Below are 72,089 nucleotides of genomic sequence, written 5' to 3' on the forward strand. Positions count from 1 at the left end.
AGAGAGCTTAGAATTTCAGGCTCAGCAGCTTTTTGTGACCTGCGATTATGCTTCTTTAAAAATAGTTTGAGGCAGCCAAGAGTCACAGCAGGCAGAGCCATGACGTCATCAGGACACCTGATTGGGTGGGGCTTTGGGGACAGTTATGCATCTTATATGGGCTTTTTCGTTTGCTCTAGTTCTGTTTTGGTTCAATACCCATCATTTTGTTGACATGATTTGGGGAAGAGGAATAGGGTTGAATGTGATATTGAAGGACATACTGAGAATTTGGATTTTATCCATACAGAAATAACTTTGGATTTACTGAGGGTAGAGTATAGCAGAAAAGATCACTTTACTATAACAGAAAGAGAGTGCCACCCCAGACTGACAGTTGTGAGCTCTCTTGGCTTATGAATTGTTTTGCTAATTATATAATGGAAAGACTGTCTAAATGTAATGCTGTGTTTGAAAACTGAGCATCCACAGGGAGCATTAAAAAGTCCAGAAGCTGTGACTGCATAATTGGAGCCCTGCCCCTTTTTTACATGTACGGCATATGCATATGTTAAAAAAGGGAGGGGCTTTGATTGCACAGCTGCAACCACCAGGTTGAGTTTTTTGAACCTCCAGTGGATGCCCTGCATCCTAAACAAACATGTTTTTTGTTGATCTGATTTTTCTTTTTTCTTTCATTTTTCGTTCATTTTTTTGTTATAATAATAAAACTAAAATGATACAGTATATAAATCAATAAACCTTAAAAAATGGCAGATAGGAATTGGGAAAACTCCCTCCTTTACTTTCTTTGTACATGTTTAGGGAAAGATTAAGTCAGGCTGCCATGCTAGATGGTGGTACTTAGCTGACCTAGGCTGCAATTGAAAATTTAAGCAGGGTCGTATAAAATTTGGATTGGAAATCCTAGGATTGTAGGCTGTACTGAGAAGTTTTTAAAAAAAAAAAGTTCTTGGAAGAAGGCAGTTCCAAACCACTTTTGTTATGCTGTCAAGAAAACTACATGGATGTGCATGTTCATGAAGTCACCAGGAGTTGAACTCAATTTGAGAGTTCTTTACTTTTACCTTAGGATTAATTGACATTCTTTTTGTTTTGATTCTGGCAAAAAATCATCTACATTATTAAGCTGCTAAATTTTAGCAGCGTAATTTCTCAGGATCCTGAGATAGGGGAACCCTATCCAACTGACAAAGTTGGCCGGAGTGAAAGTAGTGATGAACGGGCTACCTTTACTTTTTTCTTTCTAATAGCCTCTTTCCTCTCTCTCCCAAGCAACTGGTTTGCCAAGGAAAGGCCATATAGTTCTAATCAGAGGCATGAACTCATTTCTTGCAAAGGACTTTTGAAATTAGGCTGAGAGTTGTATGGCATTAGATGGAAGGTTGCCTGTATCCTTGGGACTAAAGGTTGCCCACTCCTGTTGTAGGTCAAATGAATGAGGATTCAGCTTCATTCCTTAAAACTTCTTAGAGTTGGAAAGGTGGAAGCAGCATAAAACATCTGTAAGGTATGTATGTATGTATTTCCACATTCTGAGTGTAGAATTCTGAAAATTAATTCAGAGTGCCTCTTACTTGAAAATTGCATAATTGGGGGTAGGAAATGGTAGATGAATTTATTTTCTATCTCATTTGGGGGGAACAGAGGCTATGGAGTTATGGAAAATTCCATCCTGATCAAGGCATATTCACAGTAACATCTGTACAGTCCTGCTTTCTTTCAGTGTCTAGTTTGGGGCTCAAACTGATATATCAAGGTATAAAATAATGACACATTTAAACCCTATAAAAGCAAATAATCAAAATTGTGGGCATAAAAACAGTCTTAATGAGAGAAATAATAAAGGAAGATTACACACACAATGTGGCAGTTCAGCGGTCAACAAAGGTTTTAGCTATTTAGATGTTAAAAAACAGAAGCCTCTGGGAACTACCCCCAAGGAAACTTCACTCATTCCATCAGCACTGGTGAGCCAAAGTGTACCTAGGGGGAATTAATTTGGGGAAACAGCTATTTCTTGAAATAACATGGGTGACTCATAAATAGTTGTCTCTGCTGTAGTCCCTGGCTTATCCTTAATTGTCCTGAGCTTTGTTTGGTGGACAGTTGGGATATACATTTAATAAATAATTAGCCATAATCATCTAAACATGTTCTGGTCCAAATAAGTGATCGTGCCTAAGGCAAAACACATTTATATAAATGCGCTGGCCCACAGCGATAGGTCTGTGGCACTGTAATCTGGGTAAGCCACCAGATGACTCCTCCCTACTGAGTCTGAGGCAAATAGTGTTGCTGAATCAGCCCAGCCTGCAAGTGACATTTTAAAATTTAAAAATACCCAGAATGTTAATTACAAATGCTGACTTTGGGGACATGCTGATAAGAAGGATATTAAGATAGTGAAGAGGCTGCTCCCAGAGGGCCTCCCCACACAGTCCACTGGTTGTGCTCCCAAAATGGCCACATCCAGTTGGTTCACTTGCCAGTTCTTGAATGAAAAAAAACCCAACCTTGTTCTAAAAGAGCATGCAATGTAGCTACTATTATCTTGACTGATACGCTAGCACTCCAATACTTTTGCACCAGCTGATTGTTAGTGAATGGGATGGTTGCAAATGGAGGGTTGGAGGGAGAAGATGGAGCAGGAGTATCATTATGAGGACAAGGATATCATCTTCTCTTCTTTCTCACGATGATAAATTACTATCTCTCATAAAAGGAGTTGGGGGGAGGAGCTAGGAGGCCCAAGAAAGCATATTGCGTACCTCATGCTAGTTACATCATACTGCATATGTGTACACACATGTACACATGCATTCATACATAATGCAATTGATACATTTCTGCCCTATAAGAGAGCTAAATAGTTTAATCTTACATTGATAGATGCTGTAGCAGTCACAAGGGGAAATAGGAAGAGTTATAAGCAGGAAGAAAGGAGGGGGGAATCAACACTGGTTTGTAGCAAGTAGGGAAGATGGGGAATCAGGCATACAAATCAATTTAATGTTCCGGATTAAAGGCTGATTCATGTAATTAGGTTCTCATTATTCTATATAAGTTCCTGTTAATGTCAAAGATCAAAATAAGCTGAGCATGTACCAAGATGTGCTTTCCTGTAGACATTCCATCTTGCTACAAAATCCTCAGTTGTTTTTTTTTTCTTTAAAAACAGATTTGATTTCCTAACCTGATTGCAGTGGTTGGGATACTAAATTGAAACATAAAATCAGTGAAGGTTTTGGGAGTGAAGGAAATTAATTAGAAATTATCAATTGCAATAAATGAAACATGTTGATGAATTATGTTTGTTATCTAGGAGTCTTGAAACAGAAAAGATTCAATTAAATGAAGGAAGCAATGCAGCAAAAAGAAAAATGTTAGTACATTCCTTTACAGATTTTAAAGAACTATTAAATAAGGGAGCGTTGTAGTTTGAATGAATGGCAGCTGTTAAGTGATTCTATGCATGTAATATAGCCAATGGATCAAAGATATTTGCCAGAAAAACAAGGCATGCAACTAGTCTTTCATACTACCCCAGTTATGAGCAGCATGTATGTTAGGAGTTATTACTATATTCATGTGGTGATTCCACTCTAGAACTGCCAATATTCAAAGTCAGACAAAGTAAAACAATTGGTATCTGCATCATGATTCTATCCCGGACCACCTTTGGACTTTTTATCTGATCCAGATGCCCCGGTTTGGTACCAGGATGTTTGATTTCAGGAGTTAGCAAGAATAATTCCATGTAATTGGTAAAAAAAGTCAGTCTTCTGATTTTAAGGAATTGATCCAGGGTATGAGTATGTTACCTATGTCGCTATATGGTCTAGTTTTAATTATAAGCTTAAAGATTTAATTAATTTTACATAGGTTTTTAAACTTATGTGGATACTTCCTTCTTTTAATTAGCTTTTTAAAAAAATTATGTTTAGTTCATTTTAATTACTATAACATATTTAGGGTTTTTTTCCTGCACTATATAATTCACTGTTTAATGTCATTATTTTATTTCTCTTTCTCGCCTTCTCTCTCTCTCTTACACACACACACACACACACACACACACAGACACAGACACACTCAAGAGTTAACAATGTCCAGGTCATGATCTTAACTGTCGGCATTCCTTCCACAAAGGCATGAAACAGTTAATCCAAGAAACAAGTCTTGAAAGAGCTCTAATAAAGGTATTTGTTGGAGGGAACGAATAAGGTTAGAACAACAGGGGCTTTAATTTCAAATGAAGTGTCTATTCAACAGTAATTATGGTGGCCAACATCTTTGAACATTTTCTTATACTCGAAAGGGCCTGGAAATGATGGGCCAGCCTGGTGCTTTTGTAAAGGTGGGGCAGTCTGCATCTGCTTCTTATTTTGATAACTTAATCTCATTATTAGTCTGAGAACTAACTTTCACACCAATTCTAAGCTAAGAATCTTAGATTTGCATTTAGTGTGGTGAGCAAAGGGCTGTTATTCCCTTCCTTGTCTCAAAAAGGACCAGATAAATACTGAGCTGCAACTTGCTGACTGGCTGGGTTCATATACTGTATTCTATCTATCTATCTGTCTATCTATCTATCAATCATCTATCATATTTCTTTACCACCCATCTTGTGTTGCAACAACTCTGGGCAGTTATATTATGCTAAACCCATAGTGATTTATTCAACTAGCCATGTTTTCTTAAAAAGCCATGGCTTAACATATGAACCCAACCACAGTGAATATTTGACAGCTCACGTGTGCTAGTTCAACAAAATAAAGCTTAGAATTGCTACAGTCTAGACATGGCTCATCAACTGATTCCATAATTACAACTAATCCAATAATAATTCATTAAAAGATTACCAAGTTTAATTAAAAGTTCCAGAGGGGATCTGGATTCCTACACTCAGGTGTCATGCGCTGCCTACTACTGAGTAAAACACAGACACTAATTTAGGGAAGATCAGGTTCTGGTTTATTTCAGCATAGTGCATAGCTAGAAAAAGCTGAGAGTGAAGGGAGCGCGCCGGTACGGGGTTTAAATAGCCCGCGCCGGTCAGCGCCCCCCCCACCTTGGGTTGTGTCATCCCCCCAAGTCCTGTAGGCTTCGTTGCCGGTAGGTGAGTGGTCGCGGGGCCCCTGCTGGTGCCCCGGGCTCCTCTCGTAATCGTTTTCTTCCTCCGGCCGGTGATTGCTGTCAGCTGGGCGATATCCTTTGCGTTCCTGCTGACAGCTCCAGGTGTGCCTCGTGATCCGCCCAGTCTTTGTCACTCTTTCTTCCCCCTTTGTGTTCTCTTGACTGGTTTTTCTGGCCGGGGTCGTTCCCTTCTCCTCGGGGTTTGTGTCTGTTGTTGTGCGTCGCTTTGCTTATCTTTTAATCCCTTGCTCTTATTTCCGTGGTATTGTTATGTGTGCTGTTGTGCTGATGCATTCAGCTCAACGGTGCTCATGACATCAGGGGAGGGCAATAAGAGACAGAAACACTATTTGGCATTTGCAAGGGCAGAAGGCCAGCTGTACTTGGGCTTGTTTAGTTGGTGACATCAGCAGATGATTGAAGTTATTGCTGGTACATGAAAAGATTGCTTTTCAAGTTGTGACCTTGAACACAAATGTGGATCACCAAATATAATTATTTATTTCAATTTATACCCTGCTGTTCTGCTCTGGTAAGTATTCAAGGCAGGGCTAAATGCATCAATGTATTAGGAGATGTCATCACTGTGCTGGTTTTACCTAATCTTCATCCAAGTCCTATCCCCACTCTCATTTTAACTGCAATAGAATTAATTGCAGGGAACGAGACTGAATGGCCGTGTGTGAATTATCTCTTGGTTTTTCTATGCGTTTAAATGTAAAACATCTACTGAGAAAGACCCAAAGGTGTAAGCAAGCTGTAACATGAGGTTTTCTTGATGTACCAATATACAATTGCCCCAGAAATTTTTGGAAAAGAAATGGGGAGATGGTTATTACTAAATAGATCTATTTCTATTCATGGCCATTTCAATGTAACAGAGTACTCAGTTGCATGGCCTGAAAATTCCAGATGTCAGGAAGGAGTTGATAATTTCATAATACTTCATAGCTGAAAGAACAACATCTAAGTTAAGAGTTTGCTGAAGGAAATGCATTCTAAACTTCTTTAATCAAAGCATCAATAACTTAGGTAATCTATAAGTATATTACCTTTTCTAACAGAAGCAGCAACACAGAAAGTACTACGCAACAACTGGAAGTACGAAGTGAAATGGGCTAAAGAGAGAGAGGGAAAGAAATCTTTAATCTTTTCTCATTGCATCTAAGAGCTGCGTTTTGATTACAAAGGCAGTTTTTTGACAATGTGAACTAGTTAGCATCTTGTAATGGTCTTGCTCCAGCTGTGATGGCGGAAGAAGGAACACACAGTCCCTTTTTTCCCACTCAGAGCAACTGCTCCATCTGCACAATGGAAAGCAAGTGGCATCGAAGTGACAATTCCTTATTTATTGACTAGCTTGCCCTTACTGAATTTCCTGCTAACAAATACAACCTGAAAGCGCTGTTGCTGCAACGGCAAATGTAAACTCATTCTGCTGAAGAGAACTTGCAAAATGATGCCAGTCTGCAACGTTAAGCTTAATTTAATCATTATTGATGTTTGTCAGTATAGGGAAAGGAAGCTAGGCTTTTGTATTTTCAGAGCTGTGGGAACACCTATTTTCTTGTTCCTGAAACTAAAATGTAAATTGATATCAGTGACACCTTCTACTAGCAAGTGCACTTACTCTGTAAATTCCTCTCAGACTGGCTTTGAAATGCACACTCGGTGGCTAAAAGGCCTTGTCTAATTTTTTAACCTTCTTTTGTTTCTTCCCCATGTTGTACTTTTTGTCACATAGCAGTCTGGAGAATCCAAAAGTTCATATACTCTTTTGTGTCATGCAGGGTAGACTCAGTAAAGCTATTATCCAAATATGCATCCAGAAAATGAATCCAAGTCCTATCCCCACTCTCATTTTAATTGCAATAGGATTAATATGCAGGGATATGAGACTGAATGGCCATGGCTGAATTATCTCTTGGTTTTTCCATGTGTTTAAATGTAAAACATCTACTGAGAAACTTTAATACACCCATTTTTTCCCCCAGAAAGACAACATTTAGCAACTAAAGACATTTCTAAAAAGGTTTATGAGCTTGCAAAGAACACATGAGAAACAGAACAAAGGAATGCACTAACAATTATAAAATTTAAACTATTACTGATAGTACTTCTCACTAATAAGCATGCCTATTTATTTATTTAACTGAATTTCGAGGCTCCCTGGCTCCCTAATGACTTGGGGTGGCTTGCAGATAAAAAAACAGTACCTGATTCCAAACTGACAGATGGTCTCCCCCAGCAGTTTCATGTTGATATTAAATAGAAGGGGAGAGAGTGTTGAACCCAGTGAGTGAATGGGGACATGATCTCTCCCCACCTGTCAACACTGATTGAAGCTGGTCAAAGAAAAAGGAGGCGAACCACCATAAAATGATGCCTTCCACACCAACTGCTGAAGGTGATCCAAAAGGATACCATGGTCAATGGTACTGAAACCACTGAGAGATCAAGGAGCACAAGGATGAACACACCAGTCCCACCCTGGCTCTGCCACAGATCATCAGCATTTGCAATACATGCAGTCTCCATACTAACCCCATCCTGAAATCCAACTGAAATGAGTCCAGATAACCTGCTTCTTCTTGGGTCCTGTGAAGCTGAAGCCTGACCATCTTCTTTACCACCTTCCCTAAAAAGGGGGGGTTGGAGACTGGATGGTAATTGTCCAGGACCATTGGGTCCAATGCTGTCCTCTTGAGGAAAGAGTGCACCACAGCACTCTCCATCAAATCAAATCAAATCTTTATTATGGTCATAAACTAGCATAACTCTCCTTCAGGGCCAAGAGGATCACCTCCTCACTCAAAGGGACTGATACCACCTCATGGACCCAACCTGTCCCAACCTGTCAGCCTTATCAGGTAAACTAGACCAAGACACAGACATTTATTAGAACAGCTATTGTAACAGAAACTTCCAAGTCTAAATGTATTTCCTTTCCTCCCTCTTTTAACTTTGTAAGAATTGGCAGGGTGGTGGTGGTGGTTCTTATCCTCCTTTAGGCATGGAAGTCCACTGGGTAACTTTGGGCCAGTCACTCCAGCTTTGTCCTACACTGGGAACTTGAAAAATATCTGTCTACCAAGCAGGGCCACAACTGGGGGGGCAAGCGGGGCATGTGACCTGGGCGCCGTGCTGGAGGGGGCACCAAAATGAGCACAGAATCCATGCTTGCCCCGGGTGACACAGACCCTAGTTGCGGGCCTGCTCCCAAGCTGCACTGGACCAGTGTGGTAGATTATGATACATAACCTTCAGTGAAGAGGCCTTCATTCTGCAGTGGATTGAATCAGGCTGATAATAATAATAATTCGTAATAATAAGTGTACAGTATATGTGAATGACGTGTGTATACCCATACACACATCTCTCTCTCTTTCTATCTCCCACTAGAAGACCTGAAAGACCAGGTTAGGGACAGTTCGTCATGGAGAAAATCTATGTGGTTGCTCAGAGTTGACACTGACTTGATGGCACATAATCAATCAATCAAATAAAATCTATACATATGTCCAGTGAGACTTGCCCATAGGATGGAATGTGATTGGCCATTCCTTCCCTGAAAGATAAAGACAGGAGGGCAGGGCCTCAGCAGAACTGTCCAAAAGGAAGGATGTAATAACTTGCAGTCCAGACCAAATACCTGTAAACTGTTATCAAAGAGTCTTCAGGCTGGAAGGGATTTGGCCTGGAGTCAAGACAACATGAGCACAAAACTGGAGCAGCTTAAGGGTGCAGTGCACATATGTCCTGGATAAAGGATATCTCCTAACTTTCTTTCCAGAGGTAAAGCAGTGACTGAAAATGAGTCACTTTGTAAAAAAAACAAAAAACAAAAAACCCCACATCTATCCTTATTTCTCTTCTTGCTAGGTATATAAAGTCAGCCTTTTGGGGTTGGGGAACAGTAACTCTCACCAGTAACAGACAGGAAGGGTCCTGCACAAATGAAGGTGTCAAGAATTTGAAAGGAAATGTGTCAAAAAGCTGCTTTTCATATATTAAGATTGACAAAAGGTTGTGGGATGACCAGTCCCTTAGGGTGGTAAATGTGGAGCGAACATGAACTCTCTGTGCAGTTTTCCTGTGTGCGAGAGAAAAGGAAGGTATGGATATTAATCCTTATGCTAAGTTACAAAAAGGATCCTGACTAGGAAATACATTACACATTCGAAGCAGGGGATATTTGATGGAATTGCTCAGTGCGCTCCTTCATTCATTCCTTCACGCTTCCCTCTAGAACTATAGAGCTTCTAATGGCTTCAAGGCAAGCAATTGAACCTGGTCATGCAGGAGTTAAGGGAAACTGCTAAATGGGGAAAGGGGGAAGAAAAACATTAAAAATTATTAGTGACTACAGTATTATGGGGTATAATATAGGACACCTAGCAAGCCAAAGCCTCATATAATTGACAAAGAATGTCAGTGAATAAGGAATGACGATCAATAATTAATTTTACCTTCATTTTAATACTTTAGCCCTAGACAGATTTAGTGCAAACTGGGTGTAGTAAAATGCTGATTTAAATTCTGGTTTTTTGAAGTGTTATGATGGGACTAGAAGAGATGGTTTCCCCCCTCCCTTAATGACTCCACATTCCATGCCTGTAAAAAGCTCAAAAAACAGATCAGCTGGAAAAAGGCAGAAATGATCCTGTTCACAGATATACAGTTTGGCATCTGTTACTATTTGATGTTTGAAGAAAGGGGAAAGCTTTATGGAGCTACAAGACCTTGAAAAAATGAAGTGGGAAGACAAGCTAATTTTAGAGGAACACTGAATAAAAAGTTGATATATAATGGACCTTCTTAGCTAAGCAGAAGGCCATAACTGATGCAGCAGACTTGTAGACAACATAACATAGTCCAGCTTTTCTCAACCTTTTGAACCTGGAGGAACCCTTGAAATATTTTTCAGGCTTGGGGAACCCCTGCACATTCAGGCTCAAATATAGGCCAGAAGTTACAAAATTATTATATTTGTTTCATGTGTAGACCTGCATATGTGCATTAACAGTGTCCTTAAACTAAAAATAAAGAATGAAACTTACCTCTTTAATGGAAAGTTGTCTCAATTTGACATAATGTTTTGCATAAATCATCATCTTCCAGGGAACCCCTAGTGACCTGACACAGAACCCTGGTTGAGAAACTATGACATAGTCAGTCCTAGTTTACAGCAAACAGCTGATGAGTGATTTCTGAATTAATGGTTTACTTGACTATGTTATTTGTGAGATGAGAATGACACGTCTTTAGAGGGTATTTCCTTTGGGTAATCTTTGGATGTTAGGAGAAGCTTCTGCATTTCTGCATTTCTGTTTTGATCCGAAGCACAAGCTCAAGATGTAAAGAAATGTAGCAATAATATTATGAAAAGAATTATATGCATTTCCTCTGCATGTTAGGCATGAAGTGTAGAAAGAAGACATACAAGTTATCTGCTGTCTATATGTGTAACATCTGAAACTGGCTTCAAGCATTCTCTGTTCCCGTGTCCCAACACATACGGAGAGAACCAGGCAGGAACCACTGTCCTAGATTCCAGTATTTAAGTCAGCTTTTCCAAACTGTAGTCTTGTAGACCTTTTGGGATTATGACTTCCAGAATCTGTGCTGGCTGGAAGTTTTGGGAGTTAGAGTCCTGATGCATCTGGAAGACATTGTATTGGGAAAAGCTGGTCTACCGTGGTAAGGTGTGCTTCGTATGTGGGTGGGTGAGGTTGATCATATTAAGTCCATGGAGCAAATAATAACAACAGCACCAAAATAGTAACTTGTGCACTGTGATATCATCATACAGTATGAATGCCATTTTTATGTACTTGCCTAACTCCACTGTTTGAAGTGTGTTTGTATTATGCAGCAGACCGAATTCAACATGGACTACTATCCCACTTACTTTATCACCTTAGGATGAAAATAGAGGAAACTGGGATTTGTTTCAACTTCTAATTGTTTCCTATGATAGAATGCTCAAACATGTTTGAGTTTAGTTCCATCAGGACAAATTCTTCTGTACCTGTATAGCATTTTATTCCACCCTTACAACAAAACATTTTTTTTTCAAGTTCATGCCAGCCATAATCAACCAAATACTTCCAGCTTTTCTGCATGACTGGTAAGTTCTACAGGAAGAAAAGCTGACCAGTAATACTTCATCATGTTAGAAATATTGGGTGGGACACCTGATTTGGACTGAGACTAGTTTAAGCAATATGATACAATCAATTGTATGCCCTCACCTTCTCCTTTATCCTGCCATATTTATTCTGAAGATATTTAGTAGAATTCGGGTAAACAAGTGCACGAGTCAAATAAGGAATGGAATTAAAATAGCTGCAGCTGAAGTTACAGGTTGCAAATCTTTTTAAAGCCCTGTTTGCATAATAGTTCAAGCCTTTCTCAATTTTCAAAGTGATGGTGAATTCTGATGCAAATGAAGTGTTAATGTACACATATGCAGCAGCTCATGCGAAAAGGCTGTCAGATTCATTTTGGAAATATGTTAGGATCAGGTTTTTGTACCTGCGTTGTGGCGGGTATGTGATCATGGCTGGGCACCCACATATCTTCTGCTTGTCTTTGGCTGTGTGGCTATGTGAGTAGGCTAAAAATAGTCACATGTCTTGGGCATCTTTGAATAAATCACCCAGCCAGGATTACTGTTATTGCCACAGTTACTTTGGGTTGTTGTGACTGTTGATGCAAATCTAGCAATAGAACTTTTAACACAATCTACCCTAGTTTTGTAAGATAGAATAATTCGTCTTTGATTTTTTTTGTTTTTTTTAGGCTTCATTGGGATGTTGGCAGCTTGAGTTAAAATATGGTGTCTGGCAGGTTTTATCACCCTAGAGCCATCACTTTGCTTCCTCTTACGTGCAACAGAATATCTCTGCCCTGTTTTCTTGATTGTAGGGCGGCTCCTACCCTATCAAAGAAATCCACTCAGGGAACAATTTTCAACAATTAATCCTGTGGGTCGAATATTTGCTGTGTGGACTAACTTTGTCCTTTTGGTGCTTAAATTTATCTTTCAAGTACTTTTTGGGGTTGGTTGGTTATAATACCTGAAAATGGTCATTTGGCAGGTACTGAAAAACAGACCTTCTCTGTGGCTGTACCCATCCTTTGCAAGGCTTTTCCCATTGGCACTTGATACCAATTCTGATGTGTTTTAGGATGTCTCTTTCATATGGAATCAGTAGTAGGCGGAATACTTTGATTTTAATTGTTTTAGAAGTCCCTGCTGTTTATACTTGTATGTTGTTTTGTATTTTTAATGCTTGCTTTAATTTTGAGCATTTGTGTGCCACTTTAGAACATCTTTTTACAATGATAATAGGGATATAAGTTAAATACATAAATAAAATAATCATTATTGTAATCATTATTGTAAACCACCCAGAGTCCCTCTTTCAGGGGGAGATGGGTGGTGGCAAAATGTGATAAATAAATAAATAAATTACCAAAGGGCACTAAAGAATGTGCGTGCATCAAGGCATTTTAAACGTTGATCAGCCATTATGCCTATTGTCCACTTTAACCTGATGGAGTCTCGATTTACTAGTTAAATTGAAAAGTGTTCATATTGCAGAGTGTATCTGGTAGCCAATAAGTTCCTTTGCAGTTATGTGTGGAACTTATGGATATTATGGATCTTAGCATCAAGGGCTTCTTTTCAAGTCAATAATGAGCTTCATGCTGATGAAGACCTGGAGTTTCCTGAATGCTGTGGATATTTCTGCTATGGATATTTATAGCATTTATTTATAGCCAATAGGCATCTGCACAGGCATTATTTATTGGAAGCATTTTAATATTTTTGGCTAAAAAAGGCTTCCATGTAAATTTATATTCAATCCATGAAAGAAAGACCATCCTTTCCCACAGGTTTATAATCTAAGTAATCATGTCATGTAAGGAAAAAAGAAAGGAGAAGAAGAGGGGGGAAAAGCGTAAATATGAATCTTTAAAGTGAAATATTATTGCTTATTTATGACTGATATCTAGATTCTGTCCAGATCACAAGCCTCAAGGATCATCTTAATATAAGGAAAAGAGGATCTTGGTGGAGCTCATCTTGCTTCCCATTAAATCTCTGTTGCATTAACAAAATAATTGCTGTTGGATGCTACTCCTGCATGGTGCCCACTTTGGCAAACCCCAGACTGTGCCATCACTTCATGTCTCCCTTTTGTAAGGGCATAAAGTCTGCCCCTGCTCTGTCTCCACTCAGAAGGGGTGGCTTTTTCCTAACCCTTCTGAGTGGCAAGACCCTCTGTCTTGCTGTGTTCCCAGGCCAGTGCTGCATTTTAATGGTTTTTGTTAGTTGGATTACCAGATCATACAATTTCAAGAAATTTAGTATTGATCTGAAACTGCAATTTAATTTGTCTAATGGTCAGCATATGCCATGTTGGTATATCACTGGTTGAATGTGATTATATTTCAGGCAGTATTAAATAAAAGTTATGCTGATCAATAAAGCTGGTGAACAGTTTAAACTTAGTCAAATTTGTGTGACATCTAAAACATGCCTCAATGTCAGTTTATTGTATTGTGCTTGGAAACATGGCGCCAGTCTGTCATCCTGATGACATTCTAGAAGGCATTGAAAACTCAGTTATTCTACCATGCCGTGGGGTAGGACAGTGGTGAGCCCCTATAAAATTTGGTTTTGACTTTATTGTTGTGGCTTTTAATAGTATAAAGTGCCCAGAGTCATTGGAAGTTGGACTTAAAAAAAATGAAAGGAGGAAGGGAGGAAGGCAGGCAGGCAGGCAGGCAGATCCAGCATGAGCAAAACCATATTTGGAGAACTATGTGAAATCATCTTAAACAAGACTACTAATTGCAGATGTATTTTAAAAAAGTGTTGTGTGCATTACTTCAGGAAAGATGAATATCTTGTTGAGGTGGTCTCTGTTCTTTCAGCGTGAAGACAGGGACCCTGACATATTGCAAGTGCTCCAGCACTCCAGGGCTAAAAACTCTGAAGTGCTTCAGATACACTACTTATCTCAGAAATGGGTAACCTGAGGGCCACAGGTTGTCCCCTGGTTCCCTTTCTTGTGGTGCCACAGCTCCACCACATTACTTGGTGGTTTGCTTTCAGGTTTTAGCTGAGCAGTTGCTGCTCTTAAATAATTAATGACCTTTAGTACCCCATACAACCAATGATGTTTAGTAGCCAACTGTTTCCTGAGATTGCTAGTAAAAGCTTTTATTTGAGAAGATAAAAAGTACTCTTGGCATGAGGTGGTCTCATAATACAGTGGCAAGAGTAAGCTAGCATGTGGTTTGCGATCAGTGGTCTGAAAAGATTTTAGGCAGGAGATTGTCTAAAGCACCACTGTCTGCCCTGCTTCTTTACACTATTCTGAATGCTTGTGCTTTTTTACCATTCATCCCACTTAAGAAGAAAGAAAGAAAGAAAGAAAGAAAGAAAGAAAGAAAGAAAGAAAGAAATACATACACACATACACATACACACATACACACATACACACATACACACACACTGACATTCACAGTCTTCTCCCAAGTGACAGGAAAGGAACATACATAGTACTAAAACATGGCACACCACTATCTGTAAGCTGAGCTATAGAATCCAAAGGCTTGCACCTTGTTTCGCAGTAACCTCTTTGAATTAATTTTCTTCCTGGGTGAGTAGCTAGTCAAACTATCAGGAATGAAAAAGGCATTACAGTATACCCCACTTATGAACAGAAAGAAATAGAAGCAAGCTTGGTGTTTGTTAATGCATGCACACTTCTTTCATGCTATATGAAAGTAAGATTTCTTTCGAGTCCAGTTCAGCCCCTTATAATGATATGGGCACATCACACGAAGGTTTTTTGGCAATAGTGCAGAAGTGGCTTGACACTGTCTTTTCCTGGGATGTTTTTCAACTTCCCAATTTAGTTTACAGTCCTGGTGTCTTGTACCTTGAAGTAAAGTCCTGCACTGACTGATAGTTTATAAGCTTCCCTTCAGAATTGAAACTGGATGCCTACTGTTGAAGTTGGAAAAAACCCTTCCAGCTCTATGGTAATACTGAATTGGGCGAAGGATAAGTATTTGAATCAGACTTATCTGTAGCTTAATTAATTTTTATGTTTACAATAGCCAAAACTAAATGTATCATTAATAGAACTCCAGATTGAATGGTTTGTTTGAAGATGTACAAGATGGGTGATTGTTTTCAACCTATTATTATTATTATCATTATATACGCAACAACATGAAATCACAACTGCCATGTCTTTAGCAAATGAATTATTTGCATTGAGTTCTTCCCAAGAACCTAGGATGTCATAATGTATCAGTGTATTATTATTATTATTATTATTATTATTATTATTATTATTATTATTATATTTTTATCCTCCTCGTCTATCGTCTATCGTCTATCGTCTATCGTCTATCGTCTATCGTCTATCTAACTCAAGGCAGCAAACATCCCTGCCTCCTATTTTCCCCACAACAGCAGCTCTGGGAAGTGGGTTCGGCTGAGAGAGAGTGACTGGCCCAAAGCCACCTAGCTGGCTTTCATGCCTCAGGCAGAACTAGAACTCACCATCTCTCCTGGTTTCTAGGCCAGCATCTGAACCACTACACCTAACTGGCTCTCATAATATATATGCAATAAGTTAAACGTAAGATGTGGGTGACATAAATCATAATCCTTATCTATCCTACACACAGCATGGATACCAGAGTTTTCTTCTACCCCAACATATAATATTTCCTAAATGTACATATGAGCTGTGTTGCATGAACTTCTACCTCCTCTAAACAAACATTTCACTTGCATCAAAATTCATAGTCACTTCTAAACTCCAGAAATGGCTTCAACTATTATGCAAAGCAAGGCTTTAGGATATTTTCCAATCTGTAATTACAGCTGGGGCAGATTTAACTCAATTCCCAACTGGATTCTTACACTTTTTAAATAGCATTCAGAGTGCCATTGGAATAAATATTGCAAGATGCAGCAGAAGGCAACATTTGAGGTGTGAGACAGAGCACATATCATACATCTCCCTTAAACAGTAAATATTTTTTGTATTCCAGTAGAAGTAGAAACATTCTTTTCAATTTCAATTTCTATTTCAACAGACTGTAACTTTGGTTTATGGTGAGAAACCTGGTTCCCAAATCTCTCTCTCTCTCTGTCTCTCTCGTCCCCTCTCCCTCTCCCTCTCCCTCTCCCTCTCCCTCCATATATATGAAAAGTATATTGAACTAATAAAAATGAATGTTTCTTAGCCTAAATAATGAGCTGCCATATGTATGATATTAATACAACTTTCTATAAATGGAAAGAGAAGTTAAGCATACATGCAAGTTAAACAATTATTAATTGAATTTAGGGACAGGGGAGAAGTTCAGTCCATAGATCCCTTTCCCCTGTGAGTAAATATCATACTTTTTCAGGAAAACAAAGCCAACAATTTTAATTCCATTTCAATATGAATAGTAATTTCACTCAGGATTCAGGCTGGACTAAGTACTGAGACAGCATTGGTTGCACTTGTGGATGACCATCCTGGCCCTCCTGGATCTCCCAGTGGCATTTGATTCCATCAACCATGGTATCCTGCTGGAGTGCTCCAGGGGTCAGGAGCAGGGACATTGTTTTGCAGTTGTTCTCCTCCTTCCTCCATGGCCACTACCAGTTGGTGCTGTTGGGCGAGGAAAGGTCCAGCCCATGCCCCTTGCTATGTGGGCACCTCATGGCTCAGGTTGCTCTTCTCTCCGATTTAACACTTATGTGAAGCTGCTGGGTGAGGTCATTTGGCAGCATGGGGTTCAGTATCATCAGTACACTGATGATACCCAATTATACATCTCTACCCCATGCCAGACAAGTGATGCTGCTCAGGTGCTGGCTCCGTGCCTGGAGGCTGTAAGGGCCTGGATGGGGAGAAACCAGCTGCAACTCAACCCTGGCAAGATGGCGTGTTTGATGGGTTTTGACTGCCCAGGGGCAGGAGAGTTGACATCTTTGACTCTGAACAAGGTAATGTTTCCCCAGACGAAATTGGTGTGCAATTTGAGGGGCCTCCTGGACTTGTGATATGGGACGCGGTGGCGCTGCGGGTTAAACCGTTGAGCTGCCGATCAGAAGGTTGGCGGTTCGAAACTGCGCGGTGGGGTGAGCTCCCGGCTAGTCCCAGCTCCTGCTCACCTAGCAGTTCGAAAACTTGCAAATGTGAGTAGATCAATAGGTACTGCTTTGGCGGGAAGGTAACGGCGTTCTGTGTCATCATGCTGGCCACATGACCCGGAAGTGTCTATGGACAACGCCGGCTCTAAGGCTTAGAAACGGAGATGAGCACCGCCCCCTAGAGTCGGACACAACTGGACTTTACGTCAAGGGAAACCTTTACCTTTACCTTTTTACTGGACTTGTGGGTCCTGCTGGAAGAGCAGGTGGCAGCTGTGGCCAGGGGGGCTTTGTACAAATTCATCTGGTATGCCAATTGTTCCCATTCCTGGACAGGAGGGCTTGCTCACAGTCAATCATGCCTTAGGCATTTCTTGATGGGATTACTGCAACACCGTCTCCATGGGGCTGCCTTTGAAGACCATCCAGAAGCTCTAACTAGTCCAGAATGTAGTGGCACATGCAGTTCTGTGTGCCCTGTGGTTCACCCAGGTTACACTGCTGTTGTGTGAGCTCCCAGTTGCTTTCTGGGTGTAATTCTAAGTGCTGGTTATCACCTTTAAATCCCCATATGGCACAAGGCCATATTATTTGCGGGACTGCCTCTCCCTAAGGATGTCTGCTTATCCTACTAGGTCAGATAGGGCAGGTGGGCTCTATGTCCCCTCCCTTAAATGCTGTCATTGGATGGGACCTCGGAAGTGTGCTTTCTCTGTAGCCACCCCAGACGTTTGGAGATTTGAGAGACCCCTACCCTTTTAGCCTTCCAGAATGCCATGAAGACCTGGCTCTTCCCCCAAGCTTTGGGCTAGAATGGGGGTTGAGCTAGGAGGTTGATAGCTGGTTGGTCTGGTACCTGTTGGGAAGGGTTGTTCTGTTTGTATTGGTTATTGTGAGCTGCATAGAAACACTATGTGAGATAGGTGGGCATACAAGTTCCATAAAATAAATAAGTAAACAAACTCCTAAATAATAATACATTAATTAAGCTATGAAGATGCATAGCTTAACTTGTGTGGACATAATCATGTTGCTCGATTCCAAGGATTACAGGTTCTCTACTGTCAAAAATAACAGTCTTGGGGGTGGAGAGTATTATTTGGAGGCAGTAAAAAACAACTGTACATATCCTCAGGGAACAACAAATGTTTTCTCGGGCTGAGGAACTCTCTCTTGTGCATCTGTGCTGACCCATTCACTCTGTGGCCTAATCCACATTTCCCAGAATCATTCATTTCCTCCCTGGATTTGTTGTGTCAACTTTTTTGCAGGTAGAAAGATTTGCTTGAAAAAATACGTTTGTCACCAGAAGGATGAAGCGTTGAAAGAAGGGCCCGTGGAATCCGTAAAGAAACCTCTTTCTCAATATTTCAGGAGCAGAACTAATTTCTTCTACTTCTTTGGAAGCTGCAGTTCAGACACCTGATCCAGGTACCTGATATATCTTGTTTATTTATCCACAATTTTTAAAATGTGTGTGCTGCCTGACTCCCAATGATTCTGGGTGTCAGGCAAGTAAGAACACTTTTTAAAACATCCAATAAGAAACATAAATAAAGAATAATAGATAGCACAAACTGGACAGGAACGGAAAAAAAGAAACAGGCCCACACAGTCCAAGGGGGCCCCACTCAACTTTGCTAGAGGCCTGGAAGGACAGCTAGGACTTCAAGGCCCGTCAAAACACCATCCAAAACCTGTGACAGTGGTATTGCTGCTATGTGATAGGGCAGTGTTTCTCAACTTTGGCAACTGTAAGATGTGTGGACTTCAACTCCCAGAACTCCCCAGACAGCATGGCTGGCTGATGAATTCTAGGAGTTGAAGTCCACACATCTTACAGTTGCCAAGGTTGAGAAACACTGTGATAGAGTAAAAAAATGGAACAGTTCAGATGTGCAAGGCTGGGATCTTTAGAAGGAAGAGTTTACTTAAGAGACTGGAGATTCTCTTAAGGGGACTGTTCAACTGGCTTTATCTACTGCTTTTGAAAATGAACGAATACCCTCGTCCTCAAAAACAAACAAACAAAACAAAACCAAAAAAACCTTAAGCAAAAGGAGGAAGTAACTGCTGAAAAACAGTCTTTCTCCAAGAATTCAAGGCAATCTTTCTTCAGCCCTCCAAGCAGCAAACCTATGAGTTAGGCTGAGAGAGACTGGCTGGCCCAAAGTCGTCCAATAACTTTCCAAGGATGAGGGGGGACTTGAACGCAGGGGTGTCTGCAAGAGCAGATTTAAAAACTCAAGATGGTGATTGAAACCACATGACCAAAGCCCTGCTGCTGGGTTTTTTTTTTTGTACACGTGTCAATGCCACATGCATTGACTGCATGGTTGGGACTGTTGTCTTGATATTTTCCACCCCCCTCCCCATGGCAGATGCTGCTGCTTGATCCTGGGTCTTCCCAGTCCTGCTCCAATACCTTAATCATTGCACCACACTGGCTGCTTGCTGTTTTGAACCCTGGATGGGCCTGGACTAACTATCTTGCTTTCTTCTCAATGTTAAGTTCCTTTGGGATTTCTGGCTTTGCTGTTTGCATGTGCTCTTGGACAGGACAATTGTATTCTCTGAATCCAACTCTTTAACTGTAACCTGCTTTCTTGTGTCATGTAGTTTAGCTCTCTTCTGCATGTGATCCTTGACTAGCATTAAGGAATTTAATCCAGTGATTTACCTATGAATAGTGGTTTGTTAAACATTTCAATATTTAACAAACCACAATATTTGTATATGTACTTACCTCTTTCAGTTCACACTGAGTTTAGCTTCTTATGACTTCATGGACACATCAACTCAGTTCACAAATCTGTTACCTCTTTTCCTTCTATTGTATTTCAAGCCTGACTCCATGAAGTGCCACTCACTACTAGTTCGTATTTTAATTAGAGAGCCAAAATTCAGCAGATTCTGCAGTGAATCCAGCCCCACAAAACGCTAAGAACTTTGAAATATGAGCGAGGCAATCAATATTCCCCAGGCCATCACACACTGGAATCCAATATCTGACTTGTCAACAGCCTTCGCCCCCCAATTTTTGTCACTTAGGAAAACCTGTTTAACAGATATTTACATTTAATTTATTCTTAGCACAGAAAGAAAATAACAATACTCAAAAGTTGCCAGTTGAGTGTCATAATTAATACATTAAATTATAGTCTGGGACATTCCTGATTGAGTCTTGTACTCGTTAGAAAAACAACATTTTTAACGTTGGCACCCTGCCTATGATATAATAATCTCACTGACCAACTCTGCTGAAAAGTAACCATGCATATTGTTGAACGATAGGGATGAAAATATATTATTAATTATTATGTGAGGGTGGATTTTTAAATAGCTTTTGCAGCTGTGCTTATCATGTATGAATATCAGAGTTTGGAAGTACAGTATTTCCCATCAAGCACTCATTCAGCTATATAAAATATGCCACTGAAAGAGGAGAGAACCCTAATGATACCAAAATTAAGGTGCTATAGAATTAAGTGCATATTAGCATCTTTAGAATGAAACACTAAGGATGGGATTTTATGACTATAATGAGAATATTTAGTTAGACATAATTTACAAGAACTGTTGATCCACAGAGGAATATTTTAATTTCTATCCCCATTAGTTAAAGAAGAGATACTTTCTATTTGTCACTATTTAGTTCATTGGTATTACTTTACAACTAAGGCAGGAGGTAATAGCCACAGAATTTACTTAGTCAACAGGAGTACATATGTCAGGACTTACACGTTCACTGTGGTGCTTTGAGCTCAAACTCAGATATGATGTGTCTGCAGAATGTATGCATTTTTTCTTTGCCATGATTGAATTCTGATACGGTTCAGAACCCTCAGTTACTGGAAAAGTAAATACTTCTAGGATATTGAAAAAGCTTTACAATATGCATTTACAAACAAAATCAGTTCCTGTTCTGCTTTGTTCTGTGTGCATTGCCAAGAGTAACAATAGCCTTATCTGGTTTTACGTAATGATACATCTAATGATATCTGGTATCATTACAGCCCAAAATTTCAGTTCTATCAGCTGTTATTTAAAATTAGTCATGTTAAATTCAGTGCGACTTCTGAATAGACATTGAGATTATACAATTGCATTCATTCTGATATTGCTTGCAGGACTGAGGTTAGAGAAAGGGCTGGGACTGGACTAAGAGAAAGGTCAGTGTTGTAGAGTACTAAAAGAATTTTCATTTATGCTTAATAAGAGCTAAACCAAGAGAAGAAAAGCACCATTTAGATTGGTTATTATAATAAAAGCATGAAACTATCCATATACATTGGAACAAATTAAAGTTGTACGGAGAAGCAAGTCAGGTCCCCCTCTCTCCCATCCCCCCTGCTCATGACATACAGAAGGGTAAAAACCAGAGAGCCAACTACAACTGTGAGTAGCAAGCCAATGCTTCTAAGAAACTTATAAGCAGCTTGCTTATTTATTTATTTATTTAGTTAGTTATGCAGAGAATTTATATGGTTGTCCATTTTAAATATATAACCCTGGGTGGCTAACTACTATTCTATATATATTCACTATATATCTTGAAACACGTGTGGAATGTAGTGGTGCTGCAGGTTAAACCACTGAGCTGCTGAGCTTGCTGATTGGAAGGACGGCAGTTTGAATCTGTGTGACGGGGTGAGCTCCCGTTGCTAGTCCCAGCTCCTGCCAACCTAGCAGTTTGAAAACGTGCAAATGTGAGTAGATTAATAGGTACCGCTTCGGCGGGCAGGCAAAGGCGTTCCATTTAGTCATGCTGGCCACATGACCATGGAAGTGTCTACGGACAAATGCCGGCTCTTCGGCTTTGAAACGGAGATGAGCACCGCTCCCTAGAGTCGGACACGACTGGACTTAATTGTTGCAGATGCTGGGAAAGCCTTTAGCCCAGGAGAGGTCAAAAAAGTCACACACCAAGCATTTCTATAAAACTAATTTATTTACAGAAAACAAAAACAAAAGCAAAACATTTAAAGTACTTAGCTCCGTTTGGAGCAAGCCTTGCTGAGCTACATTTCCAGCAGAGAGAAAAAGAAGAAGTGAAGAACAACTCCGGGCAGGTCCTCCCCCCAGGCTATTTTGCATGAAGCACGTGAGAGGAGACAATCAAATGCAACCCCTTCACCTGGCCAAAATGCTTTGATACAATAGCAGTCTTAATCTATTAGTAGGAAAACCTCAACACTCCCCTTTTTACACTATAGATTAAGTTGCAAACCAATCTTCTCTGACAACTCTTTGTGTCTTGGTACAGGAAGAGGTTTGGTTAAAATATCAGCAATCATGTCTTTTGATTCACAATATTTTAACATTATTTCTCCTTTGCTTATCATATCTTTGATATATTGATATCTAATATCGATATGTTTTGTTCTACTTCTGTAGGCTTCAGATTTTGCCATAGCAATGCAAGCTTGATTATCCTCATAAACAGTTATAGGCTGGTTCACTTCCATGCCTATGTCTTTTAACAAATGTTTAAACCATGTAACCTCATTACAGGTTTGTGTTAGAGAATAAAACTCTGCTTCTGCAGTGGAAAGAGCAACAAGTGTTTGTTTTCTAGAATGCCAGCCTAAGCTAGATCCAGCAAATTGAATTAAAATCCCAGAAGTGGATTTTCTGTCACTGACATCTGCTCCCCAGTCAGAATCGGCAAAAGCCTGCAATTTCTCAGTTCCAGAGGCATTTAGCTTCAGGCAATAATTCTTTGTTCCTTGCAAATACCTCATTAACCTCTTCAATGCTGCTTTTCCAGTAGATGTAGGCTTCTCTACCTGTCTACTTAAAATGGCCACAGAATTTGAGATATCTGGGCGAGAATGATTTGCAATGTACAGTAAACTTCCAATTGCAGATCTATAGTTCTCTGCCTCAGTTGAGTTTCTCCTATATCTTTCTGAAAATCTATTATCATCGGAGTAGAGACTGGTTTACAGTCTTGCATATTAAAATCTTCTAGGAGCTTTTGAATTTTACTACGTTGGTTTAACAGAAAGCTACCATCCTTGTCTCTGTGTACTTCCAAACCTAGGTAATTGGTCACAACTCCAAGGCTTTTTAATATGAAATGGCTTTTCATGCAGGCTTCAAAATCAAGCCTTTGTTTTTCTGTTGATGTGAATAGCAGCAAATCATCAACATAAATGCACAGATACATACAGCCTTGTTTGTCCTTCTTCATATATACACAGGGATCTGCTTTTCCTTTTTCAAAACCAAAATTCTGCAGTTTTTCATCTACTTTTTGGTTCCAGGATCTAGCAGCTTGTTTTAACCCATAGATTGACTTCTGCAGTTCACAGACTAGATTCTCCCCTTTTTCATAGCCAGGGGGTTGCTGCATGTATAATCTGTGGTCTAAATCACCATAGAGAAATGCAGTTTGAATGTCATAGTGGTTAACTGACATTCCCTTGAGTGCAGCAACTTTTAACAGTAATCTAATTGATTCACCTTTAGTAACTGGTGCAAAAGTCTTGTCAAAGTCTAAATCTTTCCTTTGAGTGAACCCTTTTGCAACCAACCTTGCTTTATATTTTTGGATTTTGCCATCAGCATCCCTTTTCAGTTTGAAAACCCACCTACAACCCAGACAGCGTTCATTGGGAGGTAGATTTACCAGTTTCCATGTTTTATTTTCTTTCAAGGATGCTAATTCCTGTTGCATGGCAGAATGCCAATTTTGTGCAATCTCAGGTGGTAAAGCATTCACTTGTTCTAAAGACTCAGGTTCTGTGAATATGTGAAAAGCCTTTACTGTTTCAGCCTGAAAACGTGATGGAGGAACGCCTTTATTACTCCTCTGAGATCTGCGAGGTAATACAGGGCTTAAATTTTGACTCCTATCACTTTCCTGAGAAGCATCTATCTCATCAGACAGATCTTCAATTTGCTTTTCTGGTTTAATGTCCTCATCAGGCAAAAGATCACCATCAGCAAGTCCTTGCTGTTCTCTTGTGGTGGTCAGTTCAACTGGAGAGCTAGAATTTAATCTCCCCCAGTTTTGTTCAGCAAAAGAAGCGCTTTTGCTAATTATTAATTTTTCTCCCATTATGAACCTGTAGCTCCTCTGGCTTTGTTCATAGCCAACAAAGATGGCTTTCTTTGTTGTGGGGCCTCCTTTCCTTCTCTGCTGTTTTGGAATGTGAACCCATGCAGTGCTACCAAACACTCTAAGATGGCTTACCTTTGGTTTCACACCATAAAACAAATGGAATGGAGTGTCCTGAATCATAGAGTTATACAACCTGTTCTGAACATAACAAGCAGTCGATAAAGCTTCTCCCCAGAACTTAAAACATAATCGTGAATCTTTTAACATGCATTCCATCGCATTTTGCAAGGTTCTGCCCTTTCTTTCAGCAACACCATTTTGCTGAGGGGTGTACGGGTTAGAAAGAATTTGTTCTATCCCTTTTTCCACTAGGAACCTTCTGAATTTGTGAGAAAGGTATTCTCCTCCTCTATCACATTGGAGTGCAGATACAGGCCTAGGGAATTTTCCATTTGCCCATGTCACAAAACTTTTAAATTTCTCAAATGCCTCATCTTTATGTTTTAAGATGTAGATAAATGTGTATCTTGAGAAATCATCAATGATGGTCATTGCATACCTTGCTTGTCCAAGACTTGGAGCAAAAGGACCAATAATATCAGAGTGTACAATTTCCAAAGGTCTAGTTGTAACTCTGTCACTGTGCTTACTCACAGGAGCTTTTAGTGTTTTGCATTCTTTGCAAACTACACAATCTAAGTATTTATCACAGGGTTTTATCTTTAGGTCAGCACACAGCTGTGGCATTTGTGCTATATACTTGATATTAGCATGACCAAGTCTCCTGTGCATCAGGTGTACACATTGGTCATGATATGGTGTGTTGCCAACTGCAGCCTTGCAGCTTGGCTTCCTTGCATTTTGCACAATGTACAAGGAGTCTTTTAACATACCAGTAGCACACAATTTCCCATTTTTACGTATCTCACAACCATTTTTCTTAAATGTTATGATACACCCTGTTGCAGCCAATTGTGCCACAGATAAAAGGTTTGATTGTAAATTTGGCACATACAACACACCTTTTACAGTTTCTCCTAAGCAGGATAAATACAAGTCACCTTGTCCCATAATTTTGGTCACAGACCCATCAGCCAAAGATACACTTTGTCTTTCAGTTTTAGACAGTGACACAAAAGAGCTTTTACAATTACATAAATGACAACTGGCCCCAGAATCTAACACCCATACATCAGAATTACCCTTCTCAGCAACCTGTGCAATTTGGGTTGTCTGAAGAGCCTTCTTCTGTGTTGCCATTGTGTTCTTCTTCTTTGTCTTTCTACTCTTGGGTCTCATGGCACAGTCTCTTTGCAAATGTCCAGCTGAACCACAAGTGAAGCATCGCTGGCTTGCTAGCGCTGTGGCCTCAGGTTCCTTTCCCTTCTTTTCCCTCATTTTCTGGTCTTGCAGCTTTCCAGAAGAGATGGGGGGGGATCTTTCCTCTCTCTTCTCCCATTCAGCGAGTAAGCGCTGTGTAACATACGATGGGGTGAGGTCTGCTTCAGGCATAGCCTCCAGGGTACAAATCAGCGTGTCCCACGTTTCATTTAGTGAGGACAGGAGGATATAGGATTTTGTGAGAGGTGTAAATTCCATTCCTCTCTCCTGCAACTCAACAAACAGCTGCTGAATATAATGCAGGTGCTCAGGAAGGCTATCTCCTTCTGCAAGGTAGGCTCTGTACAGCTTTTTCGTCAGAGTAACTTTACTCCCTGCTGTTGCCTTTACATATAAGTCTCTCAAAGCGTCCCAAAGTTGCTTTGCAGACTGCATGCCTCGCACGTGGACTAGCTGATTGTCCTCAACTCCCAGGATAATGGTGGCTCTAGCCCGCTCATCCTGTCTCAGCCATTCAGCATTGGGATTTTGGGGGGTTTGCTCACCAATTGGCAGCCAAAGATCCTCTCTGCGAAGATACATTTCCATCTTCAGGGCCCAATTCAAATAGTTGGTCTCTGATAGGCGCTCCAGAGGCATCGCTGAGGGCTGGGAGGTAGCCATGGCTTCTTCCTTCTTTTGCAAGTCACCTCAGCTAGCTTCTAAGTCCTGCAGACCGGCAGTTGCTGGAAAATCTCCAGGTGGCTCCAAAGAAAATCTTCACAGGTCTTTGCTACCTGCCTTTAAATTGTGCATGAGGTGTGGAGTTGATCTCTTTTCTTTCTGGGTTTTACTGCGTTGTTTACTGGGCCCATAACCTGTTGCAGATGCTGGGAAAGCCTTTAGCCCAGGAGAGGTCAAAAAAGTCACACACCAAGCATTTCTATAAAACTAATTTATTTACAGAAAACAAAAACAAAAGCAAAACATTTAAAGTACTTAGCTCCGTTTGGAGCAAGCCTTGCTGAGCTACATTTCCAGCAGAGAGAAAAAGAAGAAGTGAAGAACAAGTCCGGGCAGGTCCTCCCCCCAGGCTATTTTGCATGAAGCACGTGAGAGGAGACAATCAAATGCAACCCCTTCACCTGGCCAAAATGCTTTGATACAATAGCAGTCTTAATCTATTAGTAGGAAAACCTCAACATTAATGTCAAGGGAAACCTTTACCTTTACTATCTTGAAACACAAATACAACTAAGTTAAAATAACTATAATACAATAGGATAATACAATATCTGGGTACCATAACAAACTCACAACACAATTACAAATGTATTGGACTCAATTAACATCCTGGCCCAGCACCTGGGGAAGAGTCAGGTCTTCATAGCCTTCTGAAAGGGCAGGGGGGATGGGGCCCTCTGAATTTCAGTGGGGAGGCTGTCCATAGAGCAGGTGCCACAACAGAGAAGGCACTTCTCCTAGGTCCCACCAGATGACATTGTTTAATAGGGGGGACTTGGAGAGTGCCCCTTGTCAGATCTGTTGGGATGGGCAGAAGAGGTAGTCCCACAAGTAAGCTAGCCCTGTGCCATGCAGGACTTTAAAGGTGACAACCAGCACCTTGAAATGTAGCTAGAAGCATACTGGAAGCTAGTGCAGCTCATGGAACAGCACACTTCTGCATTCTGCACTAGCTAAAGCTTCCAAGTGTTTTTCAAGGGAGCCCTATATAGAGTCAATTGCAGTAGCCCAATCAGGAAGTGACTAAGCCATAAGTGACCATGAGCAGAGACTACCCATCCAGGAATAGGTGGTTCATGTAGATGTTAAATAGGAATAGAGAGAGGGCAAAACCCTGAGGCACATCAGATAGAAAGGGTCTAGTGCTAGACCTTTCCCCCATTAACACTGACTGGAACCCACCCTGGAGCAAAAAGAACCTGCAGAACCACTGCAAAACAGTGCCCCCCATTCCTAATTCCCTAAACTGGTCCAGAGGGATACCATTATAAATGGTATCAGAAGCTGCTGAGAGATCCAGAAGAGCAAGGATGAATGCACCATACACATCCTGGATCCTTCAGAGGTCATCCACAAACATAGCCAGTGCCATCTTGGCATTATAACCCAACTTGAACCCCAACTGAAAAGGTTCAAGGATATGAATGTCTTACTACCATCCCATTTGTGTTTCATTGTAACTGTGACTGTATTGTTACCATATTATTATGTAGCTATCATATTGATGTATAGCTATTTGGTTATACTTATATAACCAACTTATATAAATATACTATATTTATATCTTTGTATCTACTGTATAACTTGAGCCATGCAGTTGTCTGAAAGTGACATGTATAGTGAAAGTGAAATGCATGAAAGATAAAATATGTGAGAACAGCTGAAAGCAAGCTATAGGGGCAGACCTCTAAGAAGTCACCAAAAAATTCTCAAAATAACAGTTGGCTCTCAAAACATGGATGTGAACCACACAAGGTGATGGCACTTATAAGGAACCATGCTGGGGAGCTGAGAAGGGTTCCAGCCTGCAACTGGCCAAGCACTGATTGGAAATGACAGAAAAGGATGGGAAACTGTGGTAGTTTGGATTTGTCACAAAGATATCACACACGTTTTTTTTTCTTGCCTTGATTCTTCTGGAATCCAAATATAGGTGTGTTCGTCTATTTAGAAGTGAAGCTCTTCATTCAGAAAGTAAAGAATAAAAGTTGTAAACATGCATTTGTAAATAAGAATAAATAGCACCAAAGATGTTGTAAAGACACTTTTTATGACCTTCCATGAAACAACCGGTGCTTAGAGGCATTCTGGTTCCAATAGTGGATGTAATATATAGTTATCATGACTAGCAGCCATTGACAGCTTTATTTTCCATGAATTTATCTCATCCCCTTTTAAAGCTAAACAAGTTAGCCACTCTTCTTATTTTTCGTGCTGTTCAATTATGAATTATGCACTGAATGAAGAAATACATCCTTCTATCTTGTGTTCAGTATATCACTGGGGGAAAAAGATGACATTCTTTTTCTACTGCTTGCTCAAGCACTGGCATACATCGCAAATAACTATCATAAGAAATATCTATTACAATGAAATTGTAAACAGTTGTGAAAGCACTTATGGAACTGCTTTCAAAAGGGATGGTCCAAGCAGAATCAAAGTATTGGGACTTCCACCAATTGTAGAAGACGTATTCTAGAAGAATAACATCATGGATACAATCCAAAGCCCTTGTGAAGACATCCACTAGTCTGATAGCAAGCATATTGGAACTATTCCATTTTAATCTGACAGTACAGTATACATACATTATAGCACTAGGGGAAGCCCCGAGAGGATTTCCAGTTGTTCATTTTTCAAGAATTAGAAAACAGCAAGAAAAACATGACATTTAATATAGGCTTCTACCAGTGGAGACCCAGAAACCTGACACGGGGCTTACTGCTGGAAAGACAGAAGCAGCATATTTTCTTTCTGCTTATCCAGCTTGATTGACTAATATTATATTAGAGTAAAGTAAGTAATGTTTAAAACCATGGGGAAAAGTCAAAATAGAATATTTGGTTTCCAGATTGGTTTTATTCCAATTTCTTATTTGCACTTACATCCTACTGAAATCAATCTGAAACATTTATTATCACTGAAAACAACCTCCACATGCTATTTATACTTATGTCTGTAACATATCACATGGCTCTCTGTATGATTTTCCTGCCTGGGGTAGAGTACACATTCTGTACTCTGTGGTACCAATGATTGCCAGGAAACTTTCATGTGGAGACTGCTGCTACACATATAACAGAGTAAGGCATGTAGAAGACCTTGTTTCACATCGCTTCTGCATAATAAAAATAACATACATTCTGAATGCAATTGGATTTCCATGAGTGGTTTTATCACAGTTAATGGTAACTATGCTCTGAACTGGAGCTTTCCAACTTCTTTGGAGCAAAGGGAACGAACGTTTCCCACAGCGTGGCACATGTCCTCCATGGAGATGAAGGGCCAACGTTCTGTTACTTCCCCTCAAGCAGTGAATGTCATTGGCACAGCAGCTGGGCTCTGCATGCTGCCAGTGAGTATAACACTAGCTGAACTCCCTACATGCCTCAGCTGGTTGCTAAGAGTAAAGCTCTTGATTTTCCAGTGGGAGCAGGTTGCCTATAAAAACAGAAGAGAAGCGAATCACACTATAGTAACTTAACATGATTTCCAAGAGTTTACCAATAGTTGCAGTTTAATTCCAAGCAGGGCTTTTGTATTTGGCTTCTGGGAAGAAAATAAAAACGTGTATGATGCAACCTTGCACATACCACATGGTTTTTGATCAATGCATGTAATTTAATGTTATTCATGATCCCATGTGTACAAGGAAAAAAATTACCCAAGGCCAACCAGCACATGAAGATTCATGCGCACTTGTATGCTATTTGATAGCATAGTTTAATTACTGGTACAATCTAAAGTCCTTTTTAAGACCTCCACTAGTCTAATAGCAAGAATATTGAAAATACAGTTTTAATCTGACAGCAAAGAAGTAGCTATAATTCATGTGAGCTCAGCTCATAAATTGTCAATTGGCTACAGCATCAAGTGTTAATCTGGCAGGTGGGAATGGGCTATCACAGCTAAAATACCACAGGGAGAACTTTCCCCTCATATAGACCGAATATGAAATGGAATGTGTGTATACCTTCAGCTGTTAGTCATCTAATGTATGTGTCATTAAATATGGATTATTTTATGATGTACATTATTTGTTGAGCTGGAGCTTCATAATGGAAGGCTAATTGTGTGAATTAATTCCATTGAAAATAAAGTTGCTAAGAAAATTCTAGTTGTAGAATTTTATTTGTAGTGTGATGTATGTATCTATTTAATTTCTTTCTATATGAAAATCACGTATGAATGTTTATTATGCTGAACATGTATGTCAGAGCTAGTTCCAATGGTAATCTGATATGAAAGGGATCAATTCTCTATAGCCTTCATCAATGGAAAATTATTGTGATCATGCCTATAAAAGTTTCCAGTTAATTAAACAGAACTTCTTTTAATATACTCTAGAAAAGAGTAATAGGTCTTTCCCCCCCCAATTATCCCTATAATTTGCAAAGCAGGAACAATGCATACTTTATAGAGGTCACTTGATTCCTTCTTGCATATTTTTATGGACATTCAGTAACTCTGTACAGAGGAGCAATGCAATTGATTTGATGGACCCCCTCCAAAGAGAAATTAAACCCTTGGTATCTCTGTTTGGGACTGAAGATACCTTGGTGAGTATTAGACATATAGAAAATTAAATTTCAGATGAAAGAAACATGACACATATCAATTTAAAACCCAAGTAAAAAGGACTTCCGGTGAGGATTCATGGCAAGCTAGATGTCTCTGTTGGAACGGCACAGCGTCTACGGTGGAGATCTCAGCTGGATGCAGGATCTGGACTGGCAAAGGCTCTCTGCAGCAAGGAGAGAGTGTGAGATATCCCATGTGTACTCCGTACAGCCACTCCTCATGAGTAGATCACAGGAACAGAAGTTTTTGCGATTGGCTTCTGAGTTGAGTGGCTGGGACTCAGGGATTCCATCTTAGCTCACAGTTGTAATGCAGCCTTTTTTATCGACACAAAGTTTGACTGAGCCTCATCCCTTAACCACCTTTGGGATTATTTTTTACTGTTTTTGAAATATGAAGGACCTTCAGAACAGCAAATTTTTATTGCATTCACTGGGTGAGTTTCCTTCTCATTTGCGAAAGAAGTTTAACATATGAGTTTAAGGATTTAAAAAAATAGCATTTGGGTTTTTTTTTTTGGAATAAACAGCAAAAGGAGGTTCAAAGTGACAATTTTGGAAAGTTAAAAATGGACTAAGGATCCAGATGGTTTTGAAATGAGGATTTGTAATTAACTATAATAATCCTTCCCATGGGAAAGTGTGATAGTTTTCATCTGCTGAAAATATAACACAGTAGGAAGGAACTTTGAATGTTGGACACTAGAGGGAACCAGAGGAAACTAAAGATTATTTAAAGGAGAAGAACATTCAGATTAGACATGTTAATACAAAATGGAACAAATTATTTTAACAGTGGATATTTTTATGGAGATTTGGGACTTATAGACTGAGAAATTAAGAATGTCTAGCATTATAGATGGATGGTGGGCAAACAGTGTTACAGAATAAGTTATTCCAGATAAAACTGAAATTGATTTGAATGTGGATTTAAATATGACAAGCTGTAAGAATGATATGCAAAAAGATGACACACTGGATATACAAATGAAACCAATTGATGTATTGATATTTGAAAAGGACATACAAGTTTTAATTCAGAACAGTGATTTGGATAATTTTTTTATTGGATTTACAAAAGAGATCTTAAAATTTTGACAGATTTGCTGAGAGGAGACAGAAGATGAAAAAAATCAAGCTCAAGGACATTATTTCAAGAGATTGAAATCTAAGATCATTACAAGTGTGGGGAAGGAATATAGAGGTGGCTTATTTGATCAAGGTTAAAATAGTTATGTAGTTATTTCTGGTAGCCCTCAATGGACTTTTGCTGACTAGGAATGAATGACAAAGCTTTAAGATTTTGTTAATAGTTAAGAGATGAATTATGGGAAGAAGAGTGCATTTGTTGTATCTTAAGAGATGGTGATAATTTATTAAAATTGTTTGCACTTGTGATGAAGGAGGAAGTTACTTCTTTATTCTTTTCTTCTTTCTTCTTTCTTTTTTCATGACTTTCTCTTTCTATATTTTTGTAGTTTGTATTAGTTTTTATCTTTTCAATGGTAATCTTAATAAAATTATTTGAAAAAAAAACTCAAGTAAAAAGTGGTAATTGTATGAATGATAACATTCTCCAATTACAAGTAATTACTCATAAGTAATTATGGATGTAACAACGTTGAAATTACTTTTGCAAGTACAAAATAGTCGAAATGTTGCATTCGTGTGCCTTGTTCAGATAGCCGAAACACAGAGAATACTAATGTGCAGAGATTGCAGTGTTGCTTAATTAATTATTTGTATAAGTCTTTACTGTGGAAAAATATTGAAGAACTACAAACAATTTGAATATTGAACCACATTCAAACAATTATTTTAGGTGAGGGCCTTTGAGGAGCTATGTCAAATAGAGATGAGCTATGAGGCTGTAATTGGCAAATTACAAATTAACAACTCATTGGGGTTGTAAAGCTTTCTTTCACTGGAGAGTGCTTCAGGAATTCAAATGAGAAACTGCTGGCCTTTGAATAAAATTATCCAATCTGTCATTAAATATTAGCATTCCTATTCAAAGCAGGAGAGAGAGCAACTAGTGGAATACTGATGTGAAAATGACATCCTGGAAGAATCCAGGAAATCATAGGTCTATCAGGCCCATTGTCTAATTAACTTGTGGAAAATATTTTTTACTGAACACCAAAGCCAAAATGACATTTGCACTTTCAGGTAATTCAACAATTACTAGGGAATCTTCCACTGTGAATACATAGATGATTACCATCCACAAGTTGAGGTATTCTGACTTTAACTTAAAATGTCAGTCATATCTGTGGGATAGAATATGCTACTCATACCTACTGTACAATGCTGGCTGACTGGTTTTCAGCAGAGTTAATAATGCTGTCCATTTGTAAGTCTATAAACCTTCAGAATGGTATAGAATCAAAATCAGTGATAATGATAACATACATTTGTGATGATGATGATGATGATGATGATGATGATGATGATGATGTTGCATGCTACAGTACATATATAGTGTACTGGCATTACTGCCAATTTCTTGTTTCTTGTACTCCCCCCCAGTGAAGAATGGTTTTAAGGACTATTTTATTTAAACGTGTATCAGGAGAATCTCCACTTGGCACCACTCCACTTTCAATCAATCAAACCTTTATTATGGTCAAAGACCAGCATAAGGAGGGTGAGGTACAGTATATAAAACACAGAAATCTAAAAGAAAAGGGGAAAAAAAAAATCTAAAAGGAGGGGTAAGAGCATTGGTTAGGGGAGGGGGAGGGGAGCATAAAGGGTAGTATGTCTATCAGTACAGAACACTCTAGTGTGTTGAATTAGATGCTCATTAAAACTAGTTTATGGCACCAGTCATCATCTGACGAATTTTAAGCGCTGCTGCACAGAACCTGTCAGCATGGTATGTTGTAGCAGGGTTAGTATCTGACAGCAGCAGGGAGGTGTAAAATCATCCTGAGAGCCCTGCATATTTATATAATAATGGTAAGATGACGCTAGTACGAATGTCTCTATAATACAGGCACTGGAGAAGCACATGCTCTATTGTTTCTGTGGGGCCAGAGTCACAGGGGGCTTTCTCTCTGGGTAAGGAATCTTCCTGTATCGGCCTTCAAGGACAGCTGAGGGGAGGATGTGACATCCTGCCAGAGTAAAGTCCCTCCCATGGTCGGGTACCTCGAGTTTAGTTCAGTATGTCAGGCAGAATACCCGTTGGATTCACTGGCAATACAGGTTGGGGACCTGGCTAAATCCAGTTAGTGCTCTGTGTCTGCTATACACCACTTAAAGAGTGCTTTGGCCTGATCATATCCCATGCTGAGTAGAAGACCTGGAAAGAAGCCCAATGAAGAGATTTTAGTTGCCACTGCCTGTTTCCATGTGGACTGAAAATCATCCCTCATAGTAAATGGGGCCACTCCAGTTTGTTGCTCCTCGGGCTTCATTACGGTTCATTTTCTTACAGATAAAAGCATGGTACTTATATTGCTTCTTCTTTTTCAGCCAGTTCTGATCATGACCCAATCAGTAGTGCTTTGCTTCATATTGCTAGAATTCAGCTTTGCACGTACTGGCTTTCTGCACCTCTAAACCTATTGACCTTTAGGAACATGAGATGTAGAGATAATGCGCAGTGGAACTCTGCACTTTTATCTCCTTTCCTTGTCTAAAATGCGTAGTTTGCTTGTCTCTATGTAACATGCTTACAATTGGTTAGATTGCTGTTCTCTGGGCTTTCACTACTTTTATCTCTTTCCAGTTCAGTCCTCTTTTTCTTCTTATTCTGACCTGTACAAATTCTCACCTGACTTGCTCTCCATAATGGAGGAGGACACACTATTGACTGTTGTATAGATGGACTCAGGTAACTCCGGCTTTCCTATTGTTAGGTTATTTCCTAAATAAAGTTTATCTTCTTTCACATAAGAACCAGATTCAAGAATACTTCCTTACCAAAGTTATACTCGTAACTTTAATTCTTCTCTCTAGATGCATTCTTTCTGCTGAGCCAGGCTATCTGCTCTCTTACAGATATTGCTACTGTTTAAACCTGACCTAGAGGCCTGGGGAAGATATGGCTGTCATAAATATCAAAGCCTACTCACAGATATGCATTTGCTCTAATGCATACTAGAACAATTGAAAAGAAAATGATCTCTGTAAAGTTTCTGATACTCCTCACTGAGAGTCTCTGAACATTTCTTAATGATGAACTTACTCATTCGCCTTGTCTGATTTTCTATTTATGGTCATAAACTAACAAAATATAATCTGTAACAAGGAAGTGAAATGCATGTGACCTACAAGCTTACTGACTTGGGCTGCAATTAGTATCTAGGGATTATTGTGCCCAGCAGAAACACTACCCCCCCCCTTAAAGGTATAACAGTCATTTCATGCTATATTGAAATCCATTTCTGTTCAATTATCTTGAAAAGCAGCTTGCTGTATGATGCTGAGAGGAAGTAATTTGCTTCTGTCTTACTCATGGACCTGGACTTTCATTCTGATTAGGCACTCACGGTTTCTTTTATTTATGAATGGGACCAAGGTCCAGCAGAAGCGTCTGTTGATGGTAGAAAGGGTAGAACGACCATATCTGGACTTCAGAATACAAAAACCTCTAACACCTTGCTTGTCTGAACATTTGCAGCTCAGATCTGATAGCCCTAAGAAACAGGAAAGTTAGTTTTTCTCTCCCTCTGGAAGAACCTCTCTTGTTCCACATTTCATATAGTTCTCCAGTGTCAGCCTTACCAGGTGGACCAGACAGGAAACATGACCAAATAAACTAATTCTACTTTATTGTAAGGCCACATTAACAGAATCTTGCAAGTCTGAAAGTACAATTCTCACACTGTCACCTTTACAGCCTGATAACTTAGGGCCAGTTCCTCCTGACCCTCTTGCTCCACCCACTATGCAGCTGTGGGCTATGCTCCCTCTTATCTGACTGTTCCCTAACAGTAGCATCTCTTCACCCAGTCTCCCAAGGTCATTCCCACATACCATTACATCCAGTCCCCTGAAGCAGATTGAGGGGGATAAAACAAACTCAGTGGGGAAGTTGGAATTACCTTCCCTACCCCTTTTGCAGGGGGAATATTTGAGTAAAAATACTACTGGAGGAACCATTGTTGGAAATGAGATTTTGGACAGGATGACTTAGATAATTTTCAGGGACTCTATTATTATTTCCCTCCCACCACTAGATATTCCTACCCAATTTGATACTTAGCTAGCACCTTACATTAGCTCAGATTTTGGGTCTAGCTGACTTCTGTTCAGTTTTCTATCAGTCAAGAGAACTCACGTATCTCTCCTAGAATGGAAGCAGTAAAAATTTAGTGCCTGGAAATTATATTTGTAATTTTCAAAAAATTAAAATCATTCGGTATTTTCATTGCAGTATCATTAGATATTGATCATGCTGTAGTTCAGCCCAACTTTGTAGCATTCAGTACATCCTAATTTCATTCTTTGAAGCTCTCCTTGCACAGCATAAGAATCCAGCTGGTAGAGGAATCGCTCATAATATAGCCCCAAATCTCCCCTCCTTTTTTCTGGTTTTTATCTATTTGCCTAAGGAAGAGTTTGGGGGGTGGGGGGTGGGAACTTGCAGCTACTATAAAAGTTTAGTTGGCTTCATCAGGGTATTATAACTTGAAACTTTGATTTAGATATTTTTATGGTCAACACACCTAACATTAGTGGTTACCGGAATAACTGTATTAAAAAATAACTTTCAGTAACTAAATTACTGTCACTAGAGAATATTTGATACTGTTATTAGCCTTCAGTGTGTGGAGAATTTTAACCCACTCTTATTCTCCTGAAATTCTAAGAAAGGGCAGATCTGTAGCACTTGTTTTTTCTTCAGATGACCAGCAACTAATGTGTTTGCTTGGTATTCATCTCATTCTTAGGCGAAGAATGATTTTACTGTTAATGGTAAACAGGATTTGTTATATATATAATCGTTACCTGCCACGTGAGACTCACAGAATTTATTTTCCAGGCAGAATGTATCAGATTTAAGATTCAGATTTTTGTTCTGTTTTTTATTTTATTTCTGTTCTTTGTTTTCATATGGGTGGATGGAAAAGCTGGTTGGCCTAATGAATTGTGTATCTTCTGATTAAACAACATCCCAAGGTCTCAGTATGGGAATTGTGGTACATTTGAATAATAAATGGATCCATGTGCTATTTCCCCTGACAGTGTTGTTTTTTCTGTTGCAACTTGCTACATGCTAAATTGATCCTCCTTCCTTTTCTTGCAAATTTTCTCGTTAAGTTAAATAGACTGAAAGGAGCAGCCATTAAACATTCATTCCTTATTAACTAAGTGGTGTAAAATGGAGATCTCTGAACACTTACCTAATTAATTGCATAAAGCTGGAAACAAAGTTAACATGGAGCAAAACAGTATTATTTTGGGGCGGGGTTGATTATATAATTAACTGCAAAGCTATTTACTGAGGACTACAGAAGCGGAAATGTTTTCCATTTTGCACAGACCATTAGAAGAAAGCTCCAGCAGAGAAGTTATTTCAATATATTCAGTTTTCCTTAAAAAAAATCAGGCAAACAGATCCTACAGGATGATCATCTGAAGTGGGTATCTTCCTTTAAATTAGCTCAGCCATGTAAGCTGTTTCTTTAGATCCTGTTAGAGCGGTCTTTAAAATGCAGCCCTCGTAAGTGTGGTTTAAACAGCAGAAGCTAGTGCTAAATAGAAAAGTCTATTAAATCTACAACACACTCCTATATATATCTACTTAGAAGACATTCTCATTGAGGTTTATTCCTAGATAATATGGAATTGCTGAGTTATAGAGTAGTTCTATGTTTAATCAGAAGCACATCTCTTTGAGTACAATGAGATTTACTCCTGGGTAAATAAAGATAGGATTGAAAACTGTGTTAACTAAGCATTTATAATTTCATCCACATCAATTTTCATCTAATTGTTTCCAGTTCTGTAAGCACTCCATTTACAAGAATTACAAGAAGAGTAGCTGATACCTTCAATTCACATTTCACTGCTGATTTCCTACAGTATTTATGGCCAATACATCTCATGTACCACCAGAATTTCAGAGCAGTAATTCGAAGCTAGGCATTTGTTTCTCGCCTTGATGCAGTTTCCTCCATTAGCTGACTAGCCAAGTTCTAACACTTGAAGGCAGGGAAAACTATGCAGTAGAGCTGAAGATTTAATCTTGTATCTCACTGAGGTGGGGGAATAAGTATTGAGGAAAAATCATTCCAGGGCACAGAGAACAGGAAAATGGAAACCAAACTAAAATCATTTAAATAATTCAGCAAAGGTCTGGGCCACCACCATCACCAAAGAGAAAATTATCTATAAAAGTGATCTCCCTCCATTTTCTTTTTGACACTTTCATCAATACTGGGGAATACTCTTAACTGATGCTGTAACTTATAATGCAGCAATATGATTGAAATGGTGGAGGAAGGCAGCCTGGGTGAAAGGATTTTCTCTAAAGTCATTATCCTTAGGCAGGAATATATTCAAAGTTTGCCATCCCATGAGAACTCAGGCTAACTGCTGGTTAGAGAAGCCTGTTTTTCTCCTCTAGCAGAACTGCAGATATGCCTCTTATGTGGCCAGTTGTTCCATGCTGAATGCCAAACATGGTTAGCAAAGTGCACCTAAGCCTGGCTGAAAATGCCTGGCCTCACAAGCAGATATGTAGCAACCTAGTGATGAGAATAAACAACTGATAATTATGTTTTTCCCCTTTTAATTAACCTGATTTTTCTTTAAAATGCCAAATCCAACTTTTCCAGCATCTTAACAATATGCTTTAGCTTTGACCCTAAAACTAAGAGTGACAGTCAAGACGGCAGACCCCAAATCCTCATCAGTATGAACCTGACTTGAGAAGTCACACTGGTTAAACAATATTGATGAAGTTTTGTAAATACTTCATCCGCATAGTTAAAGCAATGGTGTTCCCCGTAGTAATATATGGCTGCGAGAGCTGGACCATAAGGAAGGCTGAGAGAAGGAAGATCGATGCTTTTGAACTGTGGTGTTGGAGGAAAATTCTGAGAGTGCCTTGGACTGCAAGAAGATCAAACCAGTCCATCCTCCAGGAAATAAAGCCAGACTGCTCACTTGAGGGAAAGTTATTAAAGGCAAAACTGAAATACTTTGGCCACATAATGAGAAGACAGGACACACTGGAGAAGATGCTGATGCTAGGGAGAGTGGAGGGCAAAAGGAAGAGGGGCCGACCAAGGGCAAGGTGGATGGATGATATTCTAGAAGTGACGGACTCATCCCTGGGGGAGCTGGGGGTGTTGATGACCGACAGGAAGCTCTGGCGTGGGCTGGTCCATGAAGTCACGAAGAGTCAGAAGCGACTAAACGAATAAGCAACAACAACAATATGCTTTAGCTTTGACCCTAAAACTAAGAGTGACAGTCAAGACGGCAGACCCCAAATCCTCATCAGTATGAACCTGACTTGAGAAGTCACGCTGGTTAAACAATATTGATGAAGTTTTGTAAATACTGGGCTTAAATGGAAATTTAAGCCCACTATTTACAAAATATTACTTAAACTAAATGAAAAATTAAAAAAAATATTACTTAAATTAAAATATTGAGTGACAAGGCAAAGCCTCTCCAAAACAGCAGACTCTTGAGCTGCTCTCCATGGCCCTGATTCTCAACTCCAAAGGCTGTACTTTGTCCAATTGTCTAGTATCATCATGGACTTGAGCTGGAACAAGACAGATGGAGGCTGCCTCTACCTTTCTCTGTCACCGATACCATTGTCCTGCCTAGCAACAATGTAAAGTGAAAGGAAATTTCTCCCCGCAGTGTTTGATGTGTGATATCAGCAATTGATGCTGAAGCCAGCAAGCTGAACATCCTTTTATTTATTTATAGTATTTATAACCAACTCTTCAGCTGCGAATGCTCCCAGAGTGGTTTACAGCTCAATAAAAAGAGAGAGAGAGAGAGAGAGAGAGAGAGAGAGAGAGAGAGAGAGAGAGAGAGAGAGAGAGCCCCTGCCCTCAGGCTTACAACCTAAAAAGATACATCACAAAAGGAAAAAAGAGTTAGGAGAGAAAAGGAAGTCAAGAATTCTTATACACCATTTTTTAATGTTATCTCAATGTTATGGCAGCCATCTGCACTGTAAAGCACCAGGAAATTGTTGGCTTTGTTAGTATGGCCAGCAGGAATGGAGGGAATGAAATAAAGGAAGACAAAGTTTCTCTTCTTTCAGAGAAGTCAATGGAGTGACACTATTTCCTCGCTTTTCCTCTGCCATAGCCTGGGAGAATAGCTGCTTCACGAATCTCTTCAACCAAGCCAATGTGCCATTAGTTATCTTCTTACAGCAAGCCCTATATTTGTTTTTGCATATGTAAGCTCACAGACATAACTGTGTACAGATGAACAGACATAAAAAGCCATTTTCACAAAAGGTATAGTTCTGTGCTTCAGCAAAGGGGGGAATGCCTACTTCTAAAGGGGGAGGGGAGGGATAATTAGTTCCATCATTAAGCATACTGTTGCATTCCAGTAGTGGTTGGCAACATAGGATTCAAAATTCAATCTCTCAACTTTCCAAAGGTCTACATGAGGCAATCAGGTGATATCATAGAAAGGAGGGGACTGAAATATTTCAGCCTGGTTTTTCTCATGGACTAAAGGATAGGGATGGACCATGATTCCCTACCTCTACCAGCCAAACCAGTTTGAAAATCATTAGTTTGGAGGATTTTAGTTTGAATAAAAAGCAAAACCATTGCAGGGCCAGCATCCTGCCACATGTTGCTAAATTTTGGCAGTGCAGTCTTCTGGTACCAGAAAGTACCACAAATGAGATGTAGGGAATGCCTGTAACCCACTGAATGCAGGTGGCTCACTGCTGAATTACAGACTCTTTTTCTGACCAAACCATAGGCACCCAGGAAGAGAAAAATTGCTTGGTTTGTATGCCTGCTCTAATATGTGGACACACATATTTTTTCTGAATATTTATAAAAGGCAGCCAAAACAAAAGAAGGGGAAATTAGGAAAGAAAGAGGACACTCTGAAGATTACAGGACAGGTGCCTGATTTGGACCAGGAATACTCCAGTACCAGTAAAATGATGGGCTGAAGAGAATGAAATGGGTAAGTTTGAGAAGAAAATGCTGGTAGTTCCCTGGAAGCAAAATGTTTGCAATCAGCACATATGTAATTGGCTATGATCCCTCTGCTCCCCTCCAGGTATTATATTTGTTCCCAGCAATTTCCAAAACTCCAGGAAGCAAGTGGATTCCTGAGCAAATTTGTCACAACATATGAATAGAGAATCAGTAGGTTGTAGCATGTCTATTTAAATAAGGCAAACCTCAAGTTGAATCATTGTGTGTTTAAACTCTTATTTGTAAAAAGATGAAGGATGAGTTAGATGCTGATCAGATTCACAATCTGGGAATTTAGAAGGCCTGTTTAATATTATAAAAGTTCACAGGAAAATGCATGCAAACTTAAACTTTATGTCTCTTTGGGGGAAGCACTGGACTATGGATGGTGCTGAAAGTGTGTCATTCTCATTTTTCCTTCAGTAAGTACATTTGTATTGGCATTAGTTACTCTTCTGCTGATCCTTCAAACTGAATATTTAGTTCAGCTGAATTACCAAATTACACACCAATATATAGCTCTACCAATTGTTGCTGATAGTGCTAGAAGTGCTGTTAGAATTTGCAATAATGTGCTAGTAGTAGCACTTATACTCTATACCATTATTCATATCTGTCCTAGTAAAGCTATTCAGAACTGGAATGTGATAATTTAACTAGATAGACCACTTACTGGAGAATCCTGAATTAAGAATGAGAAAAGACCAATGACAGCAGTTCTCCATATTCACAGGAGAACCAAGTCTATGTTAGGACTAGTAAAAGGCATCCGTTGTGATTTTAAAAGAGAGGCAAAATGGCATCTGAAGAGCTGCTGTGTTTGTGGAGGCCTGGAGTTTGGGGCGGTTTTTTTTTTTTAGTTTTGTGGAGAGCGCTAAGTGGCTCCAAGTAGAGTGAAGGGTAGAAAAATGAGGGGAAAGATTGACTGTCCACTGGAGAGGTTTGGAAGAGATCCTCAGAGTTCTTGGGGATTTCAACTGGCTCCCTGGATGATATAGAGTCTAGACCACATCATGGCCACTATAGCAACCATGGAATGACCCAAGCCATTAAAGTCCTGACGCACGCCGGAGCTTCTGTATTAGAAACATTGCAATGCGATCTAATAGTGGAGGACATTACCATCAGTCCTTTACCATAGTCTCATCACTCTCTGATTGCCTTTTGGCTTACTGGCACTGACCAACCCCTCTTGTAGGTATGTAGGACCTTTAGAACAGTCTTTGCCAGGTGACTAGTGGGCCCTGATAAATTCCAGAGGGAACTTGGGTTTTTCTGGAGGATTTGGTGGGCAGTTTGACGGAGGCCATAGTCGCTGCCTGGAATTGGCACATTATAAGGGCCGTGGATCTGACTGCTGCCATGTGGCCTCTTGGTGCATCAATCTTTAGGTGCTCCTTGATTTTCTGAGAAACTTCAGGAGGTGAACTGGTAGAAGAGATGCCTAGAGTGCTATTGGAAGAAGAGGATGAATGGATTTGAGCACAAACAAGAGCAGTCCTCAGGTTATGACCCTAACTGGGACCAGAATTTCCATTGCTAAGTGAAGCAGTCGTTAAGCAAAATATCACATGACTGTGCTGCTTAGTGACAGCGTACCTTCAGTCCTGGTCATTAGGCCAGTACCTCACTCTTCTCCTGCCCTGCTTCAACTCCCCCACCCACCTATCTTCCCCCCATCTCTGCCCTTTTGGCCACCCTGCAATCTGCCACCTACCCCTGCTGCCCCCTGCCACTGCCCCCAGCTGACCTTCTCCGTCTTCTTTGTCCCACTGCTGGCCTTGACTTTTAGAAAGAAAAACATGTTCTTGTACTGATTTAAATTTGATGTAGATCTCCTGATAAATGTATGCCACTTGCTATTTATTGGAATTTGGTTTTCCACTTAGAAAAAGAACATGTTTTGAATTAGGGAGAAAAGGTATTTGCTGTGGTGTGATTTATGGTTTTCTATTCTGTTTTCTGAACATCAGTAGTACAGCAAGGAGGACAGTGTGAACACTTAGTAAATGTGCTTCTAAAGTGTAATTTATCATTATGACTAAAACAAAGGCTTCCTATAACTTTGGTAAGCAATCTTCAGTTGTTCTGAGCAGTGTTTCTTGAATCACATTTGTCAATGTGCAAGCTGGTTTGTAGGAATTATATGAAAGCATTTCTACAGTATGACTGTGATCAGCATCACAGTTTGACTGACAACCTGGCACTGAAAAACACCAATATAGTATAGAGCCTGGCACTTCTCTATGTGACTGGAAAACTAAACCTGAAGCACACACCAATATGCATTTGATTTAATGGGGGCTCTTTTCTCTGGAATAGCCCAGCCCCCAGATGAGGGTAGCTCCAACTTTCGTGACTTTCCAGAACTTGGTTGCTCTAGAAGGCCTTTTGGATTAAGTGGTGTGCAGCTGGTGGTACCAGGAATTAAGTTATTACAGTACTGTGACTATTGTGCTGTACGTTTTATAGTATATTATTGAAGTGTTATATTATTGTTGCATTGACCTTAAGTGTTGCTCTTAGAGTTGTTCAGCCAAAGCAGCATATAAATAAATAAGTGGCTTATTCAACAAACATTGGTTAAACACACCATGGTTCAGTATGCTTTATCAACCCAACCATTGTATATTTATTAGGATGAGCAGAGCCAAAGTACTTAGAATCTCAAAAATTAGCTATCAAGCAGAGATGTTTAAAGAGGCACATAACCAGTGTGAGTGTGTATGTGTGCTGAGTCAGTCTTGACTTTTGGTGACAAGTCCCTGAAGTTTTCTTGGCACCATTTTCAGAAGTGGTTTGCCCTTGCCTGCTTCCTAGAGCTAAGAGAGAGTGACTGGGCCAAAGTCACCCAGATGGCTTCATGCCTAAGGTGAGACTAGAACTCACCATCTCTCAGGTTCTAGCTTGATGCCTTTAACTACTACACCACACTGGGTCTCACATAACTATCTACCCATCCACATAACTTGGAAGTAGAAAAAGAAGGAGAAGAAAAGAAAGAAATGTTCATATCACTAATACTTACTTATGGTTAATGGCATTTGGAATTTTTTAGTTTAGAGAAAATATGACAAAGTAGACTTGGAGGGATGTGCATACAATTAGACATTTGGGGAAGAAATAGATAAGACAAAAGACTCTCTCCTGTCATAATACTAAAATCTAGAAAAAAAATCAGTGAAGTTCAACAGTGAGGAGATTCAGGATAGAGAAATGAATGTACTTATCAGGACAGCAATAGTTAATCAGTATCTGTTCTGCACCTTTCAAGAGTTTCAGCCAGACTACACTGCTGAAGTTCAATTGCAAAAAGGATTGATGAAAAATGTTGCTTTCTGTTTGCACTTGTTGTTTATTCGTTTAGTCGCTTCCGACTCTTCGTGACTTCATGGACCAGCCCACGCCAGAGATTCCTGTCGGTCGTCAACACCCCCAGCTCCCCCAGGGACGAGTCCGTCACCTCTAGAATATCATCCATCCATCTTGCCCTTGGTCGGCCCCTCTTCCTTTTGCCCTCCACTCTCCCTAGCATCAGCATCTTCTCCAGGGTGTCCTGTCTTCTCATTATGTGGCCAAAGTATTTCAGTTTTGCCTTTAATATCATTCCCTCAAGTGAGCAGTCTGGCTTTATTTCCTGGAGGATGGACTGGTTTGATCTTCTTGCAGTCCAAGGCACTCTCAAAATTTTCCTCCAACACCACAGTTCAAAAGCATCGATCTTCCTTCGCTCAGCCTTCCTTATGGTCCAGCTCTCGCAGCCATATGTTACTACAGGGAACACCATTGCTTTAACTATGCGGGCCTTTGTTGTCAGTGTGATGTCTCTGCTCTTCACTATTTTATCGAGATTTGTCATTGCTCTTCTTCCAAGGATTAAGCGTCTTCTGATTTCCTGACTGCAGTCAGCATCTGCAGTAATCTTTGCACCTAGGAATACAAAGTCTTTCACTGCTTCTACATTTTCTCCCTCTATTTGCCAGTTATCAATCAAGCTGGTTGCCATAATCTTGGTTTTTTTGAGGTTTAGCTGCAAGCCAGCTTTTGCACTTTCTTTCACCTTCATCATAAGGCTCCTCAGTTCCTCTTCACTTTCAGCCATCAAAGTGGTATCATCTGCATATCTGAGATTGTTAATGTTTCTTCCAGAGATTTTAACTTCAGCCTTGGATTCCTCAAGGCCAGCTTGTCGCATGATGTGTTCTGCATACAAGTTGAATAGGTAGGGTGAGAGTATACAGCCCTGCCGTACTCCTTTCCCAATCTTAAACCAGTCCGTTGTTCCGTGGTCTGTTCTTACTGTTGCTACTTGGTCGTTATACAGATTCTTCAGGAGGCATACAAGATGACTTGGTATCCCCATACCACTAAGAACTTGCCACAATTTGTTATGGTCCACACAGTCAAAGGCTTTAGAATAGTCAATAAAACAGAAATAGATGTTTTTCTGAAACTCCCTGGCTTTTTCCATTATCCAGCGGATATTGGCAATTTGGTCTCTAGTTCCTCTGCCTTTTCTAAACCCAGCTTGTACATCTGGCAATTCTCGCTCCATGAATTGCTGAAGTCTACCTTGCAGGATCTTGAGCATTACCTTACTGGCATGTGAAATGAGTGCCACTGTTCGATAGTTTGAACATTCTTTAGTGTTTCCCTTTTTTGGTATGGGGATATAAGTTGATTTTTTCCAGTCTGATGGCCATTCTTGTGTTTTCCAAATTTGCTGGCATATAGCATGCATTACCTTGACAGCATCATCTTGCAAGATTTTGAACAGTTCAGCTGGGATGCCGTCGTCTCCTGTTGCCTTGTTATTAGCAATGCTTCTTAAGGCCCACTCAACCTCACTCTTCAGGATGTCTGGCTCTAGCTCACCGACCACACCGTCAAAGCTATCCCTGATATTGTTATCCTTCCTATACAGGTCTTCTGTATATTCTTGCCACCTTTTCTTGATCTCTTCTTCTTCTGTTAGGTCCTTGCCATCTTTGTTTTTGATCATACCCATTTTGGCCTGGAATTTACCTCCAATGTTTCTAATTTTCTGGAAGAGGTCTCTTGTCCTTCCTATTCTATTGTCTTCTTCCACTTCCATGCATTGCTTGTTTAAAAATAATTCCTTATCTCTTCTGGCTAACCTCTGGAATTTTGCATTTAATTGGGCATATCTCCCCCTATCACTGTTGCCTTTTGCTTTCCTTCTTTCTTGGGCTACTTCTAGTGTCTCAGCAGACAGCCATTTTGCCTTCTTGGTTTTCTCTTTCTTTGGGATGTATTTTGTTGCCGCCTCCTGAACAATGCTGCCAACTTCTGTCCAGAGTTCTTCCGGGACCCTATCTACTAAGTCCAGTCCCTTAAATCGATTCTTCACCTCCACTGCATATTCCTTAGGAATATTAGTGAGCTCATATCTAGCTGATCTGTGGGTCTTCCCTAATCTCTTTAGTCTGATCCTAAATTGTGCAAGAAGAAGTTTGTGATCTGAACTACAGTCAGCTCCAGGCCTTGTTTTTACCGACTGTACAGATGTCCGCCACCTTTGGCTGCAAAGGATGTAATCAATCTGATTTCGGTGTTGTCCATCTGGTGAAGTCCATGTATAAAGCCGTCTCTTAGGTTGTTGGAAGAGAGTGTTTGTTATGCAGAGTGAATTGTCTTGGCAAAATTCTATCAGCCTGTGTCCTGCTTCGTTTTGTTCTCCCAGGCCATACTTACCTGTAATTCGAGGTGTCATTTGACTGCCCACCTTAGCATTCCAGTCTCCTGTGATGAAAATAACATCTCTTTTAGGCGTGTTGTCCAGTAGTTGCTGCAGATCCTCATAGAACTGCTCTACTTCAGCTTCTTCAGCATTTGTGGTTGGGGCGTATATTTGGATCACTGTGATGTTAGATGGCTTGCCCTGAATTCGAATTGAGATCATTCTGTCGTTTTTTGGGTTGTATCCAAGCACTGCTTTAGCCACTTTACTATTAATTATGAAGGCTACTCCATTTCTTCTGTGGTCCTCTTGTCCGCAGTAGTAGATCTGGTGGTCATTTGATGTGAAGTGGCCCATTCCAGTCCATTTCAGTTCACTGACGCCCAGAATGTCTATCTTTAATCTTGACATCTCACCAATAACCACATCCAATTTGCCCTGGCTCATAGATCTTACATTCCAGGTTCCAATGGTGTGTTGATCCTTAGAACATCGGATTCGCCCTTCACCACCAGCACCGTCGGCCGCTAGCCGTCCTTTCGGCTTTGAGCTAGCTGCGTCATCACGTCTGGGGCTAGTTGAGCTCATCCTCTGTTCCTCCCCAGTAGCATTTTGACCATCTTCCGACCTGGGGGTCTCATCTTCCAATGGTATACCGACATATCTCTGGTTGTACTGATCCATTTAGTTTTCACGGCAAGAATACTGAGGTGGGTTGCCATTACCTTCCCCAGGGATCGCATTTAGTCTGACCTCTCTGTCATGACCTTCCCGTCTTGGGTGGCCCTTCACGGTTTAGCTCATGGCATCATTGAGGTGCTCAAGCTCCAGCACCACGACAAGGTAACGATCCTTTGCTGAAGTCTGTTTGCACTAAAATGGTGAAAAATGAGTGTACTAAGCCTCCACAAAGTAAGGCACAGTTATTGAGCACTATGCTTTCTCCAAGTGCCTTCCTAGCTACAGTTTTTTGGTTCTTTTCCACCTGAGGACGTCACAGCACTCTGCTGCACTTGGAAGCTAGAATAATAAAATAATGAAACTGTAGTCCTCATTTATGGTTGTCTATTAGCTATCTTGCTTTACAAATTTTTAAAAATATGAGCCATGGCTACTGCCTTGTTTTCCAGGTACATTTCTTCTCTTCTAATATATTCTTCACCACCACCTTCTCCCTACTGAAATGATAATGACTTCAACTGATTGTGTGTAGTCTTCAGATGCCATTTTGCTTGACCTCAAGCCTGGAAAAGATCACAAAATGTTTTTCCAGTTGCATCATCTAATCTGTCTGAAATCCACTCAATTTGCTTTGCTTGATTATGTTTGAGCAAAAATCATGGGTGGATGTTTTAATAAATGGAAGGGTTCTTTCCATCAGGGCAAAGCTTATGATTCAGCCAAGGTTTTTGATTGACTGAAGATGGGGAAAAGCAATCTTTGTAAACTAAACCAATTTCCAGTAGGAATTTTGCTGATTTCCCTTAAATATTAGGAAACTGTATGGTGGAGGTGATTCTGGATTCAGCCAAATGAGGGGAAAATCTGACAAAATCACTTCTTTTCACCAGCAGCTTATTTAGAGCAGAGATCTTCTGGAGGCCTTTCCACCAGCAGAATAAAAATCTGCATCTAGTTTTGTTTCTCACCAAGGAAATTTCAACTAGCACTGGAGAATAAAATAGCTTGGTCTTCTCTGTTCTTTCCTTGTTGTTTGTTGTTTATTCGTTTAGTCGCTTCCAACTCTTCGTGACTTCATGGACCAGCCCACGCCAGAGCTTCCTGTCGGTCAACACCCCCAGATCCCCCAGGGACAAGTCCGTCACCTCTAGAATGTCATCCATCCATCTTGCCCTTGGTCGGCCCCTCTTCCTTTTGCCTTCCACTCTCCCTAGCATCAGTATCTTCTCCAGGGTGTCCTGTCTTCTCATTATGTGGCCAAAGTATTTCAGTTTTGCCTTTAACATCATTCCCTCAAGTGAGCAGTCTGGCTTTATTTCCTGGAGGATGGACTGGTTTGATCTTCTTGCAGTCCAAGGCACTCTCAGAATTTTCCTCCAACACCACAGTTCAAAAGCATCGATCTTCCTTCTCTCAGCCTTCCTTATGGTCCAGCTCTCGCAGCCATATGTTACTACAGGGAACACCATTGCTTTAACTATGCGGGCCTTTGTTGTCAGTGTGATGTCTCTGCTCTTAACTATTTTATCGAGTTTGTCATTGCTCTTCTTCCAAGGATTAAGCGTCTTCTGATTTCCTGACTGCAGTCAGCATCTGCAGTAATCTTCGCACCTAGGAATACAAAGTCTTTCACTGCTTCTACATTTTCTCCCTCTATTTGCCAGTTATCAATCAAGCTGGTTGCCATAATCTTGGTTTTTTTGAGGTTTAGCTGCAAGCCAGCTTTTGCACTTTCTTCTTTCACCTTCATCATAAGGCTCCTCAGTTCCTCTTCACTTTCAGCCATCAAAGTGGTATCATCTGCATATCTGAGATTGTTAATGTTTCTTCCAGCGATTTTAACTCCAGCCTTGGATTCCTCAAGCCCAGCTTGTCGCATGATGTGTTCTGCATACAAGTTGAATAGGTAGGGTGAGAGTATAAGGTTCTTTCCTATTTGCTGTCAAAAAGTTGCAGCCTTTTTCTTGAATCACGGAAATCCACAGCCAATGCTTTACTTATTTTAATTAAAAGTGAGCTCCATTGAATGGAGTATTATGTATAGGAATGGAGTTTTATCAACTGATAAAGAACTTAATATTACAGCAAATGTGTATTTCAATTTTTGGCCAACTTTTTCCTTCTTGCCTTGGGTGACCAGGCACTAAGGAAAATGGTTCTATCCTTTTAACAGAGACATAGAAGTGGGATTTTTGACAAGTCTCTTTTTCTACCGCAAGATACTACATATCAGATGAAATTGTCTTTTTTACATAATTATCAGAGGCAAAATTATACTGTCCTGTGGTTTTTTTTCCCTTTCTCTTCCTTCCTTCTTCTCCTTTCTTTATATTTTTCCCCTTTTCTATTCAATGGCCCATGAGCAGTATTGCACCTACAGACACCTCCTTTAGTACTCATTAAGCCTCCTGCCCAATCAGAGTATCTTTGTTTTCAGATAGTGTAGGGGGAAAAAAGAGAAAAGAGCACAATCCTAGCTTTAAGGAGATGGCAGGAGGTCCTACAGGAGGATAAGTGTATGAACCCAAGCTGCAAAGAAGAAGATATAAATATAGGGAGAGACAAATTGGGGGAGGCCAAGAGAAGAACAAGAGCAAGGTGTACAAGTGGCATTCACCAAGAAGGATGATGGTCAGGTTACCCCCCATGGATGTGGAAAGGTAAAAGAGTGGTGAAAGATTCAATAGACAGGGAAATAGAAGAAGAAGGAGGAGAAAGAAGAAGGAGGAGAAAGAAGAAAGAGGAAAGAAAAAAGAAAAAAGAAAAGAAAACCTGACCACGGTTATGAATAAACTCTGCCTAAAATTTAGCTCTCAACCACTATAGAAACACTAAATTAATTTGGAGAGGTCTTATCAACAAGGAAGCATTGCAAATTCCTTAAACATAAATAAATAAAAGGGAAGCAGGTGTGCTGCAAAGTAAAGCACAAAAATCACCATTAAGTTTAAAAATAGACCCTATTGGCATTTAGAAAATAAAAACACTGTGTGGCTTCAGCCCAATGCTGTTTGGAAGCATGTCCACCTGATGGGCTGGTGGCTGGGGAGAAGACAAAGGCAAGCGTAAAAGAATATACCTAGGCTTGGAGGGCCAGGGTGACAGGAAGCAGCCTTACCAATCTGTCTGCTGGCAAATGTGTATTTTGTACTAACCACCTGTCATGTTCGCCGTTGCGATGTTTGATTTACATCGTAACGTTTCGCATGCCATGGTGCTGACGCGCGTTCCAGTTGGGAGGGAGCTGCTGGGAGACCTTGTATCAGGCTGTCTATCTGTTTTCTTGAGGATGGAATGTGTTCGGGTTATTGTTTGTGTTCAAGGTCTTTTTGCCTGTTGATTAGCAGAACTCGTTAGGGGCGCCTGGGATGGGGAACTTGAAATGGTTGTACAGGGGGAGGGCTCGCATTCGCACTGAGGGTTTTTATTTTGTATTTGGCGTGCTTTTGCTTATTCTCAGCTTTCTTTGTACTTGCACACTATTCTTAAATAAACCAGATTTGTTTCAAGCTTGTGCTTGTGAGCCTGAGTGTGTTTAGGATAGGCAACCATTACATAAAGCTGAGAATCTTTGTAATTTCCGTTAACTCCTTCCAAGGCTATTCCTTGTGAGGAAATTAGTTAGCGATGACCGAATCAAGACCAACGTCTGAGGGGCTAGAACCGCAAGCTGGTCCAGCACCGAAGAGCCCCATTCCCACTCCCCCTGACCTTTCATTCTACCAGAGGGGTTCCAGCTCAAGTCCTGAGTTGGGGGGATCCAGCGATGAGGGTGAACCCAGGGAAGAGGCAGCGGTGACTTCCTGGAAGTATCGGTTCCCCTTGACTTCCAAGGGAGAGTCGACCAAAGTCACCCCCGAGCAACAACCGGACACCTGACGAGGGGAAGAATCACTAACTCCCGAGAGGGTGAGGAGGTTGGAGGCGAAGATGGAGTTGGTGGAAGATCTGCTGAAAACCCTGTCAATGGCGCTAGTTGACCAGGGAAGCCGCGGCGAGAGCCCTTCCTCTCCACAGCCCTCCTCCCCTCCTCCTAGCGGACCGCAGCTGGTGCGGGGCTGGAGGAAACATCGTGATGGGGCCTCACCATGGAGAGGGTCCACTGGGGTCTCCTGGGCCCCTACAACTCAACCTGCAACTGGGTCCCCTCCAACCGGGAAGGTGGCAAAGGACTTTGCAGTCAAATTTGATGGGGACCCCACCAAACTTTCCTTTTTCTTGACCAATGCGAAAAACTACATGAAGCAATACGAGTCGTGCTTCACCTCGGAAGAGGCTAAGATATCAGCCATCACCCCTAAGCTGAAAGGCAGAGCAGTGGACTGGTATGTCCAACTGACCGAGGCAGAAGCTCCGGAGCTTGGGTCATTCGACGACTTCATGTTCGCCTTGAAGCTCTTTTTTGAAGATCCCCTAGCCAAAGCCAGGGCTAAGGAGGCACTCAAGGACCTCACCCAAGGGTCCAGGTCAGTTGCTGATTATGCCCTTGAATTCAAAGCTTTGGCAGGCAAGGTTCCCAACTGGTCACAATCAACCGTCATCAAAAGATTCAAAGAGGGATTCAACCGAGATGTCCTCAGGTGGGCACTGGGCAGAGATGATCCGGAGTCACTGTACGAGTGGATCTGCCTGGCTGGGAAAGCTGAACATGCTCAGTGCACCTACATGCAGACCCGTTGAGCCGAGAAGACAACGACCTGGTCGTGGGGACCCCGGAGCGGAGCAACAGCTGCCCCACCGAGCCACCAAGTGGGGGACGAGGAGAAGGAGCGCTGCTATGCATGAGGGCAGTGCCTCTGGTGTGGGAAGGGAGGCCATCGAGCCGCTGAATGCCCGAAGCTCAAGTCCGGAGAGTGGACAATGAGAGCCCCAGCTAAATCGCCCCAGCTGTCATGCCGCACGACCGCTGCCAAGGGAGCCACGGACCTGGAAGAAGCCCTGTATCTCTACGCAGAGGTTGAAGAAGAAGCAAAAGAGCCAGCGGGAAACGCCAGCCACCTGCCCTGAATGGCACCCTGGGGCAGGTGGAAGAAGATGGGCGTGAGGATGCTATGGTGAGTGCTGATTGCCCCACCCTGGCAGTGAAAGTGAAGCTGGGCTCCCGCACCCGAACCACGGAAGTTTGGGCCCTAGTTGACTCTGGTGTTCGAGATGCCTCATCCACCTGGATCTAGTGACTGCCCTAGACCTGCCCAGTTCCCCTCTCCAACAGCCTTTACTCTTTACCCAGCTAGACGGCTCAACAGCGGCGGGGGGTCCAGCAGCCCATTTTACGGGGACTGTAGCAATGCACATGGGCAGCCATGCACATGGGCAGCTTTAAAATTCATCATTGCCCCTGTGAGTGATCCCATGGTTATTCTAGGGATCCTGTCCTGATTACCAGGAAACACACTGAGACAATGACTTGGTCTCTAATATTTATTAGTAGAATTTAACAAGAATCCTAACAAACTGAGGAAGCATGGGAAAACCCAGCCATATAAACCCCAAAGGTCAAGGCGGTCCCGATCTGTGTCTCTTTGAATGGCTGAACAGTTCCTCAGTGCTACGCATGCGCTTGACAGTCTGGGTGGGAGCCCCCTGCTCGCCATCCTTACTCATGACAGATCCCTTGGCTAACTTGGTGGAACCCATATATCAATTGGCAACACCGAACCCTTACCTTTAGCATTGGGTTTTACCAAGCCCCTCCAGTGGGGACACCCTTCAGTGGGGGGGGGGGGGCAGGGCTGCAATTGCTGCACCGTGCCGCATTGTACCGCAACTCGAAGGGCTGCCAAACCATTACCAAGACTTTGCAGATGTTTTTGGGGAAATGGAGGCGGACCAACTTCCACCCCATTGTAAAACTGATTGTGCAATTGAGATTCTCCTCAGTACACAGCTGCCTAAACCAAAAATTTACCCAATGACCAAAAAGGAACTAGAGGCATTGCGTGAATTCATTGACAAAAACCTAGCACGAGGATTCATTGAGACTGCCAATTCCCCAGTAGGTGCGCCTGTCCTCTTTCGGGAAAAGAAAGACGGCACCCTCAGACTCTGTACAGACTATCGAGGGTTAAATTCAGTCTCCCTGTGTAACAAATATCCTCTACCTCTAACGTTAGCCCACCTCTCAAAAGGGAAAATTTTCTCTAAACCCGACCTCCGTGAAGCCTATTTTTGCATACGCATACGGCCTGGAGATGAGTGGAAAACTGCTTTTAACTGCCCCTTGGGCTCCTTCCAGTACAAGGTCCTCCCGTTCAGATTAGCCAGCATGCCTGGAGTTTTCATGCAGCTGATTAATGAAGTCTTGCATGATCATTTATTTAAGGGGGTCCTAGTCTACTTAGACGATGTACTGATTTACTCTGAAACCGAAGAGGAGCATGAACAACTTCTTAGGCAGGTATTAGAAAAACTGAGGGCAGCCAAATTGTATGCCAAGCTGTCCAAATGTGAATTCTGGTGGCCCTCATTACAGCGGGATGTCAAAGACTATGTTGCCTCCTGCCTTGTCTGTGCCATGTCCAAACAAAAAGTGGGGAAACCACAAGGTCTTCTCCAACCTGTTGCTAACCCAACTCATCCCTGGGCTGAGATCTCTATGGATTTTATCGTTGACCTCCCCCCCAGTCAAAAGAAAACTGTGATTTGGGTGGTCAAAGACTTTTTCTCCAAGCAGGCTCATTTTATTCCGTGCGCTTCCTTGCCCTCTGCTCAGCAACTGGCTCGCCTTTTTCTCTGCCACATTTACCATCTTCATGGCTGCCCCTCCTGTTTGGTGACCGACCGCAGGACACAGTTTACCTCCCACTTTTGGCGGGCTTTTTTAAAGCTCATTGGCACCGAACAGGCGTTGTCAACGGCGTCGCATCTGGAGACGGACGGATCTACGGAGATTCTTAACTCCACCCTGGAGCAGTTTCTCCGCTCCTACACCAACTACCATCAGGACAATTGGGTCGACCTTCTGCCCTTTGCTGAAGTCGCTTACAACAACTCAGTTCACCAAAGCACTGGGCAAACCCCTTTTTGGGTTGTTTTTGGCCAGGACTTCATCCCCATTCCTGAATTGCCTCAACCCCTGTCTGCTCCCTGCTCAGCTTATGATTGGGCTGCGCAGCTGGCTGACTCCTGGCTGATCATTCGGCAGGCTCTGGACTATGCCCAGGCTTCCTACAAACGTTATGCTGATAGGTGCCGTTCTCCACAGCACACTTTTACTGTTGGGGATCTGGTTTACCTCTCCACAAAGTTTATCAAATCCCCTGAACCTTCCAAGAAACTTGCCCCTAAGTTCATCGGCCCATTCCCCATTGTGGCTCTTATCAATCCTGTTACTGACAAACTGGACTTCCCTCACAATTTACGGTGTTTGCACCCTGTTTTCCATTGCAGCTTGCTCAAACCGGCTCGCTCGTCCACTCGTTGGCACCCCCAGCCTCCTCCGCCTCCACCGATCATGATTGATGGCCAGCAACATTTTGAGATCAAGGAGGTCATCGACTCCCGCAAGCTTCGCAACTCCCTGCAGTACCTAGTTCGCTGGAAGCACTTCCCCCACCCTGAGTGGGTGCCCGCTCGACACGTCAATGCTCCTGCTTTAGTTTGCCGCTTTCACCTTGCTTATCCTTTCAAGCCTGTGCCTTGATTATGCCTTGCACCATTGTTAATTGTTAATTGTGTTTTTTGGGGGTGGTGGTATGTCATGTTTGCCGTTGTGATGTTTGATTTACATCGTAACATTTCACATGCCATGGTGCTGACGCACGTTCCAGTTGGGAGGGAGCTGCTGGGAGACCGTGTACCAGGCTGTCTATCTGTTTTCTTGAGGATGGAATGTGTTCGGGTTATTGTTTGTGTTCAAGGTCTTTTTGCCTGTTGATTAGCAGAACTCATTAGGGGCACCTGGGATGGGGAACTTGAAACGGTTGTATGGGGGGAGGGCTCACATTCGCACCGAAGGTTTTTATTTTGTATTTGGCGTGCTTTTGCTCATTCTCAGCTTTCTTTGTATTTGCACACTATTCTTAAATAAACCAGATTTGTTTCAAGCTTGTGCTTGTGAGCCTGAGTGTGTTTAGGATAGGCAACCATTACACCACCTGTGCAAGCTGTGGTTGCCACCTGCCACCTGTACCAGTATTTTGTACTACCCACCTGTGCCTCATCTGAATTTGGTATAAGCCATTTTGACCAGGTAAGCCCCTCGTAGCAATCATTTTGTGGAATGGCTCCAACAGACTCAAAATTCCAAATGTGTCCGCCATCCCCAAAAATATGAATTAAGGAAACAATGAACAATAGTTTTGGTATGATTCACCACAGGACATCATTTATTGGGTTGCATTCAGTCATGTGGATGATGATGATGATGATGATGATGATGATGATGATGATGATGATGATGAAAAGCAGTTCTGACTCCCAAGCTACTTCATGTGGTTCATTCACACATCACATTCACCAAAAGAAATGAAAACTTGCTACTGTAAGACAAAGTTAAAGTGTGGTGTGTGTATGAATATATTGTTTATATGTTATAAAAGAGAGCATGGGAAGAAAGAAACAAAATACTACCTTGTAATACTACCATGTTGGGTGAACCAGACCACTATGGTTTGTAAACAAATGTTTATGGTTTAGCACACTGTGGAAACCAAGCAAACTGTCATTCATTCAATAAAGCGTGGTTCAACAAATTATATAATCTGTATTCCCAATCATTGATTGTAAGATTCTTTCAAAGATTTCAGGTGAGAGTCTTTCCAGCTTTACTGGAGATATCTGGGAGGTCCTGCATGCCAATGTGTGTTCCATCATTAAGCCACACTGCATCCCCAAATTGTCACTTTATACAGGCTCATGAGGAGGGGCAAAAATCCCTGTACTTATACATTTCTTGATCTTCATGAAGAGATCACTTTTCCCCTTCTCCAATGTACACCATATGGTGTTCTCTGAAAATAAATGATACATACCTCTAATTTAAATGGAAAATTTGCACTGTGGAATTGAAATGGCCATAAGGAATTTGTTTATTATTGGCTCACCAAGGGAATATCTTCATCAACTGAAAATAAATACTTGTTTCACTTAAAGCAAATCCAAAACCAACTAAAAATGATATGCATCCTTTAGCATTTTGCATTGTTTTGCATTTTTAACAATTGTGGCAATGACAGAATTAAAATTAAGCAAGACTTGTAGATTCCAGCTTTTTGATTTTAAGAGAAGTCTATTTATAATTTTACTACCACACTGAAGAGATCCACTAAATCTGAAGAAAGGAATTATGGAATCTCTGGGGGCTGAAATATGAAGGACATAGTGGGAAAACCTTATAATGGGACACAGTGCCACACTGGATTCTCTGTATGCTGCCTGATGGGTATACAGTAGATGTTTTATTTAGATTGCATTTGTATGCTCATCTGAATTTGGTATAAGAGGAGTTCTACCTGCTGCATTTATTCTGAACAAATGTTTAAACCTCTAAGCAATGTTCAAAGGGTGCTTTTCTGCCACAGCTGCCTAGTAGGCTGGCCATTTATATCTCCCACGCAAGGCATTTGCTAGAAAGAACTATTTATATCAAATAATTTTCCCTCTTGCTATTTTCCCCAGTTTTAATAGTTCTTAATTTCATTTCATTTTGAGTTGGAGAATGTATGCTGGCTTGGCCACATCTTTGTAGAAAAGCTGCAGGGACATTGTATGCCATAAATATGTTTGAAAAATTTACATAACCTATCCATTGGTCCCCAGCTCCATTCTCTGTCCCCTTCAGAAAGCCGTTGCTTGAAGTTAATATTAAACATACATCATATATTATTAAGAGTTGACTTAGGTTATGGGAGAGCAAGCTGAGCAAGTCATCACAAGCCAATCGTCAAACCTCCTCCACCTTTGAGAGTCAGCCAGAAAATAAAGGAAAGCAGATGGAAACAAAGAGGGTCAAATGCTCAAGAGAAAGAAGAAAGGGAAAGCAATGAGAACATCTTGAAATATAATAGATGTATATGTGTGTGTGTATCCTAGACAGGTAGATAACTATGTGCATATTCACACACACACACATACAGTACGGTAGAGGCAACCAGCTTTCTATGATATTCACTAACTAGCTTAACAATTAATATGCTGGACTATAACCCCGCCATTGCTATCCATGCTGGCCAGGACTATGGGAAGGAACTATGTCTAAGCACATAGTTAAGGAGGACGACTCTGCAAACTGAAGTCACACAATTCACATATTCCTTTGTTGTTTTATCTCCCTCCCTCTCCACTATTTTAAAACAGTGTCACTCTTTCTCTTCCTTTTTACACTTCCTGAGAATCCTGATTTACTGCAAGCCTCCTGTTTAATAGTGTTACCATCCAGCACTTTAGATTTTCAAATCTCATTTGGTGAAATCATCCCATATTAAGAGAGATGCTGAACATTAAGGTGTATATGGCAACCATTTTCTTTTGTTTTCACTTTATGTGTCCTTGGCACATACTTTGCTATAATAAACTGAAGTGCTATTTGCAACCAATAAAAAGTGATTGGCTTGTAATAGGACTCTGCAAATGGGAAGATGGGATGCCTCCTTTCCTTTTACTATTTAGACTCCTTTAAATGCCCTCTGCAATATACTATTTCAAAGAACTGGCTAATGTTATTCAGTTTATTGCTTGTTCCCTTTAAATCCTACTTAGACAAATTCCATTTGTTCCAGTTCCTTACCCTAAGCACAAAAAAGTGTCTTCCGGTTCTTACTGTTACATTTACCATTTGATTTAAATTCTTTGGTCACAATAAATCAAGTCAAAGACCCAGTTTTTCTATGAACAATGTGGCTTTTCTTTGAGAAGAGGATGGTGTTCTTAATTTAACAACTTTTTTTGTTGTTATTTTGCATTTTCTTTTGGAGAAAGAAGATGATAACGAGAACAACAATATTGTTCCATTTTTTCATCCCAAATGTCTCCCAATCGGAGATCTGCTTCGTATCTTTGAGATTAATATAGCTGTCTTTATCAGCTGTATCAGCTATATCAGCCATCACAGTGAATCACGCTTCCTGTTTAGGATCTGAAGGAGAGATAGAGAAAATGGGTGGAAGGCAAATGCTACTGGCAATGGATAAATGGGTGTGTTGACAATGGAATAGTGTCATGTTACCCATTTCAATGTGCTGTTAACATTGTAACGTTTCACATGTCATCTTCTGTTCCGTGTTTCTTCACCCATCCCGGGTTTTTCCATTCCTCCGCCCTCCGTTGTTTTGAGGGCTTGGAATGTATGTTTGGGTTTGCGCTCCTGCTCAAGGTTACTTTCCCAGGCGCGTCTAACGGTTCCTAGCACCTGGGAGGGGGTGCGCACTGACGAGGGATGGGGGCGGAACTTGCTCACAGGCAATGCTTTTAAGTTTGTATTTGGCGCGCTTTTACTCATTCTCAGCTTTCTCTGTATTTGCATACTATTCCTTTAATAAATCAGTTATCCTTAAGCCCGAGCTTGTGAGACTGAGTATTTGGGATTAGGCAACCATTACACATAGTCCTTCAGGGGCCAATCTTGGGACAACATGTCAAAATTCTTCTTAGTTTTGTGATGCTTGCACACTTATTCATTTTAATCAGAAGGCCCTCCACTGTGTCAGCACAACCCTACCCTAGACAGCTATGAGGTAGGAACTGTTAGAGAAAGCAGCACATGGCTGCTGTCTTCATCTAACAAGCACTAAAAATGTTTTGTAGGTTAAGGGAAACAGGAAACATGTCAGCAATCCATTGCAGTGTTCTTTAGATATAAGGAATGAAGAGTGCACAATACCAAGGCCACTGTGACTTAAAATAGAAGAAGAAGGGGAACTAAATTACTTGTCCTTCACTCACCCCAGCTTATGCAGAGGCCAGGTGAGGCACATTGGAAAACTGAATATTGTAGTTTGAGAACATTCAGGATAGGGTATCGTAATGGTATGTGGGAATGACCTTGGGAAATGGGGCGAAGAGATGCCACCTAGGGAACAATGAGATAAGACAGCATAGCCTGCAACTGGATACTGGATGTGGCAAGAGGCTCAGAAGGGACCCTCTCTAAGTTTTCAGGCTGTAATGGTGATTGCAGGAGAATTGTATTTTCAGACTTGCATGATTCTGTTAATGTAGCTTTACATTAAAGCAGATTTAGCTTATCTGGTTGTGTTTCCTGTCTGGTCTACTTAGTAAGGCTGACAGGTATGAGTATGTTCCAGTCCCCCTTGCCTAACAAGGAAAAAACTTAGTTTAGTAATATCCTGATTTTCTGTGGTGATTGTACTTCAACATTGTATCAGCAAGTCAAGGGCGAAAAAAGACAATTTGTTATACAATAAAAATACACATTCAATGAGCCTATCAATTTAGGAAGTCAAAATGAAGGCAAACTCATCCCTTGAGTATTTGCACTAAGCCCCACATTGATTAAACAACTTCAGTCCCTGCAGAGCATCCACATTATGTGACAGGAAAGCTTTCATGATTTGGAATAGTACTGACAGTGGCTTCCATTCAAGCAAGGACTCTGATTGTGCAGGACACATGGCCAAGTGGAAGGCAACTGTCATGAAATTGTACATGTGAAGGTCATTTCCTTGTATTGATCCATTTTGTACATTCTGGATACCTTAGAGGATGGTTAACATTTGGGAGAGGTCCCCTGAGGGCAAGTGTAAGAAATGAAGCTGGTGAGGTAGGACTTAGTGGCTTCTAAGGGAGATAGGACACCTCCAAGAGATCAACCAAATAGTCATTGACCTGGAAAAAGCCTAGAATTTAAATTCAGGAACAGATTTTGATATCAGTGCACTGCAAGGGAGAAATCTTCTTTGGCTCATTCTTGTCTGCAATAAAGGGAACCAATCTTTCAGAATTGTGTCTGTAAGCCTTTGGCCAAGTAAGCCAATTCCAAATTAAGATAAGTATCTGGAGCAGTGCCTGTTTAGGGCTTGAGACAGGAATTATCTGGCATGCTTTCACAGTTGCTTTTAAATAACTAAATGGGATACATTCAGTATTACAATTAAATAATCTAGATAATGTATGATGAGAGCCATCTTGTTGGTGCTGGTCTAAGGCCAGGGAGACCCAGGTTCAAGTCTACTTTCAGCCATGAAAGTTCAGCTGTTTGATTTTGGGCCAGCTGCTCTTTCCCAGCCCAACCAACAGGAAAAAATGATGTGTACACCACTCTGAACTCCTAGACGAAAGGCAGGATACAAATCAGAGGAGGAGGACATCATCCTTAGAGGTGATACCTTGAACTTTTTGAACATAAAGTCCTTAGTTTGTGCAGTATCTGGTAGTGACCCACAGACTTCTTTATCAACTGTGGTGGAAATCACCCTCTAAGTACAGTGATCACCAAAAAGAAAAAAGAAGGCTTTTGCCGAAGCATTGCGTGATATGTGATAACAACAATCATAAGTCTCACATCTGTAGCAGGTCTTTCTAGGTTCTGTGAACCATCACTGCCTAGCTTAAAACCTAAGCAAAGAGGATGTCCAGGCTACCCCATCTCTCCCCCAGAGGAAACCAATAACAGCAAGTTTCACTGGTAACAAATCCTCTTTATTAGACTTCCGGGTGTTCTGCTGCAGATGCTGGCCTTAACATTCTAGAAATAGGAGAAACAGAAGGGGGGGAAAACAGACCCATGAAAAACCTGACTTTTATTCATTTTATGGCAAAAGGTAAATACAACTTGTCCTTCTGGCAGGCTCACATGAGTTAATAATGGATTTGATCTTTTGCTGTTCACAATAGCAATGGGAAGAAGGACTGTACAGAACAGCTGAAACTGACTACTCTCTTTTGTTATTCCTTTTTTGGGGGAAGGTCATTTAAAGGTCAACGTTGCATGAAGGTGTATGCCTTCAGCAACATTTGAAGCTCATCTTTTACATGAACTGCAGACTTTTGGAAGTGGATTTTTCCACTGGGACCCAGAGATTAGGCAGATTCCTGTGGGGATGAGTCCAACAGCTCAGTAATGAACTATAGGATACCAAGTATGCAACTGTATAAAAAGATTGGGAAGTGGTAAAATGCGATTCCAATGTAATTCCAATGTAATTCAAGGGATACAGGCCCTTATCCAGCCATGTTGCTTTATTAGGTTCATGTGTTTCCAAAATACAATATGAAAAGTCTATCAGTCCAAACATACAGAATGAAATAAAATTGGAAAAAGGTACAGTGTTTTTTAAACATTTTAACAGTGAATCTTCAAATGCCTGAGAGAGGGGGCTAGGTGATCTTTCAGTGAGGAAAGTGCAACAGCATTTCCATTGTTTGTGCAATTTTCCTAGTATCTCAGAATGATGCATCATTCTTCCCTTTGATATGTGTTCAAATTACAAATTTGGAAGACTGTTTTAAGAGCCAGTCTCTTTGACAGGAGACTGTATAGTAATATTTTTTTAAAAAATATATGCTCCCATGTTTGGCAGCCACATGTAGAAGAGAAAATTCATTAATTTTACTGAGCTGCCACGTTTAAAAAAATAATGCACTTCCCTCTAGTCTTATGTACAAGTAAAGCATCACATTGCAAGGTTATTTATTTAACAGATAAAGGGAGCAATTCTTAATAGCTTGACAAAAAATAAGCTACTCTGTAGTATAATGATATGGATAGCCAAAAATAAATGAGTATCTTCCCTTCCTTCCTTCCTTCCTTCCTTCCTTCCTTCCTTCCTTCCTTCCTTCCTTCCTTCCTTCCTTCCTTCCTTCCTTCCTTCTTCTCCCTCTCTAGCTTTTGTTGGAGTAATTCCTTCTTTTTGACCAGTTTGTTTCACTGGGCCATTGACCACACTGTTCTCAATAACAGTAGCATTCAAGTATTGATTTATGATTGCGTTATAGATTCATTGGACATCTTAGTGTTAGAATTATGGTATCCACATTTCTGATGAATTTATTTAATATTATGTCCATCGTTTTAACTAAGTATTGTCCAAATTTGGGCCACATCCAGTGGGAAATAGCTAACGTATAGCCATTTTAATTTGTAGCTTTCAGGGGAAGCACTTTGTCTTGTAAAAACACACCAAGCATAAATTCCCCAGGAGGATCTGTATCAAGTGAGGGCAGAAGCTGTACTTGCTGAGTATTCTTGTGCATACATCCTTCTTCCGCCCAAGGCAAACTGTAGGTACATGAATCCTGACTTGTAGAGCCATAATCACATACTAGACTGAACAAATATTTACAGCTTACAGCTTAGAATTGTCATCCTGAGTTGCAATTTCCATAGTTTTTAGAGCATGACTGAACATTGCAAGCATCATTATTCTGATATGAAAAGTTTCACTTTAGACATCCAAACTATTACAAGCCATTATGTAGGAAAAATCTATGGTTCTTATATTTAAGGAGAGGTACAGTTTTGTTCACCCATACCCATGCAATTTTCTTGACATTAATACAGACGCGGTGGCGCTGCGGGTTAAACCGCTGAGCTGCTGATCGGAAGGTCGGCGGTTCGAAACCGCGCGGCGGGGTGAGCTCCCGTTGCTCGTCCCAGCTCCTGCACACCAAGCAGTTCGAAAACATGCAAATGTGAGTAGATTAATTGGTACCGCTTCGGCGGGAAGGTAACGGCGTTCCGTGAGTCATGCCGGCCACATGACCACGGACGGGTCCTTAGGGACAACGCCGGCTCCAAGGCTTAGAAACGGAGATGAGCACCGCCCCCTAGAGTCGGACACGACTGGACTTTACGTCAAGGGAAACCTTTACCTTAATACAGAAATATGTTTCCATTGCCACCTTCTGCACTGGATTTCAGGGTTCTTCCTTGACATGTCAGCTTCCCACATATTGTCGATGACGATTCTCAGTCATCCGGGTGGAATTGTCTGTAGGTTGAGTCATGGCAATTGGATTTCTTTCTTTTTGGTAGAAATGTTTCGCTGCTTGTCCAGACTGAAGAAGCTGCTTGGACAAGTAGTGAAACGTTTCTACCGAAAGGAAAGAAATCCAGTTGCCATGACTCGACCTACAGATATTCCCCCTTATTGCAGAACTCCATTTGCCCTCCCCAAACTCTTGGCTTCCCTCACTCCCTTTGACCTTGCTGGCAAGGGTGACTCTCTGGCAAGCACACCTCTCAAGGTCATTCGAGCTACTGAGGCCTCCTATCATATCAAGATATGATAGGGAGGCATGTGCTCTAATTGTATAATGAACTGGAAGGAATTATTATGCTTGACAAGGATACAGGAAGTAGAAGAAAGGAAAGCTAGTGGATAAAATGCATGGATGGAATCAAAGAGATTATGGGAATGACTTTGGTACAGCTACAGTTAGTTCTTAGAGGCAGATTGAGATGGCATGCATTTGTCCATGCAGTCAACCAAAAGTAGAGCCTGATTTGATGAAACTTAACTGATTTTATTATAAATCTAAGCTGAAGATCTGTATAAGCTAAGTTTATATAAATGCAAGGAGTAGCCTTTTCTTTGTGGTACTTAATATTATATGGAACTAAGAGGCATCCAGGACAAGGTAATATATCTGTGTTCTTCTTCCTATTATCTTATTCTATGCTGTCATTTGAGATTCAAGATGCAAGGGTGAAGTCCAATGACCTGAGCACAGCTTTTGACCCAGCAGCACTTTTGCTACACTAAGGATGGTGGCTACTTTTTCAGATTCGTTTTTTTTTCACCTGCAATCTCCTTTCACACAAGTGTAGAAGATTTCCCAGTCCTTTGGAATAGTTTTTCAGTGGGAGCAATGAGAAGAGGGCATCTGAGAAAAACATGCTCATGAAGGCAGAATGGTAGCAAGATGTGCTTTACATCTTCTCTTGCATGCATAGTGTTACTTGGTTATGAAATATCATTAGTTTTTATAGGATAATGGATTCTGTACAATGTAAACAGAATGCATAGAATGCAACTGATCCTTTACTTTTTAGTCAAAATGTTCAGGACCACTGTGCACAGTGTGAAATGATTTGCTCTGATAAAAAACTATATCATCCATCCATCCATCCATCCATCCACAATATGTATGCATGTATGTATGTACAGTATCTATCTATCTATCTATCTATCTATCTATCTATCTATCTATCTATCTAATCTACAGTATCCATTCATCCATCCATTGCGCTAATTCTGTGAAATTAGGAATGCTTCACTGCATCCTAAAATTCTAGTTTCCTTGTACATTTCTTCCCTGTAAGAATAAAGACAAAAAGTTACCAGCACATAACTCAAATACCTTGTACTGCTTTCTACTATGTTTGGCAAGTTTCGTTTTTCCTGCCAATTTCATCCTCCTCTGGTCTTTAAAAGGCTGTTGGTACCATTAGATATTGATTTGTTTGTAGTAAATAATGAGAGAATAGCAGTTTTGTGTTTCTGAATAACACTTCAGAATTGGGAATAAGTTAGCCCCTGAACAAACCCAAAAGAGAACTGTTTTTTTACATGAAGATCCAATGGCTTGTCTGTTTAGTCCTAATAAAAATCTGGGAGCTGAGTTAAGGAATAAAATTTTCAGGCCACAGTAATATTTTTGTGGTTGTGACAATAGAACTATTAGGTTCCCCCTCTTTTCTATCACATGGAACTCAAGTGCGAATAAGAGGCAGGACAGCAAGAGTAACAGAAACAGAATTTGGCTATGCTCTCTTACTATCAGTGGCTATTAGTCATGAAGGCTGTTACATACAGAATCCAAAGTGCTATGCCTTCCAACTTGTTGTTGGATGCCTCCAGTTGTTGGAGATCAATAATGGAAGGGTGCTGCTATGCTGATCCCTTGCTGGTGGACTCAAGTAGACATCTGGATAGCAGCTGGAGGCTGAACTAGTTAAGACTGGACTGATCCAGCAGGTTTTTCTTCTGCTCTTAAATGTTTAGATCAGTCAGGATTCTGAGGTTTTATTCTTTTCCATTCAGAGTGATCACCATCCACCAAACTGCTGGACTCATATATAAAAGCTATTTCCCTTCATGAGGAGGAGGAGGAAGACAACCACCCCCTGTGGTGTTCTTTGGCAAAGTGTAGAGTGTTGATTTGTTTATCTCCTTAGCGATCACCCCCATGAGATGATAACATGAACATTTTTTTGACTTTGGCAGTAAGGGAGTGAATGAAATGCTGACTATCAGGATGAAGCTTCCTGGGTTGCAAGGGAACTGTTCTAGGAGCCAAAGGATTAACAGCTGGATACAGCAAGACTGGCATATTCATCAGGTGCTTTGGGGAAACAGCCTTTCTAATGAGATGGCTGCAGTCACAGCATTAGTTTCCATCTGCAGCTGCTTTGATTTGCTTTAACTGCATGGCTTTACACCACACAGTTTAATCAGTGTTTCTCAAACAGGGCAACTTTAAGATTTGTGGACTTCAACTCCCAGAAGTCTATACATCTTAAGGTTGTCCCATTTGAGAAACACTGATTTAAATGGTTAAGGTTTTGATAATATTCCTTCTCACCTTATGGAGGTTTCTGAATAATTCCCCCCTCTGTCTTCAAGTAAGGAAGCTCATTCAATTACACATGTATTTACATACGTAGCTTATTTCTATTTTATATTATCCCTCTGAGTTGATCATGATTCTGTCAGAACTGTGAGATGAAATACCATTGTTGCCACATTCCCTTGGGGGTGCCACACCCATTCTTTTTCTTTCTAGCATCTATTTATTTCTTTCATTAGATGGTGCTGTCTTCTCTCACTCCCTTTCTTTCCACCTAGCAGGCTGGGACAGATGATTCTAGCTAGAGGTCAGAACTGTTTGTTGGCTGAAGCCTTTGAAAAGAGGTGAAGTGTGGGGGCTGAGCAAGGTGTTCTCAAGTGTCAGGGTATGTGGGAATGACCTTCGAGACAGGAGGAAGAGCTGCAGACAGTTGGATCAGAGGCAGCTGAGCCCACAGAAGGAACATGAGCATGGCAAACACCTCCGAAGGGACCCTCCCTAGTTTCTTGTACTTTGAAGGTGAGGTGGGAGAGATGTGCTTTCAGACTTGCAAGATTCTGTAATCTGTAACCCTACAGTAAAGTTAGAGCTATTCCTCCTGAGTGTGCTTCTTGGCTGAACTACCTCGCAAAGCTGACACAACGAGATGCTTCTCAATACGTGGGAGTGCAACTGAAGCTCTTCTTTTTGAACCATTTAGCCATGTCCTTGGTCAGCCTCTCACAGCTGCTTCCAACTGTGTCTACATGTATCTGTAAGCACTGCCACTTTGTTTCACTAGGAGAAAGGCTGCAGCTGACTGAACTTTTTCAAAAGGGGTGCTTTATATGTGTTGCCACATGTTGCCAAGCATCTCTTGCAGAGGTGTTGCCTTGCTCTAGTCAGGGTCTCAGGAACACAGATTGAATTATATTATACTGTATTTACATTTTTATATATTCTATTCAAATATTCTATTCAATCTAGCCATATCACTAGCGATCTCTTCTGAATATTTTTTGGCACCTGGGATTACTATCTATGTGCAACCAGAAGGCTGTGAAACACATTCATGTTTCCCTCCATTTGGAAAGAAAAATTGAGTATTGCACATTAGGAAGTGGATCAGAAAGGCCAATGTTAAGGACTGAATTTAGTTAAGCAGCCTTTACCGAAGATTACTTGCACCACAGAGAATTAAAAGGAACATAAAGAAAGGAAGGGATCAGAGTGAATGACATTACTTAAAGAATAAGCCCCACAACAGTCCTGCAGAGGATTTTCATGACTAGTTTGTAAAATCCTGTTCTACTGATTGGCTTTGTTCATATAATATTTTATAATGATAAATGAAGCATTTAAAGAGTCATCATCATTCCTGATTACCCTTGTTAGGCTTATACACTAATTAGGTTAGATCAAATAAGACTGAAAGGTTAATCAGTGAAATTTATGCTTCCAAGGGATAGATAAATTAACGTTTTGTAGAAGTCTATCCAAAAACAATGCCAGCAAATTAGTGATCACCCTGTACATCTTTGTCTACTCCCCCACATGGAAACATTTTGTTTGAAGGAGAATTTTATTTGACAGCTTCAATGCTCTAATTTAGGTGTCTTAGGGATGGGAATTTCCACAGAAAATTTGTCTTTGAAAAGCATGAAACAGGATATAAAGACACTCATAAAGTCCTCACTGGTTCTCATAAAGTTCAGTGCATACTTAGATTCATCCAAACTCTTAGAGTGGACTTTCATTAGCTTCTCTGAATGCCAGTTTGTAAAATATGAAATTAAGTTTTTTTCCTCTTCAGGAGAAAAGTATTCTTTGCCAGAGGTCCACTCCTATGAAACTAGTTACTCCCAGAATACAATCAGTGTTCTTATTGTTAATAAGCAGAAAATTGAAGCAGGCATTCAGAGATTGTGGAGTTGATAAAGTATGTACTTGGGACATGTGTGGCTGCATTATATACTATTGTTTTATTTTTTTTAAAAGACCTACAGTATATGGCCACCCATCTTACATAGCACAAGTCTGGGTAGCTCACAAAAAAGAACAATAAAAATCAGAGAAACACAATAAAACAAAAATACAAAATAAAAATTAAAAAAAAATCCTGACACCCTAAACAACACTTTCCAGGACATCAAAAATTACAAAACATGGCCTCCAGTCTCACCCTATCCTAATGGTTATAGCTTTTATAAGCTGCTGAGAATCATCACTTAATTGAAATGGCATAACAGCACTTGTAATAAGTAAGTAAGTAAGTAAGTGAGTAGAATCCTTTCTCTGGCACAAATAGGCAAAGGAATGTCTGAATAATGTCTTCACCCTACTGTCCTTATGCATGCATAATGAAATGTTCCATGGCAATGCAGTTTCTGTAGGTAAGATACTTTCATTGGCCTTCCAGAATATTAGATGGGTCCATGCAATCAGATTCAGATGCATCCTGGGGTGCAAGAAATTTATCCAATTACCTCTCCTTGGATAAATAAGTTTCAGAGCTTCAGGGTTTAGGGTTTGATTGAGAAATTAAATCCAGTAGTGGTTCAGGTGCTGGGCTAGAAGCCAGGAGTCTGAGAGTTCTAGTCCCGCCTTAGGCCTGAAAGCTGGCTGGGTGACCTTGGGCCAGTCACTCTCTCTCAGCCCAAAAGCCAGTCAGACGTGGTATGAGAGTTCTAGTCCCGCCTTGGGCATGATAGCTGTGTGGGTGACCTTGGGCCAGTCACTCTCTCTCGGCCCAACTCACCTCACAGGGTTGCCATTGTGGGGAAAATAGGAGGAGGAAGGAGTATTCGGTATGTTCGCCGCCTTGAGTTATTTATAAAAATAATACAGGTGGGATTAAAATAAAATAAAATAACCCAGATTTTAAAAAAATGAAGTTGCATGGAAGGAAATGTAATACAATATACTTCTAATAATGAGCAGTTATATTAATTGAAGATAAAATATTATATTTTGCTTATTTGCCTACATAGCCTTTTAAAAACTTTCTATGAATTGTATCCTCTGTCTTTCTCTTAGTTGCTTTCTTCTTTTCCTTAATTTTTTCTAGATAGAAATAGTTCTTGATTTAGGATATTCAGAAAAAACTTGATTTTATGCTAAAAATCTAAAATTATGTCAGATTTTAGTACCCTTATTGGACATATTTTATCCTGTCCTAATGTTTTCAGGGTTCAAGGTGAAATATATGACATTATCCTATTTTAGCTTCATAACAGTTCTGATAAACAGTGTCAGATCCCTCCGATCAAAGGGTTCACAGAACCCCTTATTGGAGCATCTTCCATAATTTCCTTATCAATGGTGTAGACTCTCTGTCGCTGGTTGGAGGGGGTGTGAAGTTGGAGTGTGAATTGTATTATTATGGCTACACATTTATGATGGCAGACATCAAGGGCAATTGGTAGAGATACTCCAGAAACACCACCTGGATGGGAAGGGAGGTGACATACTTCCATGGGAAAGGGAACAAGATAAGGGAATGTAGTTTTAAATGTAGGTTTGAGTGGGAACTCTCCATTTGCAGCTTTACCTCTGTCCTATTCATTTTGTTTCATAAAACAGTTAAAGGATCTTGGTCTCCTGACTGTTCTTGTGTGAATGCTCGAATGAACTGGGTCTGACAAACAGGTTAGATAGAGATATAGGTACTTGCTTCCTATCTGGTGTGCTTCTTGGTTGATTGTTGTTGTTTTTCTTAGGATTTGCCCCACACGGTTATATGGTGTGCTAATTTTTGTATTGCAGTTGCCTAGTTCTTTTAGTAAAGCTATCAATGCCTATGCAATGAGACATTTTGTTTATCAGCCAGCTTGTTGCAGAGCCTGACCCTGATTAGGGCTGACCGGGAATGACTGGCCCAAGAAATAGAATGTGGGTCTCCCAGCTCCTAGTCCAGCTCCTTAACCACTATGCCACACTGGTTCTTGTGCTTCATTGTTGATCAATAATATTGATATGTATGCTATCCCCCACTCCAATATTTATAATGATCTTCTGCTGTATCATACGTTCCACCTAAAGAGTTTTTGGCCTAAATTTACAGAATTAAGCTATAAGTCAACAAACATAAATTTGGGGTTATTCAATTGTAACATGCATTCAGAAAGTGCTTAATTCTTTGTATTAAAAACTGAGTTTTTGAATCTCAAGTGCAATCGCTTGAACAATCAAGCACTAACTACTTTGGATAATGGTCTTGGTACGCGTCGAAGAACTGGTACATAATTTTAGGTGGTTACAAGAAAACAAAGGAATAAGAAACATCTGGGTTTTTTTTTTTTAAATGTATTATAACATTTTGTGTACAGGTAGTTCTCGCTTAACAATCATTCATTTAGTGATGGTTCAGACTTACGACAGTATTGAAAAAAAAGACTTACAACCAGTCCTCTCACTTATGACTGTTGCAGCATCCCCATAGTCATGTGATCATGTTTTGGATGCTTGGCAACTGGTTCACATTTATGACCATCACAACATCCCGTGGTCACATGATTGCCATTTTCAACCTTCCTGGCCAGTTTCTGGCAAGCAAAATCAATAGGAACCATGTGATTCACTTAACAACCATGTGGTTCACTTAACACCCACAGTGATTTGTTTAACAACTGCCACAAAAAAGGTCATAAAATTGGGTTGGATTTGCTTAATGACTGCTTCACTTAGCAACTGAGATTCTGGTCCCAGTTGTGGTCATAAAGCAAGAACTACCCTTAAGTGACCTGAGCTGCATATACATCTATATATGGCTGGCAGGAGAGTTGAACAGCAAGATCAAAGTGCAGCCATATTCAGGGTACAGATAATAATGATTATAATAATGGCCATTTATAGAACAACTGTTTATAATACAACCATCCAGGACTAGATAAATTAATGCATGTAGTGTGCTGTAAAATGTTATTCTAATGCAAGCTTCAGAAGTTAAAACAACATTTTGGTGAATTATAACTTTCTCTTTCTAGTTTCTTTTGAAAGTTCCTTTGATTAAGAATAGACAATTAAATATTATAGTCACTATAAAATATTCCTAGGAAGCCATTTCCCCTGACTAGATTTTGAATATTGCTAATTTTAAAAAACTCAAATCAAAATGTCCATTTATTCTTTTGTATAAAACTATCTTTCTTTTATATACAGTACATTCCATCATTTGTCAGCAAATGATGGAATAACAATGATGGAATGACAGTAAATGACAAACAATGGCAAGTTTTCCACCAAAAAATGGACAAGTATATTAACCCTTGTGTCAGCACCTGACACAATAAATTGCAATGTTTCTTTATGCCCCCCAACCTCATGGCCAAAGACTCAGTCCGGAATTCCACGGGACCCCCGTGGGCAACTGAACCATCCATCTGAGTGAAAATAATTGGATTTTAAAGTCTTTTGGTTTTAAGGCTCAGTGTGTCAATCAGGGCGGGGTGTATCAAACATTTTGTGCACCCCGAGTCTAACATAGCTGTCAGATAGGCTTTGTGCCGGGTTATTAAGTTTTTTAGTTCTACTTTCACCAGCAAGGTGGGGCAATCATCACTCACCAAAGGGTCTTCTTTGTTGTCTATCTCCGAAGTAGGCACATTGCACCCTGGAGTTTCCACCTGCTCGCGGGCACGATTTAGAACAGGTGAAATTCGTTTCCCACTGGCTCCAGTTCCTCCTGTTCAGAGTCTTTGCTGGAGTCAATCAGGGACTTCATCTCTGGATCCTTTTGAGCCAGTGCCGTTGCAGCAGCTGCCTTGCATCTAGTCGGTGGGGTTTTAGCTGGTTTGGTTGCTCCTTTTGGTGCATCTGACTCCCCGTGTGGGCATTCTGCTGCTCTGTCGGTGTCCTTCCCACATTTAAAACAGCTGCCTCTTTTCCCTGGCCTGTCTTTCCGGTCCTCCCTCCTGGGTGAAGGGAAATTGACCTAGGCCTACGGTATTTCTTCCCATCGTTTGCGCTCAGAGTTGCTGATGGAATTGGTATTGGGTATTCTCCAGCTCCCCTGCTAGGCAGATCCATTCTTTCAAAGTGGGGGGGTCTCTGCGGCACAGCG

This window comes from Candoia aspera, chromosome 1 (assembly GCF_035149785.1).
Source record: "Candoia aspera isolate rCanAsp1 chromosome 1, rCanAsp1.hap2, whole genome shotgun sequence".
NCBI lineage: Eukaryota > Metazoa > Chordata > Lepidosauria > Squamata > Boidae > Candoia > Candoia aspera.